This window comes from Eublepharis macularius, chromosome 2 (genome assembly GCF_028583425.1).
Source record: "Eublepharis macularius isolate TG4126 chromosome 2, MPM_Emac_v1.0, whole genome shotgun sequence".
NCBI lineage: Eukaryota > Metazoa > Chordata > Lepidosauria > Squamata > Eublepharidae > Eublepharis > Eublepharis macularius.
Genome location: NC_072791.1, coordinates 152,096,054 through 152,168,142, shown reverse-complemented (window position 1 = coordinate 152,168,142; position 72,089 = coordinate 152,096,054). Strand labels below are relative to the sequence as shown.

The window sequence follows — 72,089 nt, the reverse complement described above, 5'->3', positions numbered from 1 at the left end:
CCAGATTCAATGAATGTTGTTTGAGCAGAAGGCAGTAGGATAGGTCCTGAAGGGGTGCTTTATTCTGTTTTCAGGAAGATGGAGAAAACAGCCGTTTCTGGAGATCACTCCATGACTCAAGTAACATTTCAATCTGTAATGTCAGAAGAACAAAAGCCGAGTTCTCAGGTCTTTCTGTCACAGAGAATAATTGAATCTTTTGTGGCAGACACAGATGACAGAATCTGATAGATTGGAGAAAAACTAAGACAGACAAAGCAGATGAAGAGATTATTCCTCGTTTTGAAGTTGTTCTGCTAGTTCATCTATAACCACGGCCCTTTACCAGAATTCACAATCACATCATTTTCTGGGACAACCCACCAGAAGGGCTCACTTGCCTTGTCCTTTGCTAAAACTGGAGAACTTTCTTGCCCGTTGCTCAGTGGATTATAAAATAATATAATTCCTTTACCAAATGCTAGAGAAGAAGCCATGTTATTCAATTACAAGAAGAGACCTTCAAAGGAAGTCTCCAGTATGAAACTGCTGAATTATAATTCTTCATGAAATTTGGTTCCATTTTACAAAGCTTAATAAAGATTTGGGATTACAGGTATTAACTAATTTAGTAAAACTAGGGGATCTGCAACCAATTACTGTTATCATGCCCTTACTTTTCTTCATTATGCTTGAATAATACATAATTAAATTTCATCCTGCGCTTCCTGCATTTCTTGGCTCCTTGACTGTTGTTTAATTTCTCCCTCATAACCCCATATATAGATATCAGGACCCACTTAAGAGTCATCTGACAAAGTGGGCTGTAGTCTGTAAAACTCATCCAAAGATATGGGTACCCAATATTGTTAAGCCTGTGGATATTATTGGAATTATGAAATCAGGTAATGAGCACCACCTCCAAATAAGTGCTGTTACCCACATACCTCCTCCCTGCTAGAACCATAACCCCCAAAGCTCCCTTTGATCCCAAGGCCTTATGGAGCCAGGAGTGTAGGGAGTAGACATGGGCACGAACCAAAAAAAATTAACGACTCTGCGGTTCATGGTTCGGTGCCGACGACGATCCCGAGATTGTGAACCACAATGAACATTTTCCGTTGCCGAACCAGTTCGTGGTTCATGGTTCGTGGGGTGCGGAATGGCCCCTGTGGCACTTAGAGAGCCCATATTCCCAGGGAGTGTTTTGCAAGCTCTCCTACAGCCATCACCCAAGTTTGGACAAGATTGCAAAAGGGATCTTGGAGTTATACCCTCTCCAATCCAAGGCCCCCAGGAAACTCCCACAAAAATCCAAGCTCAATTATACTCTCAGTCTCCCCCCCCCAAAGGCTAGCAAGTGGCAAGCAAGAGCTCTGTCCCACTCCACTGCTCACTGAAAGTGAAACCCAGCCTGGGAGCCCATGGCTATTTATAAGCACAGGTCCCATTGAGCAACGCAGGAGGTCTGTGTTTGGCCATCAGAGCTGCCTATCAGGGTTTGCAGGGATGAGATTGGAGTGCCCATGGCTACAGAACACCCCCTTCCCCCTCCCTCCCCTGAGTGTCTTCTCCCAACTTGTAACCGCTTTGCAGCTCCGTGGTTGGAAGGAAGACCTGCCAATCAAGGTAAGCTGGGCTTCCATTTGGGTTTCCAGGGCGACAGAAGGAGCGCAGACAAGAGTTCAGGCATTCCCCCGGTTCCGTCGCCCGGGGAATTGACTGCTGGCGCCTGACAGTCTGGCTTCCCGAACCATGGCCGAACGCACCGAACCAGGTGTCTCCCGAATGCTGGTTCATTCGCCATGGACAATCACGAACTGCCGGATTGCAATCGTGCGATCGCCAATTTCGTGGGTTTTTGAAGTTTGTAATGCGGTTCATGCCCATCTCGAGTAGGGAGACTCTGTCTGGTATCAGACCAGAAAATTGTGATCAGGACTATATGGAATTAAGTGCATATCCTGATGAGACAGCTCGGTTCTCATGAGGATGCAGTCACTAATTAAGAACTCTTATTGTGACTACTCATACCCTGTTTATGATGAACTACCTACGTTTGCAAAACTATGAGGCTTTCTGCAGTTTTCTGGTCTAATACTGCTTCAATTGATCCCCTGAGTTAACTTCCATGTGCATTTTTTGCCTTTAATTTTTTTGGTTTTCCATTGGGTTTTTGCTAGCTCTTTTGAGACCATTTTTACCCGAGTCCTTTTCTGGAAGGCAAAATTTGAGTCAATTTCCCCCCCTTGTACATAATGTTTCTTTCAGTTCTCTTTGTCCTGTCCAGTCTTACCCACCTTCAACACATTTTCTGATAATTTGACATTCACCATTATCAAACTGCTCCTCCCCCTGCCTTCCTTTCTCCCTTTCCTGTTTTTTTTAAAAAAATTCTGATTTAAATAATCAATTTCACATCAATAGATGGATTGTAATAATAGGTGCAGCAAGTTCTTTGAATTCTCGCTTTCTTTTTAAAAAAGGGGCTCTAGCTGCTTCCATTGCAGAGATATGCCGTTTCCCTTATATCTCTGCAAAGGACTTTTGCAGACTACAGACTTACTTTTTTTAAAAAAATGAAAGCTGGGAATTCAGAGTGCCTGCTGCACCTTTTATTGTACTTTGCTCAATGAATGTCCTAACTGCTGATTATATTGTATTTTCACTTGCAACTGTATAATCAGGGGGGGGAATGACCAGTTCTGGCACCAGAAAAAGCAGAGTGGCTTGAAAAGGACATAGTTGCTTCTGCTCCAGGCTCTGTCCCAACAGAGGTTGGTTTGACCCACTGATGTCAGTCTCAGCCTCCTGGTTCTGCGTCAGCTTGGACTGGGCTCTCTGTTTGGATGGGGAGTGGGTGGGAATTTGGCAGAGCTGCTCCTCTTGCAGGCTTCCATGTGCAAAGACTTTCTTTCCCATGTGTTCATTTTCAATCTTGTTTTTAAAAAATAGCAATTATATTTCTCTATTGATATAAGCATGAGAAAAAAATAAAAAGGAGGAGTTGCAGTGATGTCACCTATGTTGCCATGGATGATGACAGCACCCTCACTTGAAAATCCTGATTATTTAAGGCACTTGCAGAACAAAATAAACTGACTCCACAATTGTAAGAAGTCAAAGGGAGGGCTGGTGTGCAGAAGAACTGTACCCAAATCAGTTCCAGTGCTTGGGGATTGGCTGCTAAGAATATCAGGAATAAATTGAGGGTGTAGAAAAGCTCAGTAACGGCGGGGTTCTTTCAGGAGTATCTCTTTCAATGCTAACTGACTGAGGAAACCAATCAAATCCTTGTTTAGGAGGAAAGCCTCATCTTCTTCCCCATTAGTATCCCTCTCATAACATTAGTTTCCTGAGATTCATTTTTCCACTGCTGAGGGAAAGGGGTAAATTTAGGGCACAAACAAGACTCCCTTGGCCATGACATTTTGAATAAATTTGGAAGCGTGGGGTTGCTATGCAGAGGAAGGCAATGGCAAATTACTTCTGCTCATCTTTTCCCTTGAAAACCCCATGGTCCTGGGGTCGCCATGAATTGGTTGCAACTCAGTGGCACACAATTATTATTCATCCTTCTTTGGACCTTCTTCCACCACCAATAAAAGACAACAGATGCTCTTCAGGACAGCCAGAATATGATCTAATTCCCTCCATTCTGATTCCTTTCCTTACCTTACCTCCATATCTTCTTTTCCCCTCTCTTATTCTGCAGTACCCACCCTTTTCACCTCTGCTCCACTCCTGGCTGATGGGCTTGTTCACCTCTGCCTCCTTCTGTCATGCTGTCTCCTACTCGACTCTCCTGTTCCCTTTCTCTCATCTTGGCTTCAGCCTCTACTTTTCTCTCTTTCTCTCCCCCTGCCTTAAAGTTCTCACTTCCTCTTCTTTCTTTCCTATCCAACCTCCCCTGTGATCTTTCTCATCCTGTTCGGGATATACAGACATCATTTCCCTTTCTTTGGACAGGTTCCCGTGGATTAGCTGAGGGTGGAAAATTGAAATCAAACTGTTGGGATTTGCAATTGAACATTGCTATTATATCAGTTTCCATAAAGAACACTACTTCTGTATTTTTTCTGTTGCCACCCCACTTCCAGCTGACTCCCTCAAAAGTCTGTTCCTGTTTTCCTCTACCTTTTCTCCATTTTTTCTAAGTTGGTGAGCCAATTTTTCCTTTGCGTGTGATACAGTGAAGGAACACATTTTAGTTCCATCAGCACTTTTCCCAGAGCAGAGGCTGTGATGTACCACCCTCTTTCTTCTTCTTTCTTTTGCACATGTGCTATATCAACCCCTTGATTTGAATTCAATGTTCCAATAGCCACTACAACCCCCCCCCCCATTTCCAGCCACTCTAAGGGGCCCCTGATTCCTGCTTTTTTGTATGTGAGTGACTACTGGATAAGTCACTAATCTCTTTTTTCTGATCAGATCAAAGATCAAAGTTGTTTATTAGTAATCAGCACATTAAAGACATAAAAGGAACTTTAATAGCTAAGCAAACCATTTTACTCTAAGACAAAGCTCCCCTCCCTCCTGCAGACTTCAGATTATGATCATCTGCTACAGTGCTATGTCAACATGGTTCAAAGGGGTTTTTTTTTTGTAAATGGCAGGCACTTCCAGACAAAATGACAGCAGCTCAGAAAAGAAAAGGAAGTGGGTAGGAAGTGGGGCTTGGAAGTGGTTGAATATGGACAGGACCTTTAAAAGAGCAACAGACTGTACAGATTCCACAAAAAATGCTTCAAGTTTGTTTCTTCCAGAAACATTGGTACAAAGATGGCCTGAAAAAACACAGGGAAAAGTTGAGAGGAAATTGGTAGAGCAATGACTGGCAATCAATACTATGTATAAGCCTGGGGAAAAACTGATGTAGATAAGAAGCCAAACTGGAACAAACATTCCATGTGGGAAAGACTTGTATTTTGGAACAAATGCCGTTTCCACACATCCTTAAAGGGATGACCCAACCATTGAATACTGGTGGCTTTTCTCCTTTACATGTCTCTGATTTCAAAGCGGTAGCAGGCTGTTTGGCTTCCATTTTTGTTGCCTTTTCAGGGACGCATTCTCATAAAAGGTGCCAAAAAAACAGAAGCCAAACAGCTTGCTACCACTTTGAAATCAGAGACATGCAGAGTGAAGGAGAAACGCCTCCAGTGTTCAGAGAGTGGGCTGTCCCTTTAAGGATGTGTGGAAATGGCCAAATTTAAGTTTATTGCTACTGTGTTTTTATTATTGAACTTCTTTGAATTGCTTTTTAAAAATTATATTTTTGACTGGTTAGGACTGCCTTAACCTATTTGTTGTATTTTTAAATTGTCCTTTCATCTTCACTTTGTACTCACTGTTAGGACAATGAAGTTCAAAATTGGTTAAGCACCTGTGTCTCCCACTTCCTCTCTTTTCCAGGGAGGGCTATTAAACCTAAGCTCTGAGAGCTAGAGTCTGGGACTTGCACATCTGGGACACCTACACATGTATACTTTGACCCTGTGTGATAACAGTACCAACCACAAAATGGCTGCCAGGGAAGCAGTGTCCGGTTAGAAAATGTTGGCAGGTTCCAAGCCAAATCTTTTCCTACAATGGAACTAGCTGTTTTTGGTGTGCTTCCTGAGTACAAAAAAAAAGTGCTTCTTCCCAGGCTCTTCTGAAGCATTTCCTGTTCTGGTGAGGTGCCAGAAAGCTAGGATTGACTCTTTGAATTAGGAGACAGATGCTTTGGAGAAGGTTGTGGGCACCAGAGCCTTTTCTGCATGGTCAAAATACCTCATTGTAGAGTTCAAACTATGATTCCAGGTCCCCTTGTTGGGGTGGGGAATCCCTTGCTCCCTGTCACCACCTCCACTGCCTGTTACCTGGTCAGCGGGGGGGGGGGGGAAGGTGTGAGGAATGAGAATGGGTGCTCCGGAGCACACTCCTGTGTACTCCAAACAATGAAGGCTCCAGAGTGTGAACAAGCAAAGTGCAGGTGCATGGTAAGTTTCCCCTGCACTCCCCCCATACACCCCCTCCATCTTCTGGTTGGGCCCCGGAGGACATGGCAACCCTTGTTCAAACTGCTTTGGATTCTCAAAAGAGTTCTGCAGAGTGAAAAACTGTTTCTGCTGCAGATTCAGAATCTATATTACCCTGGCTTTTCTGCAGCTTTTCTCCTTAGACATATACTCTGATTTTTTTTTAAATAGTGAAGTTAAGGTGGCTTTTATGTAGTGCAGAATGTTTATTAAGGTGGCTTTTATGAAGAATGTTAACTTCAGTGTAAGTCCTGGACCTGCCTTTAGCCCTTCCCTCCCCCCACTGTGTTCTGATTGGTTGAACAACGTGTTGGCATGCCCTTTCCACTTCAGGGGGTGCAGCCCCAGGCAGGTCCCTGAGTCTGGCCATAGTGCCAGACAACTGTTTTCCTTGATTATTTTTTATCATTTGGTATTTATGTTTTGCTTATGTGTTTAATTTACTTGGTTGTGATGGCCTTTGGCAGCATACAATAAATATTCTGGTTCTGAACTTTTAAAAAACAAATTTAAAAGCAGCAACATTACAACATTGGACCCCCCCCCCCACAAAGTAAACAGAGATTGGTTGACTCCAGCCTCAAGCTGAAGGATGGGATGTTATTTGTCCTTCTGGGGATGTTCCTGCCCAAACTCCTCCCCCCAGCATAAAGAAACATTAAGTGGTTTATTTAAATCTAAGCTTCATTTTGGGCTTTGAAAAGAGAAACAGAAAACCTCTCATTTACCGCCCAAACCAGCCAAACTGGTTTGATCTGTAATTGTACATATTTACAGTGACTAGAAGAGAAGAATTTGTACTGGTTGTGTTGTGTGCTTGGATTTCAAGGGGAAGTTATTCTTCTCTGTTGAGAACAATAGATCACAACACCCTCTACTGTGGCAACATTGCAATGCATGCCCCACCTGTTTTAAAAACCCCACTGATGTCATCATCATCCCTCCAAACACGGATGTTGTCTTCATCTCCCCAAAAGCCTGCAGCAGGAACGGGCATTTTTCAGAATGCAGAAAAGAAAACCAGACGCTGCTTTGGTTTGATTCTCTCATGTGTGGAATTACAGAAGCCCAAATTAGATCTGATCCTTGTGGGCCGAATACTCTGAAAACCTGTATGGTGAGCATGTGAAAAAGGCCTAGGACGCACATCAGTGGGCACCATGGCATCCATACGTACCGTGGTGGGAATCACTGTGCTAGAACAAAAATGTGGTCTTTAAGGTGTTTATTTTTTATTTTTGTTTATTTGTATCAAATTCTGTTTCCCTTTAAAACTAAAGGACTCCATCCTCATATATTTGCAGGGATGCTGAAAAAACAGAAGATTTGGCATACTGCTTTAAAGATTTCTATTTCCTACCCACTAAGAGAAACACATTATAAAACTGCCAACTTGTCTCTAACCTAATAGTAGTTAAAGACTGTTGCTGGCATAATATCGGTGGTGGAGAATTGAAGCCTGTCAGTTGATCACTGGTAAATTAAAATTTGAGAGGGGAAGAGAAAGTATGCTAAGAACATTGAAGTAATAGATATTTCAAATATTGGAATAAGAAGCATGAGCGTACTATATTCTCAAGGTGAATTGTCTTGTTGTATAACAGCATGGGGAGCAAGTATTGCGGGTGTGTTATTTCATTTTTTATGGATAGTGGGAAAAGACTCCCAGCTTATTCTTTACTTCCTAAACTTGTTTTTCCATAGATAATTGAAAAGAAGCTGTTAATGACTGCTGAAATTTCACTGTCTTAAAAAAAGATTAACAGTGCAATCCTGAGGGGGGTGGGGGCTGAAAGCGCTCAGGGAACTGACTAAGAGTTATGTCTGAATATCCTGGACTTACAAAGGCATAACACCCCTTACAATGGCACCTGGCCACAGCGCTTCTCCACTGCAGCACTCTACTGGCGCTCAGCCACAGCAGCTATGGGCATAAGTGCAGCGTAAGTTCTTGTGCCAGTGCCCAGGGGAGAGGGCTCTGAAGCGGAGCACGAGTTAGTTGGCTCCCTAAGCCATTTCAGGCCTGGAAACACCCCTTGCAGCAACGGAAAGTTATGCTGGCATATCCCAGAGATGCCCATTGTACGGAAAAATTTGCTTGCCACACCACAGGATGCGGAGCACAGGATGCCAACTACCAAGGGGACTGATCTGTTCATGCCCCCATGGAGGCCAAGCCCCCCTCCCCATGCCCAATCAGCTCCCCGGGCACCCTATATAACCTTCGGCTGGGGTGCCCATGAACCCAAGTAAGTAGGCAGGCGTCTAGAGGCTCTGTTTGGGAGCCCACTGCCATGAGGACTTAGAGCACGAGGTGGGAGAGGGTGCTCGTGGTGATGGGGAAAGAGTGTGTAGGGGGAACATTGCAAAATGTGGGGCTTGCCTGGCACTCACATATGGAAGGAGAGCTAAGTCCAGAATGTCACTCAAGAGAAGAAAAGCTAAGTTTGGAATGTCTGACTAATGACCACCACCCAAGTTCCCTTGCAGGTTACTAGACTCCTCAGTCCTGGCTTGGGGAGGGGTGAGGGCACACCAACAGGTAAGAAGGAGCTGGAGAGCTACCTGCCCCAGCTTGCTCTTTCATACCAGCCTATCCTCCCTCCTCACCAGCACCCCTCCAATGCTGGCCTCTGTGGTTGAGGTCTGCTGGGCGGAGAGTGGTCCCTGCCTGTGAATTGGCATGGCTTGTGCCTGCCAAAGGGGGCAGTCACCCAGGGAGCCATGCCTGACACAGCTGTTTCATGAGGAAGGCTTCCCATAGCCCATACTGGGGCTTCATTCAGACTCTTTCATCTGGGCAGAGGAGGGAGCACGACTGCATGTTGCGGTGACTAAGTGCTTACTTTAGTTACTCCCCCATGTTGGCAGATGCATAACCCCATGATTGTCTCCCTCACAGGATCAGAACTTCAAGCTGCCACGGGAATGGAACAGCCAGGTATGGATGAAGAGCACTTTCCCACTGGAGGAGCATCCCTCATCTGCAGCACCTGCAACAACAGAGCTGCCACCACTACTCCCAGCCGTGGATGCCCTCTCTGGATGTGGCAGACCCTGCTGTGGCCTGCATGAGGCCCAGCCCCTCGCCACAAATGTGTCTGTTTCCTTTTCAGGCAGGTAGCAACCTGTTGGGGAGGCCAGGGAGCTTGGTTGTTCCAGCCTCCAGGAAGCGTGGCTGTTCCAACTCCCTGGCTGCCATCTGAGCCCTGCCAATTGAGCTGTTCCCTGGACAACCTGAGAAAGTAACACAGGCTGCTTCCCCTGGCTGACTCTGACAGCTATGCAAGCAGACACAGCTCCCTTCTCGGGCAAGTGAAGTTAGCAGCACGCAACTGGCCATTCTTTTCATTTGTGGCAGTTCAATAAAGTCTATGGCGAACAACAATTCTCTCTCTGTCTGTTTGCTTGCTTGTGTGTGACAGTAGCCCTCCCCCCACTTCCCCATAGGGCTGCCCTTTCACTCATCCCAGCAAATGGACTCTTGATCAAGTTCACTGCAGGCAGCAGGGTGGGTCTTGGAATGTTGCCTGTGTGTGTGTCTGATGGAGGGGGGGGGGCACCATGGAGGACTCTCATTCTCCAACAGAAGTGCTGGCATCTGATAAGCCAGGCCAAAGACTGCTGCATGCGGAGGATGAGGTTGATGCTGGGATAGTGCAGGAATGTGGAATGATGTCCTGGGTTCTCTGGGACTCCTCCCCCATGAGGCCAGAATACCCTCCCTTTTGCTGTTTGAGGAGGCATGATGGACTTTGGGAATCTGGTGCAGTGAATGGGATGACAGCCCCCGGAGCAGTTTCTCTGATCCTGCAGACCATCATTCCACTCTGGGGGGTGGGGGTGGGGTGGCATCATCCGGGGACTAGGGCATGGCTGTTGAGGTCCACCCCGCATTCTCCTTGCATCTTTGTGATGCAGTGATGTGTTTCAATGGAGTTGCTGCAAGCCAATGGGCATTCATTGCTCCCATTCACATCCAATGGGCCTTCCGGCCTCTCCCATGGTTTCCAATGGGCATTACCATCATTTGTTTCAGAACCTGCCCCTCCCCACTCACCTCTGAAGAGCTGCCTCTCTGAGGCTTGGAGGGCCAATACCAAGTGCTGTGGACTGTGGGTGCAACCCTCACCAGGTCCTGCTGCCTTTCTAGTCTTACTTTTCAAAACAGTGGATAGACAGCTTGTGGAGTATAATGGTAATACAGAATCTAGTACATCATTTTCATGCTGCCTGAAGGCAAAGTAAATCCAGCTCTTTTAATGAATCCTGGTTTTCATATCTGACATCCTGAAACACAAGATGGCATTATGTTTACATTTGTAGTAAATTCCCATCAGTGTTGACTGATTTTCTTGATCCAACTCATGGCCCATGCAGTCACACAGCAGCTGCAGGGAATATCATTTTGAAGATCAGAGACAGCCCCTTTCAGCTTGGAACGGTGGTATGGGAAGATGAGGGGCTGCTGCCTGCTCTCTCATTTTGAGAATCTGAAATGGCTCCCTTGCAGGGAGATATTTACATAACTTTGGAGTGGCATATGCTGTATACTCCACATGATGCTCCAAAGTTATATAAATAATTCCTTGCTGAGCTTGTTTCAGCTTGTCAAAATGGCATGGGCAGGGAGACAGGAGTCCCTCCTCTCCCCACACCACAGTTTTAAGTGTAAAAAGGTTCCCTCTGATCTTCAAAATGACATTCCCAGTAGTTGCTGTATGACTGCAGGGAACACAAGTTGGGTTGGGGAAACACAGATACAACTCATCAAAAAATATAACATCTAGTTTGACCCTTGATCTAGTTTGATCTTTTCACACACTTTCATACTTTGACACTACAAATAGCAGTAATGTCTTCCATTGGTTTTATGCTTTCTGAAGTTCTCTGTGATCAGTATATGTCCATGACACTTCTACACTGCATGCATGTAGGGCTCAGGCTTTTTTGTTACAGGCTGAGAAGGCACACTGGATGATATGTTTGATTGCTCATTTGTGGTCCATGATGCGAATGGGCCATAATTCACCTGCCTATGTTGCTATTTTTGACTGCTGATGAAAGGGTCAATGGCATGTATGTTCTTTGTCTGCAGATATGGGCTTTTTGCTGGAAACCTCTGCAGAGTGTTTTCCTGAATGATACTTTCCAAAGCAACAATGCAGCAGCGGCCATCTTGCTGGAATGAAATAATCAAGCTGCCCATCAGTCAATGTTTATTGGGGCATAAAGGTTTACATGATATTTTTATTGAAAGATTGTCTTGCTGGTTGTTGTGCAATGATTATTTTATTGTACATAAGTTGCTCTTCATCTCTGTGAAAAAGGTGTTACATAAAATGCATCACACATGTTCGTTTAACTGCCTGTAGGAAAAAGGCAGCTTATATTAAAATAAGCTAATGACATGACTACTTATTATCCCCCTTTATAAACCACAATTAAAATATTGCTTTTCAAGTCTCTTTCACAACAACACATTATCCCTCAGGGCTTAAAAAAAACTTTTTACTTCTCTATTTCCATGAATAGCATAAGACACCATGACCCTTCTAGTGCACTAGTTCTTGAAATGGCCAGATTTGTGGATATTTACATCCAGAGCCTGGAGTCATGAACAGACAAAACATATCTTTCTCAGGTTTCCAGAGAAACCTGAAATCTTTTTTAAAAAACATGGGGGTTGGTTAAAAAAAACCTCCCAAATGATAAAAAGAGTGACTGTAGCTCTAAGAAATAGATGCCCTTAGAGATCATTGCAAGGCAACCACAACTGTATTGCCAGTCTTCAAGCCTTGGTGGCAGAAGGGGCAGGGTCTGTGCCATAGTTTTTCCACAGTGAGGCTGCCAGGGGGAGGGCAGGAGGGAAAGCTGAAAACAGAGAGGCAGATAAAGATAGGTTGGCTTGTAGTTGGGAAGGAGAGAAGGAAGCAAGAAAAGGGTGAGGTTGTGGGAGCTTTGAGGGAAGGAAAAGAGGAAAGTGTGGTGAGGGGTTAAATAAAATAAGATGCCCATACAAGTCCTTAGGGATGTCCCACTTGTCTATATGTCTAATTCTTAATGTGGTCAGATCTGTGGATACTTAAATCCAGAGACTGGAGCCATGAACAGGCAAGAAAGATCTCTCTACCAACCTGAAAGATGCCCCAGGTTTGCAGAAGAATCTGAAATCTAATAAGAAGAAAAGAAAAAAAAGACCAAAATAAAAGAATCTATGCCAGTATCTTTAAGAAAATAATGCCCTCAGTAGCCATTGGTAGGCAACTACACAGCCTTGAAACCTTGGTTTCTGTCAGTAAAAGGCAGGAGAGGGGGTAGCGCATTTCCAGGGCTGTTACGACCTTTGTGGGAAGACTCCACTGGATGACTTACTACCACCTGAGTTGCATGCCTTATGCAGGCCTGGCTGCTCTCTGATGTTCATAGGGGTCCCAGGTCCTCTGGTGAGGGTGGAGGGTCCCCCACCCACACCCTCTGCCCCCTGCCACCATTCACCTGGTCAACAGAGCGGAGAAGGTGTGGGAACGGGCCCACTGTGAAGCACACAGAGGAGCCAAGGTAAGGTGAGTGCTGCCCCTCCTGGGAGGGTAAAGGGACATGACAACTGTAGCTGTTCTGCAGCAGCCACTTCATAAAAGCCAGTGTGTGCAGTGGTGAGAGTTTCAGACTAGGATGTGGGAGACCCAGGAGCAAATCACCACTTTTCTATGGAAGCTTACTGGATGACTTTGTGCTAACTATACATTCTCAGCCTAACTTTCTTCGCAGGGTAGTTCTGATGATAAAATGGAGAACAGGAGAATGATGTCAGTTGCTTAATGCTCCTATTGTGGAGAAAGTTGGTGTATAAATTAGGTAAAAACTACTTTTGCTGAAGAAAGAGGAGCAGATAAAAAGTAGTTTGGTTGGTGGGTGGAAAGGAAAGAAGAAATCAGGGAAATGTCTGGCAGCTGCCAGCAGGAGGTATACATGGAAAAGTGAGGTGCCCCTGACAACTCCTTGAGGGTTCCCCACTGTGCAACTGGGCCTGGCTATGTTGGTGGCACAGCACAACTGGGCTTGGCCCAGGCTAGTGGATGGTGCCACACAGCAGAGTTTTCCCAGATAGAGATTGTCAGTGGGAGGGAAGAGGCAACACTGAAGACAGAGGAGCAGATAAAGGTAGGTTGCCTGATGGGGGCATGTGGGAGGGGAGAGAAGGAAGCTGGAAAGGGGGAGAGGCTATGGGAGCTTTCAGGGAAGTAACAGAGGAAATAAAAGTGGAGCGGAAAATTAGATACCTCCTGCATGTCCTCTTAGGTCCCCTGCTGGTGTCTTACTATTAGGGTTGCTAGGCCACCCTGGCAACTGGGGTGGGGGGACTTACTGGGTCATAGGGAGGCTCACTGGAAATATCCTCATGTTGCTGGTGATGCACTGATATCACTTCCAAGCACCTAGAAGTGACATCAACATGTCACCATGCTGGGCAAGTTCTGATATTTGGGCAAAACTCTGGAGTTTAACCAGAGAGTCCTTGGCATCCCTTTTTTATGCACTGATGTCAGTTCTGGAAACATGGAAATGACAGCAAAGTATTGGGATGCTTCTGGCACCCCCCATCCTCCACCATCCCCTCCCCATCCTGCTGGCCAGCTGGGTGGTGATAGGAATGACCCACTGATTGTAGGGGATCCTGCACCCCAAATGGGGGGATAGTAAGTCTGCTTACTATTATAGAATAGATACCTGGACTGTGTGGTTTTCAAGAACACATTTAGACAGCACAAAATTGGCTCAAGATACCTATCTCACAGTAAAAAGGGAGACAGGCTGGGCCAATGATTTATGGTTTGAAAGCACTTTCCTCATTATAAGTTAGAGAAGTTTATTTATTTAAATATTTACATCCTGCCTCCCTTTCCCCATGGAGATCTGAAGCAGCTTATAGCATCGTTCTCCCCTTCTCTGTTTTAGCCTCATAACTAGAGGCAGGCACGAACCGAAATATGAACCAAAAGTTCATCATAAAGCAGGCCAGTTCGTGGTTTTGTGGGAGCTAATTTCTCATGAGCCATGCCTAGTTCATTTGGTTCATATTTTGGTTTATCACTGCAGACAACTTGGTGCTGATCAATCAGTTTCCTAGGCAACGGGGGGGGGATGGGCTCTCTGCAGACCTTCTGTTGACCCGGAAGTGAAGTTTTCATGGACCGAATGAACCAATTTGCAACCTGGGGCAAGTTTCTGAAAGTTCGTGGTTCATGAAACGTGATGAACCACAAACTGTACAATTTAGAATTTTCCAGGTTCATGCCCATCTCTACTCATAACAAAAACCCTGTGAGGTAAGTCAGGCTGAGAGAGAGCGACTGTCTTAAGATAACCCAGCCAACTTCTATGGCAAAGTGGGCATCTGAACCTGGGCCTAGATCCTTCTGACTCTTGGCCTGGGATCATTATGGAAGGGCTGCTCAGCGTCTGCACTGCAGGTGAATGCTTTAAAGAGAAGTCAAAGGCACGCGATTTATCCTAATCACACCCATATTTATTGCAGGAAAGCACCTTTGCACATACCTTTTCAGGAGGCAGGAGGAGAAAGAATCTATGGAAATACAATGTTGGCCAATTTTAGTTATCGAAAAAATGATCATTAGCTTTTCATCATCTTTGCAATAGACATTTGCTAAAAATGGCAACGGCTAAGATCCATTTTGACCTTTCATTCCACAATGTAAAAGATACAACTAGAAAATGAGGAAATAACGGCTAAACCTATCTGACTTTCATTGCTTCTGCACACAGCTCTTACTCTGCACCTCTCTCTCTTTGAATTAGACATAGTGAAATACTGTGCTCAAAGTGGCTGCTCTTTAGACCATCTACCTTTTATGCATTTGCACTAATTCAATTGATATTTAAGTCAAGCCCACAGTAGTTTTTTGCAGTGGAGGGTTGCAGTATTTTCCCATTGTATTTCATCCACCATGGGTCCAAACTGAGCCCCAGCAGTGCTAACAGGGCTAGAGTTACTCATTTGGATCCAGGTACGTGGCATGGGCCCAGGAGGTGACAAGTGATATAGGGTCTCCTCCCATACTGCCAGTGGAGAAAGAAGATGCCCAATGGCACTGCCATAGCTTCTGTATCTGGAAGCAACAGCTTAGCTCTGGGAAGTGATGACAGGTGCAAGCCACACCCATCCCCTCCTTATGTGCTGCTGCCAGCTGGGAGGTAACTGAGCCCAATTAGTAATAGTAAGTAGACTATCTCACCCAATTGTGACAGTCCAAGTGTCTGCTTGAATGTTTTGGGGGCAACTAGCCCTGGTTCTTTACGCTGCTTTGTTATAGAAGAAAATTGGAGAGATAAAAATAAAACTGAATATGGTATGTCCTCTGCCCAACTCCATCATTTCCAAAAAGAGTCCTACTGCTGGGGACTTCCAAAAGACTCCTCTTTTAAACACAAAGAAAAGTGTAGACTGGAAATTTCCAGGTGTCAGGAAGTCATATGAGACTTTTCTAAGTTATCGTGCTAACAGCTATACTCGCTGTATGAACAGGTATCAAAGTATGAATTATTATATACATAGTACTACTGCCCACATTTATAAAGATGATATAAAGCTAATGGGTACTTTCTGATAACACAAAATTGCCCTATGTATTTCTGTGTAACGCAGGATGTCCACTGTGCAAAGGTATGCTTGTAATAGCAGGCACGAGTCCTTCATGTGGGAGGCAGGCTGCTCAGCAAGATACTTGGTCAGTATATTATTGAGTTCATTATATGGTAGTTGGTTTTAATCCAAAGTGGCTCTTTGGTTTCACCCCATGACAAGTGGGGAACAGATAGGAGATAAAGGTAGAAAAATTCATTTTTCCTGCAAAGTGTAAAGTTAGCAAATATCTGACCACCCAATAAATTTATAATAGCACTTGTTTTGACTGGAAGATGTAATGGTGAATTTTGTAGATCAGATCCTGTCTTCCACTTACACATTCTCCAATCTAAAAAATTATTTATACTATTTAGTATCCTGAAGTCAGCTTTGTAGTAATTTCTCTATATTTATTACGTAATTAGTTCTTAAAAGGCTTGAAAATAGCTAAGTTGTCCATCACTCTCTCCTTACTTTGTTATTTAGGCAAAATATATATCTTGACAAGTGTTTTGGTAAGCCGGCCTCTTTGGGTTGTGTTCTAACATGAGCTCTGATTGTTGGAAAGTATGACTCTGAGATTCACAAATATGCCTGGATTGTAACGTTGTACCTAGTTTCTGCTATCCAAGTGACACATGTCCCTGGAAGACTCATAATGAAGATGCTTGTGGTTGCACGTGTGGTTTTATATAGTAAATGTGTCACTGTTTTCCTAGCCCTAACTGTTCCCTCCCTAACAGGATGCCACAGTTTTAATGACTGCTACTGATGACAATGAAGACTTGAGCTCATTATGTACTGAAATATGACACCATTTAGGTGGTTTAAATTATTTTCTGGTGTGTGGAGGGGGTGGGCAGGTAGGCTTCCTGTCCCATGCTCTGGATTACAGAGATTGAAAGTGTGAGATTTCAAGAATGCAGCTCATTCCAGAATTTGTAAGGGAAAAAAATTCCAACGATCTTCACTTTCCAAAGGGAGTATCTGATCTAAAATGCTTCCTTCCTGCTGCGTAGAGAAAAGAGACATGCAGGAGAAGCAGCAAGATGCAATAGGCAGGAATGATTTTCAGTGCTCCATCCCCTTGATCATCTGGATTGCTGTCTTCTGTACTTTTTCAGTGCAGTGGTCAAGTTGCAAGAGACTTACTGTCTGATATGACAAATGAACAAAGAAATTCAAATTCCAATATTGTACCTATGTGATTGTGTGAGTAGTAGAAGTTCTGCCTTTCTCTTCCACTCTGGTCACACCTACCAAGTTTGTCCTGCGAGGAACATCATTGTGCCTTTAAAGAAGGGATTCCTTTTATATGAGGGTACCTCTACTTTTCCTAGCTCTGTCCATATTTCCAAAAAGCCAGCTCACTCTCCATGTGGCCCTTAGGGGTTATCTTCTCCTTCACAGTCATATCCTTCTTATCCTTGAGGCAGAGGCAGGGTATAGACCCAGCCTCTCCTTCTGCAGTCCCAATCAGTAATTTGGCCAGCAGCCAGGCCTAATTACCAAGGATGAAGTGCAGAGAAAATAAGACATCAAGAATGCGCTGAGTCGAATGAAGTTCCTGAAGGAACAAATAAGACTTCCACCTACCAGTTGCTCCCAGAGCCAGCCAAACATAAGGAAGGAGTAGTACGGACTGAAGAATACAATTGCAGCAATGGAAAGAGGTACCAAACAAGAACATAGGATGGATGATAACCAGCTTTTTCTTTCTAGAGGAGGCTTATTCCAGCCTGGCCATTGGTTCAAGGCATTTGCTTGGCTAAGGAGTGGGACAGAGGGGTTTCTTTTCAATATTTTTTAAATCGCAGATTGAAACAGAGTAGGTGTAGTAAGTGGCTGTGGGAATGTTGTATACTGGAGGAATAAAACAAAGCAGTGGATGGTGTATTGGTGTTCTTGCATGGGATCCCTGTTCAAGCATCATTTCACCTTCAAGGATTTGGATATCTGAATATCTCAGCCTCAGTTTACCATTTGTAAATGGGCTAATAAGGAATTCCTGATAGGATCATTATGAGAATGAATTTGTCAATGCTGGTTTGTGCCCTAAGCCTTGGGGTTATGGTTGACCATATATCTAAAAATAAATTATGTATATTACTTCAGTTGTTGCTGGTTAGAGTTAATTGACAATGAGCATAAGGAATAACAAAGCCTGTACCCATTGGGATGGAGGCATTCCTGCATAGGTTGAGAGTTTATCCTTCCAGGGGAAATTGTGGTTTTTGAGATGCTGTGGTTTTTGGTTATGCTTCATGAACTGACTCTGGCTGAAGAAGACTTCTGGCAAATCCATTCTTAACAATGGCTTCAGTAAAGGTTCTCAAACTGTACAGAAGTTGAACAATGGAAATAACAGAAGCCACCACAGAATCATGGAATGCACTACCAATTGTGCTATTTGCTATCCACCACATGGTTTTTGCCAGGTATTCTTTGTAAGGATTTTATCAAAATTTTCATCCCTACTGGATCTGCTCAAAACCCCCATTCATTCATTCATTCATTCATTCATTCATTCATTCATTCATTCATTCATTCATTCATTCATTCATTTATTTATTTATTTATTTATTTATTTATTTATTCTCTGCCATTCTCCCCAATGGAGACTCAAATTGGCAGAAATCATTCTCCACTCCACCCTTGTATCTTTACAACAACCCTCTGAGGTAAGTTTTGCGGAGAGGGTATGAGTGGCCCGAGGTCACCCAGTGAGCTTCCATGGCAGAGCAGGGATTCAGGCCTGGGCCTCCCGGATCCTAGTGCAACACTCTAATCATCACACTGGTATATATTTATTTTCCTTGTGCATATTGAACACATGAGTCTTTAATTTCACATCATTTTTGTTATGCTAAATTTTCCATATTAAACCAAGGCTTTTTCCATAATTTTTTTTGGAAATAATAATAGTAATAAGAAATAAAAAGTGGCATACCTGTACATCCCTAATCTTTGCCCTGAGCTCCTGGTTCAGAAGACAGTGGTTTGGCAACCCAGAGGGAGCTGAGAAGGAGAAATATCTCTGAAGAGTATTAGGAAGTCTTGACTGAGGGCCAAGCTACACATGACGAATGACACTTGAACGGCAAGTGGATTGAGTGGAGGGCAAGTGAACAGGGAGAAATACACTTGCTGTTCAAATGTCATTCGTCATGTGTAGCTTGGCCCTGAGATGAATAGTGGCTGGAATGCTTACTCTTCTCCAAGCATAAGGACAAATTCTGTGCCACATCGAAAGTTCATCAGCTGTTCCTCGAAATCCCACTGTAAACCAGACTGACAATTTCTGAGGAAAATTTGTTTTGGATGCAGCTTGAATAATTACCAGGTTTTACCAGGCTGTAAATTTTAAGGGCTACTTACTTATTATAATATCCAAGTACAAAATGCTAGCTTATTAGATCAGACATAATTTTTAAAGGCTACTTACTTATAACAATATCCAAAACCAAATATGCATGCTTATTTCATCAGATATAGCAAAGCAAAGAGTGAGTGGGGAAGACAAGAAATATAAGTAAAGATATTGCACATGCAAAGAAAGAAGGGAGTGAGACCAGAATCACTGATTGCTGGAAAAGGTAAAATGGACATGCATTCAGAAAATCATACATGTTAGTTTTTCGAGTTAGACAACGTTTTTGAATGAGCTGCCGAAGACGCAAATCCTTCTTCCAGGCACAAGCCCCCCTCGCCACCCCGATACAAAGGCAACCAAGCGGGAGAGCTGGGAGGCCACCTGCGCGCTGTCCAAGCCACCTGCCGCAGCAATCAGGTTGGTGGTGCACGTGCGTGCCCATGATGACGTCACACGTGACGTCATCACACAGGCCGGTGCATGTGCATGCGTGGGGGCGCCTGGCCCACCAGCCGGCTGCGGGCACCGAAAACCCTGGCACCACTGCTGTAAACCTCCCAATCAACTAAAATATGTACAGACAGATGTTAAGTGTTCAGTATACGAACCACGTTTCTCCCAGTTTTAATTCTTATGGGTACAACCCAGAGTTTAATCTATTGTTTTATACAATCACAGTTGCAATATATAATTAATCAGCAGCAATGCAGTATGTGTTTGTAGAATGAAATTAAAATAGGAAGTTTTAATGCCTCAGACTGGGAGAAATTTGTTTTTTCTCTGAATTTTTACCAAGTAAACACAGTCCTATTAAGTATTATACCAACTCTGACTGTGAGTTTCCCATTACTCTGCTTACAAAGGAGCAACCTGTGCTCTGACAGTACCTTATAAAATCTAGAGGCCATAGTCACAATGCCCTTGAAATTAAGCCCATTGGAGCCAAAAGAGAATACTTTTTTGAGGGAGACAATTAGCCAAGAAGCTGACAGGATGCTTGGATTCATCTGTCAAAGTGCTGGTTTTTGGCCATATAACATAAAGAGGCTGCCTTTTCTGTAGACAAGCAGTTTGGGTACCTTAGGTGAAATGTGCTAGTTACAATGTGCCTCAGAAGAGGGATGCCTATCTGATACTCACTACTGCTTTCTGTCCCTGCATTGCTTGCCGTCTTTTTGTATTAGAGGCTGTTTTACTTTGATCCTGAGAGCACTACATTCACTAGAAGCTTGTCTAGGAATTTGCTTTTAAGTAAATGTCCTTAGGACTGAGGTGAAAACATGAAATTCTGTGAGCCTGAGGGAAATTTAGGAGGATGGCTGAAGTAATTCTGGGTCTAATTATTAGACATCTATAATCTGTGATGTTTACATTTGGATGCTTGGGTGTAAAGCAACCTAACAACATCAAAACATTCAGAGGACTGCCTTAGAAGGAACAATTATCAAACACATGCAATCAAGAATGTGTCTAATCTTCCCCCACTGTTAGCAGTACAACGTTATCCTCACACTAACAGGGAAGTATTGTCGAAGGCTTTCGCGGCCGGAGAACGATGGTTGTTGGGGGTTTTCCGGGCTGTATTGCCGTGGTCTTGGCATTGTAGTTCCTGACGTTTCGCCAGCAGCTGTGGCTGGCAGAGTGACACTGAGAGATCTCTGTCTTTTGGTGCTACACCTCTGAAGATGCCAGCCACAGCTGCTGGCGAAACGTCAGGAACTACAATGCCAAGACCACGGCAATACAGCCCGGAAAACCCCCAACAACCAACTAACAGGGAAGTTTATGAATACGGCTATATCATAACTCCCTCTCCTCATGTGCTCCAAGCACATGGCATGTTACCTGGCTAGGAAGGACAGTTCCCGATCTGTCTGGAAGGGGAAATTACTGGAACGTGAGTCATCATGAGGCAGAACTGGCTAGCAGCCCCACACCCCGGAGATGTGCAAAGATGTAAGAACAAAAGAAATTTTCCCTCACTCACCTTCATAATCAAGGCTACTCAGGGATCTGATATCCCTTCCCATCCAACAATTGCAAGTCGTTAATCACCTTTCTTATCTTTAGTAACATCTGGGAAGGTTTAATCAAACCTTTCCCATTTTATTGTCCCACCTCTGGAGACAGCCATTAAGCTATTGCTTTTGGGCAGAAGATGTGATCCTTCCCTAGGGTCAGTTCCACAGTATAATTGGACTTCCCAACCATGTGCTCTGTATGTGTGTTCTGGGATCCATCCATGCACCCACAAACACGTCTGAGCCTTCTTTCGGCCGTGAAGAGAGTAGCAGCTGAGCAACCAGCTTGGTAAATATCACCCTTCCCCCAAAGCCGCTTCCCCTTTTCCTCACTGCCTTTCTAGTTAGCTCTGTATGTATGCTATGTGTATTCTCTGTGTGTTTGCCTTATGGTTTCCCCTTAATATAAATCATTCCTGTTGAACAACCACCTGGTTCTTTCAATGAGAGTTTTCTAAGGGAACACTCCTGGTATACTTTGGTGGAGATTGTGCTAGTTACCCCCCTCGCTGCTTCTCTTTGTACGTTAATTCCCCCAACTCACAAGGAGATACCCCCATTTGGGTAATACTGCCCCTGCTCCTTGAAGGTGACTGGTTTAGCTGTGAAAAAACAATTAATCTTCTGGCACTTGAAAGACTAACAGGTGTAATGCATTATGAGCTTTGGGTGGGCTGGGGTCTACTGAAGTGCAACAGACTGATGTGCAGGCATGACAATATCGTTCCTTGGAAAAGCTCAGAAATGATGGCGGTTAGCTCTAGGAATTGTCAAAACTCTATGGTTTTACCCTAAGAGTTACCCTAAGTGATAACCCCAAGGGGAACTGATCTCTGTAATGTGGAGAACACCAGGCCCCACCTGGCAGCCCTAGTTGGGCCAACTGAGGGGCCATCAACTCATCAACTACAAAGGGTGAGAGGTAGAAGGCCTAACTATTCACCATTTCCAGTGAATTAACTTGGTTAATCCTTCCCAAATATTTATTCCAGGCTACTGATGCAAGGTTCTTCAGTTTAAGGTTCATATTTGGGAATTGGGCCTTTGGTTGAAAGTTATGTGTGCACTCACTGTTAACTAGCAGCCAGTAAATATGAGTTACAACATGAGCAACACAGAGAATAGTTTTAGGTCAATCGGGAGGGAGGGAAGGAGAACAGAAAAAAGTGGCTTGTTTTATTTGTCCTTGGGTTTTGAGCTCTTATGGAACTATTACGTGTAATCTTCCAAACTCATTGCTGCAATTGCAATGAAGCTTATTTTTGAAGGAAGCTAGTTTTTCGTCTTCTGAAAGTCCTTGGGAAGAAAAAAATGGCATAATACAGTCAGTAAATATACAAGCCCTTTTCTGTTTATCTTACCTCCTATGAATAATTGAGAAAGCTGTTTGTGTCCCTAAGCTCTCGCTCAAGGTCATTTCAATTTTGTAAGCTGCTTTGGCAAAATCTGTCATTACCCTCTTCCCCTACAATTTAATAAGAACGTACAAAATAACAGGGCATACTATCTGGGAGCTAGTCAGATGTTTGCAGTTGCCAAAATAAATAAGCATCTTCTTTTGCCTCTGGAAGATCAGAAGCAGTTGAAATCAATGAGTTTCTATTGGGAAGAGCAAGATTCAGGTCCAGTAGGACCTTAAAGACCAACTAGATTTCCAGGGGTATGAGCTTCCTTTGCCAGACTCTTGAAAGCTCATAACCTGGAAATATAGTTAGTATTTAAGGTGTCACTGGACCCAAATCTTGCTCTTCCACTACAGACCAAGACAGCTACCCCCCTGAAATTATTGGGAAGATTTTCCAGATGATTCATGTTCACTATATGATGGATTTCTGGCTCCCTCTAGAGGCTGGTGTTATGGAGGTCTGCTGTTCATCATGAAATATTGAGGCAATTAACATTATGGTGGCATGACTGGGGTTGCTAACTCTAGCTTGGCAAATTCCTGAAACTTTGGGGGTGGACCCTGGGGGTAGAGTCTTGGCAAAGCTCAACAGGGATGCGATGCCATAGAGTCTGCTGTCTGAAGCTGCCATTTTCTTCAAGGGAACTATTATCTGTAGTCTGGAGGCCAGCTGTAATTTAAAATTATTTTATACATATTGTATAGTGTCCATACATAGTAATGTAGTCTAAAACCCATTTAAACTGATGCTATGGGAAAATAGGACATTTCCCCCTGCTTCCATAGGAGAAGGTAATCATTTATAGTTGCAAGCCTAAACCATCGGGAATTTCTATTTGAGCACAATTGATGTACTGTTTCCTTGTTTTTTTCATTCTAGCTGGAGAACTTGTGCAAAGTGTTATGTCAGGGCAGTTTGAGTTAAGAAAACAGCAGAATATCCAGGAAGTTCCCTATTCAAATGAAGACAATCAGAATTTTGCTTGTTCAGGAGGACAGCCATGTATCAGAAAGACCAAAATCCAGGAATGTCCCTTACACCGTGACTCTAATTCATCCTACACTAGTTCTGCAGGACAACAGAATCAAAGACAACAATCCAAATTACAGGAAATTCCCCTTCATGATGGAGACAGACAGAACTCTGGTTCTTCAAGAGAGAACTCTGGTTCTTCAGGACAGAACTCTGGTTCTTCAGGACAGAACTCTGGTTCTTCAAGAGAGAACTCTGGTTCTTCAGGACAGAACTCTGGTTCTAAAGGACAGCAGAACAGGAGACCGCAACACAAATTTCAGGAAGTTCCCCCGGCATCTGATCAGCAGCAACACTCTAGGTAAGGAACTGGTACTGATGCTCTTCTAAAACTTGTCTATTCATTTTAGAGTATGCATACTCTAATAATATTAATTATTATATTAACATTACAAAGATATCAGAGCATGAAGAGGGACTGTTTGCCTTTGCTGTTTGACAATATAATATAGTATGTGAATAGAATAAGTCATACATGCTGCTTAGTCCTCTACATATTTACTTGGTTGTTCACTGGATTAACTGGGATTCTCTTAAGTGTGTCTAAGATTTCAGCCTTCCTGGGAGCAGGGAGGAAGGAGGGGGGCATACACTTAAGTACAGTCCATTGGAGTGTTTAATTCTGATCTAGATTAGCATAATCCTAACCACCCTTTCTTCCTGAAAGAAGCTCTGCAGTTTTAAAGTTACACGATTGGTAATAATTCAACAGGTGCAGCTTCTTCCGATCCATGTATCTTCAATCTGGAAAAGACTTGACAGAATTTCTGTATGTTATACAGATCACTTAAAATTATATATATATTATTTAAACAACAAAATAATAATAAACCGTACATAAAAAAGAAAAAATGTTTACCATGGTTATATAAATCAGAGATAATTATATATAACAGAGTATATAAACTACGGGCTATTTCTCCCCTGCATACCCATATTTACTTATATTAAAATACATTATGTTCAACATTTTATATTCAACACTTTAGAGTACTAATTTGATAATTAGTCCATTTTACTAATAGTTACTGTTAATTTTTCTTAATTTTCAGCTACATAATTGAAGAAAGCTTTCCATTTTTTCTAAAATTCTGGGCTTGGTCTATTATGCATATAAGAAGTTAATTTAGTCATGGACACATATTCATACAATTTATCCATCCACTCAGTCACATCTGGACAAGATGCTGCCTTTCTTTTTGTTGTCACCATAAATTTAAAAGGTTCGCTGTGTACTTTTATAATATTACTTGGTAAAATATTTAATAACATATTTTTAGGGTTCAACACAAAGTGAAACTTTAGTATATTTTGCATCTCTTCATATATTTTTATCCAATATTTTTTCACCTTCTTGCATGTTCACCACATATGATAGAATGTTGCATTTACATTTCTAACACCTTTCACTATAGACCTTATTAATTTTAGGGCTTTTTTTCTGGGGAAAGTGGTGGGGGAACTCTCACCCAGAGCAACATCTGGCAGGAGGTGATGCCCCTATCACTATATGCATGCACGCAAAGCACATGAATGCTCCTAGGACTACACAATAACGTCACTTCTGGGAAGTGACTTCATCACATACAGCATGGGCACGGGAGGAGTGTCCTCCCCCTGGGAGAAAGAAAGAGAAAGGAAGGGAAAGAAGGAAAGACATGGAAAGAAGGAAAGAGAAAGGGAGGGAAGGAGGGAGGAAGGGAAAGAAGGAAGGACATGGAAAGAAGGAGAGAGGGGGAGAGAGAAAGAAAGAAAGAGGGAGGGAGGGAGGAAGGAAGGAAAAGAAAGACATGGAAAGAAGGGAAGAGAAAGGGAGGGAGGGAAGAAGGAAAGAAATGGAAAGAAGGAAAGAGAGAAATGAAAGAGAAAGAGAAAGAAAGACATGGAAAGACATTGAAAGAAGGAAAGAGAAAGGAAGGGAGGGAGGAAGGCTTCAGCTGGGGGGGGATCCCCCTCCTCTCAACTGAAATTTAAAGCCCATTTGGGGCTTCCCCGGCTTCAGATGGGAGGAAGGGAATCCCCCTCCTCTCAGCTGAAGTTTAAAGCTCATTTGGGGTTTCCCCGGCTTCAGCTGGCCCATGGGGAAGTCTTGGACTGCAGGTTTTTTCTGTTTGTAATGCTGTTCATGCCCATGTCTACTCCCTGTGGACTTTTGCAGGAGAGCCACGCCAGCATGAGAGCTTGGCAAGGCAAGGCACGACTGCCGCCAAGAGCACCTCCCGCCATTCCCCTGACAACCCCACCCACACCAGTTAATGGCTGCACCACTCCTCTGACAGGCTGGCGAGGGACAAGTAGTGGTGCAGCCAATGGGGAGGCTGCAATGCCCACTGCCCACCAACACCCCACCGCCAGGGAGGAGGCATCCCTGCCTGGGGGGGGGGGCAGAAGTAATACTGAAGGCGCAGACAGGGCACCCACCCTCTCGCCCATCGAAGCCCCAGTTCTGATGAGAGCCAGGCCAGTGGCTGCACAGTGGTTGCAGCTCTGTGTGCCTGCAAATGCCCCCACTGCCACCGCCACAAGAAACAGGTTCTGCCTCCCTGAAAAGTGGGACCAGAAAGGGGGCAGGACCTAGGGAGGGTCAAACTTGCAGCTTGCAGCACTTGGGATCAGCCCCCAGGTTCTGGAGAGGCAGGTGGGGTGGGTGGGTTCTTCAATGAGTGACAGGAAAGCCCATTGGAAACTATGTGAGAGGCCAGAAGGCCCATTGGAGGTGATGGGAGCGAAAAACCACACCATTTGAACACATCACTGCATCACACAGTTGCAAGGAGAATGTGAGTTGGACCTCGAGAGCCGTGCTCTGGTCCTAGGGCGACGCCTCCCAGAGTGGACTGATGGCCTGCAGGAGCAGAGAAACTACTCTGGGGGCCACCATCCACCCTCTTCCTGCACCAGATTTCCCAAATCCATCCCTGACTTCGAAAACCGCGAAAAGAAGGGTGGTCCATCCTCCTGGAGGAGGAGCCCTGGAGATCCCAAGATATCACTCCATATCTCCCACCTCCCCGCAGCAACCTCCCCCTTCCCTCACATGCCACAGTAAGCTGTCTGGTTTATCAGATGCCAGCAGCTCTGTCTGTCAGAGAATGAAAGTCCTCAGTAGTGCCCTCCCTGCCTTACCAGACATTCATGGGCCACATTTCAATTCCCACCCCACTGCCTGAAGTTACACTGAGGGGCAGGGAAGCTGGGTGAGTGCCATCTGACCCCTGCTCCTTCTGGCAGCAGAGCCCACCCCACCCATCCCAGTCCTGAGCCAGGAAACATTTGCAGGGGTGTGTGAAAAGACATCCCTATTGGGAGTTGGGGCAGGGGCTAATGTCATCGTCAGGAGGCAAACAAAAGACAGGCAGTATGTTGTTTTTCAGCACATATTTTATTAAAGTGGAAAGGTGAAGATGTTCTCTGGACATGTGTCTTGCAAATGTCCTTTGGCTGGGAAGGGAGCAAAGGCAGTTCATGCAGCAGTCAGAGCTGCAAAATCCACCCCCGTCCTACCCTCGCAGGGGCGCTGTTGAGAAATGGCCTGCCTTGGGAAACTGCTCCCTGGGCTTGACCTGAATGGCACTCATGGAGGATCTCTGCGGGCTGCAACAGTCATGCTCCCAGGGCCGGTGCCACCGTTGAGGCAGTGAGGCGGGGGCCACAGGCACCTCAGGGCTGGAGGGGGCACTGGAAGGGGTGCCGGGGGAGGAGGTCCGCTCCCTGCGCCGCCACCAGCCAGCCCCATGTCGCCGCCGGCCAGCCCTGCGCAGCTGCCGCCGCCACCGCTGCTGCCACATGCCCCCAGGCAGGCACAGCAGCGATGGGACAGGGACTGCTGGTGGCGTGCGGCGTGTGGGTGGCCTCCATGCGCCGCCTCAGCCACCCTGTGGTGGCGTGGCGCCCCCAGGCAGCCACAGCAGCGACGGGACAGGGGCGTGCAGCGTGCAGGTGGCCTCCTCACGCTGCCTCAGCCACCCTGCGGCAGCGCAGCATAATGACGTCAATGCGTGATGACATCATCACGCATTCTGGGGTGAACGCACGCGCAGGGCTTGCGCGCAAGGCTGCCTCCAGTGCCAGTAATCCCTGGCACCGGGGCTGCATGCTCTTTGTTCTCCCTGATGTGCTACGACCTACCTGCAAGGGAAAGAGGCACGTGTGGCAAGAGACCTAGCTCGGTCACAGACCAAGCCCAGTGTGCCACATTATGGGAGGGAGAAGTTGTGGCAGCTCCAGTATCACAAGTCCAGCTGGCAACCAGATGATGCATGGCCCTCTGGTGAGAAAGTGCTGTGCATTGAAATAGTCTGATCCTGTGAGGGAGAAAGTCAAGGGCTGAGCACCCTCCATCAACAGGGAGTTATGAACACCCTGTCAACCTGACCTGCAGCCGCATTTCCTCCTCTGCTGGGAAGGGCTTTGGCTGAGGGAGTCTGAACAGAGCCCCCAAATGGGTAGCTGGCAACCCCTCCAAATGGCTGGGCTGAGAGCAGTTTTCTGGGCAACTGTCTCCATGGCGGGCAGGTGATGCTGCTGCCTCCTGCCCCACTGGTAAGCCTCACCTGCAGAGGCTGGCATTTGGGAGGGTTCAGGTGCAGGGGGGGCAGCTGGCACACATTAGCGAGCCTGGTTAGCCGCCGCCCCACTTCCTTCTTACTGGCCTTGCTCCTTCCCAAGCTGGGACTCCAGAGTCAGATAACCTGCAAAGGGACTTGGGTGGTTGTTGTTAGTCAGACATTCTGGAACTTGCTCTTCTTCTCTTGAGCAAGTGCAAAGTGCTCCCAATTTTCCACTAAGTCCCTCCAGTGCACTCATGACCCACCACCGTGAGTACCCACTCTCCCACCTCATGCATAAAGTCCCTGCGGCAGAAGGCTGCTGGACAGAGCCTCCGGCTGCTGTCCATTTACCTGAGTTCATGAGCGGCGCAGCCGGAAGTTTTGTAGGGTGCATGGGCAGGTGATTGGGTGTGGGGGGGGGAGGCTCGCCCGCCTTGAAAGCACACAGGGATTGGTCCCCACGGTAGTCACCATCCTATGCCCCATTCGGGCCACGGGGGCGGGGCTGGGCACAAGGAGAGGGGCCCAAGTTTTCCCATTCAATGGGTGCTTATGGGCTACACCTCTGTTCATGGCATAACTTGCCGCTGCTGCAGGGGGCATTCCCAGGCCTGGAGCAGCTTAGGAAACCGACTAACTTGTGGCCCGCCCCCTGCCTGCCCCTCCAGCACTAGCATGGGAACTTGTGCCTCACTTATGCCAGTGTGCCCGCTGGTGGTAGCCCGACTGCAGTAGCATGTCTTGGGCGGGCGCTGGCGGAGATGGGGTTATGTCCATGTAAGTGCCATTTACGCCCGCACAAGCCTTAGTTCTCTCCCTGTGCACTTTCTTTCCTTTAGGATTGCACAATAAGTCGATAAATCTTCCCACTGGCTCACAGAAATATTTTCTTCGAAGTTTTGCATCCATTTTATCATACAGTTTTTAACTTGTTCTGAATCTGTGGCATATTGCAATAAAATGTTATATACTTTTCCTAATAGCTGTTTTGAATCTCCACTTATTAGTTGTTCAAACACTGTTTTCTCTCTTAATCTGCCACTTTCTCTGGATAGTTGTTCTTTAAGTTTGGACATCACTTGATAATACAACAGCCATGAGATATTTTTTCCTTGAGCTTGAATTTCTTGCCATGTTTTTATTTTTTCTTGTTTATATAATTTACATAACCAGTTTTATTTCTTATGGCAGTATCATAATAAGCATCTATTGGTGATGTCAATGGTGAAGTTGGCGGACTTAATCTGCTTCTACACTGAAATCATATTCTTAATAGTCTATCCCTCAAAATATGAATGCTGTTTTATCTTTGAATAGTTTTTAGTGATTTCTTAATCCATAAATAATTATGAATTCCTTCTTTAGTATTGATTGTCTCCAGTTTTATGTCTTCTATTCAGATTTGTAATCCAGTCTGATATCCAAACCAGTGCAGTCGGTTGGTGGTACAATTAAATATTTGGTATCGCCAACCTACTTTGGCTTTTTTCATCTTGTAATATTTTAAATCTTTTTCTTAGTTTCTTCCCATTCCATACAAATTCATTTATATTTTTCTGCCACTTCTAAAAAATCTTTTCATCTATATGAAATTTTTCTCTTCTGTATGAAAATCTTTTCATCTATATGAAAAGAAACAGAAAATTCAGTTTTGGTAATATTTCCCCAATGACTCCTGCACAGCTAAATATTTGTTTCCATGTTGCTGCTCTATTTTTCCAGAGGAGAACATGAAGGAAAATTACAGGGAGGACAATGAGGTATTATTGCTAGAGTTTTTGGTGCATTTTGTCAAATAAGAGAGGGTCACTCGGTGTTGACAAAACAGTCCACAGAGACCTTTGAAAAACTTTGCTCACTTGCTTTCTTTTCAGCTCGAACCCTTACGCTGCCTTGGTAGACTGCCTGAGAGCTACCTGGCTAACAGGGAAGACACGCCCAATGGAATATCGGAAGACCCAGCTGGAGGCTCTGAGCCACTTTCTGGAGGAGAATGAAACAGATATCTTGCATGCCTTGAATGTAGACATGCACAGGGTGAGTGTGGTGATTCAGCCAGAAAATTTGGCTGGGTTTCAATGATCTTCCCTATCAGAGGAACCAGAGACACCTGATCCATGGTATAGTTTTTAGGCCAACATCAGTGATTTAGACAATGCCAATGCCTTTTTGATCTCCCCACAGCCTCATTTTGAAGGATACGTTACTGCTATTTCCACAGTTAAGAATGAAGTGAATTATGCACTCAACAACCTGTGCTCTTGGATGAAGGATGAATGTGTGGAAAAGAGCCTGGTAAGAGGGTCAAGATGAAAGGGAAGGAAATGTGAACTTGCATGGGAAAGTGGTTCTGAGCCTGAATGGTCAGAGAGTCCAAGGGCTGTGCTATCTAATCAAACGGGGGTGGATCTATCCCCTTTCAAAAGGGTGTGTGGATGGTCACTCTGAGAAGCAGAAGCTTTCAAATGGATTACTTCTGCAATCTCAACTAGGAAACCAATTGCACCTTAAAGACTAAGAAAAAAAGATTATTCCATCCTCGGCTTATGCTACAGTAGTGCCAGTGGGGTCCTGTTACAGACTAACATGTCTGCCCATCTGGAACTATTCTCATGGAAGGTTCTGCAGCCTAGATAAACCTGTCTCAGCTGTGATGTTCTGGTGCTTTTTCACACATATGGAAAACACCCATTGCTTTCCATTATATACATTATAAAGTTGTAAAATGATGCCTTTTTCCATTTTAACAGCATTCACAAATGTGCCCAAATAGTGCATGAGAGGGCATGAAAACATCCTTCAAAATTTTATCTGTGTATCATTGAACAGAGATCATCTGCTACTTTCCCAATCAGACAATGGAAGCTCTTTTTTATTCCATGGGCTACTTCCACAGGGCAATGATTCTCCATGCCTCTCTCATGTGGCAACTGAGCATTCACATGGAGGCTTTCTCCTGAACTTTTCTTGCTCAAGCTCCAGTGGCAGCCATTCCCCTCACCTACTCAAAGATTTTTTAAAAAATGGCAATTAACTGTTTGAGTTAATTTTGTCAATCATTAAGTTTAAGCTACAGGGTTAGGTCAGTATTGTTTGGTAATTGACACATCACTGTTGCTTAAATTCAGCAAATGACAAAGCATTTATAGCTTATACTGTAACAATACATCAATTACTGATTTTTTTAAAATCCCAAAGTGGCAAAAGGAAATAGTAGTGATGGAGGCCGAGGCAAAGCAAATGGTGCTGATATTGGTGGATTTGCCTCTGTACACAAAGCATGCAAACAAAGGCAAAATTTTAGAAAATATGTTTGTGAAAGAACACATCAATGTCGGGAAAGCTCAGAAGGTGGATCAAAAAAAGATGACCTAGTATGAATGCTCAAGCTCCCTCCACTCCAGTTTGGTTGCCAAACTGGATCAAAAACTCTGGCTGGAACCAACTCAAATCTGCCTGAGGTACACATCTGTAGCTTCTGGGATTTGGATGTAAATAAGGTACTAAATTGTTTCACAAACAATAGCAAAAAACCCCTCAACGAGTGAAAGAGTCACATTTTATAACATCTGTTCATCTCCAATAGTAGTTAGACATTGCAGAACCTTTTGTAAAATGGAGAGAAAGGAGAAGCACCCATCATTTTAATTAGCAAGGCTAGAAGTTAATTTGGAGAAATGAGGTTGCACACTGAGGCCAAGCAAAATCTTTCATGTTGACAATTTTATTATTTTTCACTTTGCCCCATTTGCTTTATGAACGTTTCTTGTCTTCATCTCCACGTAGGCCACCAAGCTTGATTGTGCCTTTGTCCGCAAGGATCCCTATGGTGTGGTGCTCATCATTTCACCCTTCAATTACCCCTTTCACCTTACCTTGATCCCTCTGGTGGGGGCCATTGCAGCTGGTGAGTGAGAAGCTCTCTGAAGGCTGTCCAGTTCCCCACAACAGAATATCCCCACAACTGTAACCCATGGATCCTATGTTCAGCTGGGCTCTGCAGAGACTCCTGCAGGCTGGATCCAAGTGTGTGATGGTTTATACACCTTGCTATCATAGTCATATATTCTTTTTTCCACCAGGGAACTGTGTGATAATCAAACCTTCAGAGCTAAGCAGATGCAGTGAAAAGCTCATGGCTGAAGTGCTGCCTTCCTACCTTGACCCAGTGAGTTTCTTAGCCCCAACTCTCCTTTTTTCCTTTATGAAAACATGCATCTTGTTCACATACATTACCTCTTCCTGCTCTTTGTCTCTGTTCTCTGGTGTGACGCTATAGAAAAAGTATATAGTATTCTGCATTGATCTCATCTTTTCAGAGTGTGCTAGTGGAAGAGACTGTCTCACAGTCTGCAAAGGGCATATAATGTGACTTTAAGTTAACTACAATGGGCATGGAGGCAATAACAGTCATTGCATATTCATTTTACACTTTAACTGCTGTTTTGAATGGTTATGGGAGACATGGGAGATATGCAGAAGCAAAGACTAGTGGCTCTTTCAGAAAAATTTATCTGTAGTCAAAAGGTGTGTTCTCGTACATGGCACACCGGGCCGTGTACACTTGCATTGGAGGGGGAAAGTTCTCGGTAGGATGATGCACCTTACTTTTTCTTTAAGTAGAGCAGAACCACAAGTGACAAAAGGCACAGATTGGACACTTGTCAGCTTCCCTCAAGTTTTGATGGGAAATGTAGGCAGCTTGGCGGAATGTTGGACAAGTGACAGTTGAAAAGTCCATTGGACAGCAGTCAGAGAGCCAAGCTGCGAGACCAGGATGCCTACATTTCCCATCAAAACTTGAGGGAAGCTGACTAGTGTCCAACCTGTGCCTTTTGTCACTTGTGGTTCTGCTCGTAGTCACAGCATTCTATCTTAAAACCCTGAAGTGGTTTAGGGGACAAGTGACATCTTACATACAAATTCATGTAAATCACCCCATGCCATTTTTAAAAATGGGAATCTGATATGGGAGGAGGAAATCTAAAGTGGAAAAACAGTTCAACTATTTTCCACATCTGTAATTTCTCTGTTTAGAATGGATTCCTAACAGCTTTTCCATATGCAGGATTATAAAGGGGGGAAATGAATTTGGGGAGGGATTTAGAGTGAAGAAAAGATAGTTGTAGAAGGGGTTTCTCCCCCATTGCTTCTATGCTCTAGATTCTTCTGACCTTTCAGTTCAACTCATGGTTTCATTTCAAAAGGTGTTGGGCTCAGTTACATGAATTTGTGTGAGCCATATTTAGACTTGAAATAAACAAGAGAGGTGTGTTTGCTGGTTGGGAATGTCCAGTTGTTAAGACTTGTTTGTTGAAGAGACATCAATCCTCTCTTATTTCACAGGATACCTTTGCCGTGGTGACAGGTGGCTCTGAACCAACCACCAGATTACTGGAAAACAAGTTTGATTACATCTTGTTTACAGGTGATCTCCCGTTTTTGAATTTTCAGAGTGATAATTACAGTAATTGTTAATTTGTAGAGCAAGGGTCACCATAAATCAGCCATGCCTTGATGGCACTTTCCACCACAGTTATAAAATAACAATTAAAAATGATATTGAGGCCGGCAAAAAGTGATTAGCTATCTTGCTCCTGGTTGGCTGGACTCCTTGGGAATCACTTTCTTGGCTGCTAGGCATCAGAAACGCAAAATGGCTGGGGCTTAATGCTGGACCTTGGAGGACAAGGCTTGTGCCTAGCAGACTGGGTGATCCAGCAATACAGCTCTCTCAAGGCTCAGCCTAAACAAGCTGATAGCTAATCTGGCTGAGCTGCATCTGTTGGGAGGTGTTGGTGCTCAGGAGGCTGCATTGTGCTCTGGTCAGGATTCTGCAAGGAATCACTGCTCTCAGCACTCTGCTCTGGATTTACAGTGAGGTTGTGAGCAGGTAGTCTGGCACTTCTCCTGTATGCTGCCTCAGACTGGGCCCTCTGACACCACCATCCCTGCAGAGTGTTGATGGGTCCTGAGGGACTATGGCCCAAGTTACAACTCCTGCCTAGCAGAGGCTTAAGCAGCTGTCTCGGGGGCTGGCAGTGGAGGCTCGATTGCCAGCTCTGGCAAAGTGGCTTCTGGTAGAGCTGGGGTGTGGTCAGCAGATATCTTTGCTGCATCAAGCCCTTCCTGGTCCTGCTGGCCCTCCTGGTCCCAGCTTCTCTGGACTTCCGCCTGAACATTTTGGGTCAGGCCACTCTGGGCTAGAACCCTCTGAGTTGCAGTCATCGATCTAGTTAGAGGATGGGTCAGCGGGATCATGACTCCGCGCCCACCAGGCCTATAATAATAACAATAACAATTGATTTATATACCGCCCTTCAGGACAACTTAATGCCCACTCAGAGTAGTTTACAAAGTATACCATTATTATCCCCACAACAAACACCTTGTGAGGTGGGTGTGGCTGAGAGAGCTCCAGAGAACTGTGACTAGCCCAAGGTCACCCAGCTGGCTTCAAGTGGAGGAGTGGGGAATCAAACCCGGCTCTCCAGATTAGAGTTCCGCACTCTTAACCACTACACCAAACTGGCTATGGGGCTGTTGTTTCCAGTCTGATTGGTTCTTGTATGCTGCTGAAGATTGGCTGTACTGCCACAAGTCCCTGGATCTTTTGGTCGGCTGCCACTACAGCTGAAGATGCTATCAGGGTGGGGAAGAAGTGTGGATGGAACCTGTAGGTTGCAAAGAGGGGACAGTGCTTGGTGGACATGTAGGAATGTGTTGTTATATGCAAATTCAGACATCATAAGGCACTCAGTTGTCCTGCTGGAAATTAATAATTAATAAAGAAGCATAGGTGCTGCTCCAGGATGTTGTTGATCTGTTCTATTTGCTAATCTGTTTGCACCTTCAGTGCAGACAGGTCAGAGGCAAAGCCAATGCAGAGAAATTGAGGATGAATTTCTGGCAATAATTGGCGAATCCCAGGAAGCATTGCAATTCCTTCACGTTCTGAGGGAATTGCAATGTAAAAGGGTGGATGTTTCAGTCCACCATGGCTTTTACCCTCTGGGGATCCATCCAGATTCCTGGTAGGAAGATAATGTGCACCAAGGACTCCACCTTGGTCAAGTTGAAAGCACACTTCTCAAGCTTTGTGTAAAGACAGTGTTGCCATCGTCTCTTCAGTAATGACCGGATACGAGCAGTGTGAAGGACAGGGTTCTGCAAATAGATCAGATTGTCATCTAAATATATGATCATGTACTAGTCAATCAGATCTCGGAACACATCGTTCATGAAATGCTGGAAAACTGCAGGGGCATTCTACTTGAACATCATCACCAATACTTCAAGCGGCTGTACCAAGTATACAAAGCAATCTTTCATTCATTGCCCTTGCGAATCTAGACTAAGTTATAGGCCCCATGGAGATCTAGCTTGGTGAACTGAATTGCTCCAGGCACCGGTCAAACAGTTCAAGGATCAGAGGCAGGGAGTAGCGATTACATATTGTGATCTTGTTTAGTGCACGGTAGTTGTTTTCTTCATGAACAGTACTGGGACAACTGCTGGAGAGGCTGATGCTCAAATGAATCCTACGGCTACGTTTTTCTCCATGAGGTCTCTTAGGGTTGCCAGTTCTGGTTCTGAGAGAGAGAACAACCAGCCTGCTGCAATGGGGGCCAAGTCGATGGCACAGTCAGACAGCTGGTGTGGCAGTATTTCTTTATTTGATTTATACCCCGCCCTCCCCACAAATGGGCTCAGGGTGGCTAACGACATTAAAAAAATACAGTGAATTAATCATAAAACTATAAAATCAATATTAATCTTAAGACAATCATTAAAACAGTCCAGGTGCAGGCTATTTAAATAAATAGTTGAGAGTCCGTACATGGGCATATATATGGGCATTAGGGTTCCCATCTCCCTGCTCGGGGTGGGGGATCTCCCGATCCCCCCTCCCCCCATGCCCACTTACCTGGCTGGTGGGGGGCGTGCTCCCTGGGGTGCTCCCTCCCCGGGTGGCATGGCATGCCCCTGGGTGCGGGGCACGCTCCTGTGTTGCGAGAGCAGGTGGCGGCAGAGAGAAAGCAGGTGGCAGTTGCAAGAGCACGCCGCTCTCACTGCCACCATTGCAGCTGCCACAGCCTGCTCTCTTGCCACGACCGCTCCTCTGCTGCTGGTGCCAGCAGGGACAAGGGGTGCGGCAGCGGCAGTGGCAAGAGGGCGAGGCGCGGTGGCCACAGCCTGCTCTCTCTCTCGCCACTGCCACTGCGCCCCTTGTCTCTGCCGGCGCTGGCTGTACAGGGGCAGCTGTGGCTGCGGCGAGAGAGCGAGCAGGCCAAGGCCACTGCAGTTCACTCTCTCACTGTGGCCACCGCTGCCCCTGTGCTGCCCGCGCCGGCAGGGACAAGGGACACAGCAGTGGTGAGAGAGAGAGAGAGAGAGAGAGAGAGAGAGAGAGAGAGAGAGAGAGAGAGAGAGAGAGAGAGACGCTCTCTCTGCCGTCCCTGGAGCGCGTGACACATCATCCCTGCATGATGACATCACTCCTAGAAGTGACGAAGGAACATTGACTTTACCTTTGATAAAATAGGGACTATAGAGTAATTAGTGATAAGAACAAGAAATTAAAGGGTTTTAGTGCTGTTGGAAGTCAAAAAGGGGAAAGGGGGAGGGGGAAGGAAGGGGGGGCATATACTATAATCATAAGGGTAAATGACTATGTATTCTATATGGTGTTGTATGTTAACCCATTCAATAAAATCTTTAAAAAAGAAGAAGAAGTGACATCATCATGCATACGGGCATGTGCACTTGCACTTCGCATGCGGTCACAACAAGAAAAGCGCCGAGGAGGTAGGAGCCAAAGTCCCAGTCTCCCGCTGGGAGACTTGAGGGACCTGGCAACCCTAATGGGCATAGCACATGGCCAAGGGCAGTCCCAGGAAAAGTGGTGGTTTTAGGTGGAAGAAGGAGGACACCCACTGGCATACAGCCATAGGCCCAGTAGAATATCTCCATTTTACAGGCCCAGCAGAACTGTAACAGGTCGTGCAGGGCCCGGATCTCCAGTGGGAGAGCATTCCACCAGACCGAGGCCAGGGCAGAAAAAGCCCTGGCCCTTAGTCGAGGCCAGACGGATGTCCTTCGGGCCAGGGACCACCAGGAGTTGCTTATCTGCAGAGTGCAATGCCCTGCAGGGGACGTAATGGAAGAGGCGGTCCTGCAGGTATGCAGGTCCCAGTCTGTGAAGGGCTTTAAACAGTAGGGTGTTGGCTTCCTTGGAACTGAAGACATTAGCAAAATCCTGGAAGGTTGGTGGTACTTCTGTTGAGGCTGGTGCCTTGGAGATTAGAATCTGTGCAGTGGATGCCAGGGTGGTGTTTGGCATGAGGCAGTGGTCTTGGTAGTACTAGGACTGGAAGCCCATCTGTTGATGGCTTCAGGAAATCATGGTGCCATGTACTGCGAGCCACAGCATCCCTAACACTATCAGGAAGTGGAGAGATGCTGCCAAGTTGAATGAAATTATTTCTTGATGGTCCTGCTAGCCCAAAAGGCTCACCTGAACACATAAGGCAGCTGCCAGGGCCTCTGTCTGTATGGGCTAGATCCGCAGAAAACAGAGAGCCACCAGGCTCAAGGAAGAACACCAAGGGGCACCTTGCCCCTTGTAGCCTTGCTACAGATGTACTGATCTTGCCTCACATTGGCTTTTTGTATTACATCCATTTTGTATTTTGTATTGCATTCCTATTGCACCCATTTTGTATTGTATTATTGCATGGATTTTTGGGATTAACAACGGAAGTTTTCATATTGGTGCCCCTTGGTGTTCTTCCTTGAGCCTGGTGGCTCTCTGTTTTCTGCGTGTCTTTGGGAGGAAGACTTTCCTGTTTGTTTGTGTATGGGCTAGATCAACTGTCCTGTACCTGGTTGGATAGACTCTTCTGGAATCAGTCCGTTACTTGTTCAGCTGGCCTCAGTCAGAGGCACAAAGCAGCTGGGCCTGGCTTTTGTAGCCTGAAGCACAGGGCTCACGCCTGTTGGACCAAGTGATTCAGCAATGCAGCCCTTGTGTCTACTTACAGCCCAGCTGAGTTTACATAGGTAGCCCTCCTGCCTGGCATTTTACTTTGCTGGGCTCTTCTTCAGTCTAGGAACATGTAATGTAATAATAAACAATATGCAGAAAATCTTTCCTCAACTGAGTAACTACAATAAGCATCCACAAGCCTGGGATGAGGAGTTAGGACTTAGTGGTTTGATAATTTGGCACTTCTCATTTTAGAAATCACCCTCTGAGGCAATGCCAGGCCCATCTCCAAGCCATTGTTGTACAGTCCTCCAGCTTTTTATGCCATGTTTATACCGCAGCAGTGTTGTCATCTATCTGCCTACAATATTTTCCCACCCTTTCCCCAAGGAACTCAGGAATCAGGATTGAATATCTGATTCTCCTCTCCTCCGTTTATCTTCACAATTACCCTGTGAGGTAGATTAGCTGGAGTGTAAGTGCCCTGAGGTCATAAAGTGAACATCATGTCTGAATGGAGTTTTGACTCCAGGAAGTCCGGGCTGACCACTTTATACTTAAAAGTATCAAATATTTGTGGGGTGTATATATCGGGTTGTGCATTCTACAGATTTCTCTATTGGTTATTATTCAGTTTAGAACGTAAAATGCTAAGCTTCTTGCAGCTTCCTTTTCTGAACGAAGCAATTCATAGTAGCAGAGTAAACTTGGGGAGATATTGGAAACTAGGGGTGGGGTGGGGAGATTCAGGAGATTCAGGATTAGAAGGGTCTTAAACAAGATTTTTATAAACTGGAAGTCATAGTTTGGGCTTTCTGAGTTCTGCAGAACAGCCTGTATTACGATGGTTGTTGTGGATTTTCCGGGCTGTATAGCCGTGGTCTTGGCATTGTAGTTCCTGATGTTTCGCCAGCAGCTGTGGCTGGCATCTTCAGAGGTGTAGCTACACCTCTGAAGTGTCACTGAGAGATCCCTGTCTTTTGGTGCTACACCTCTGAAGATGCCAGTCACAGCTGCTGGCGAAACATCAGGAACTACAATGCCAAGACCACGGCTGTACAGCCCGGAAAACCCACAACAACCATCGTTCTCCGGCCGTGAAAGCCTTCGACAATACAGCCTGTATTACGGCCAATAGTTCTAGTCTCCCTGATCACAAATAACTGCCCCTTTCCTTCTTCCATTCCATTTAGTGCAATTGTTGATTTTTTTTAAACTTTAGATTACATTTTTTTTGAAAACATTAATATTGAATACATTTTTGCAAAGTAGAATAACTGTAGATTAATCTACTTCTTTCTGTAACTCTTATTTAAGCACAGTAATTGATTTTTCAGAATTTGGGGTGAGTGTTTTTGGCATAGCACTCGGAGAACACTTTTGTGACTGGCCTAAATTTTTGCCATCCTTTTGCAGGGAGCCCCCCTGTTGGAAAGATTGTCATGACTGCAGCAGCCAAACACCTGACACCAGTGACTCTGGAGCTGGGAGGCCAAAATCCTTGCTATGTTGATTGCTGCTGCAATTTCCAGAATGCAGCCAACCGAATAGTATGGGCAAAGTTCTTCAATTGTGGCCAGACTTGCCTTGCTCCTGACTATGTGATCTGCACCATTGAAACGCAAGAGAGGCTAATGCCCTGCCTGCGTCAAGCTATCCGTGAGTTTTATGGCTGCAACCCTCAAGACTCACCTGACTATGGCCGCATGATCAACGATAAGCATTTCCAACGTGTCAGTGCACATCTGGAGTCTGGCCGAATAACCATTGGAGGAGAAACGGATGAACATGACCGTTACATTGGTGAGCAAGTGAGCTAGGGTTGCCAGCTCTGTCATGGGGAATTCTTGGAGATTTGAGTTTGGTGCTATGATGGACCCCCCTTCACTCATACATTGTGAGGCAAATTTTCCCTTCAAAATTCAGTTTCCCTGCATCGACTGAGCAGCCCCAAGTAGAATGTTATTATTTGAATTTTGAAAGTCGATTTGTCCAACCCTGACAGGCAGATATAATTATGGTTTTTAACTCAGTCCAGGAACTTGAGGGGGAAAAGCTGGAGCCCTCTTTTTTTGTTGGAAATTACACTGGAAAAGAAATAAAAACTTTATTTAACAGACAGTATACTCTATATACTTACTTGAGTAAGTATAGTCAGTGGTTTAAAGCACTGAGGAAAAACTTGGTTGGTATTACAGAATATACGTTGAGAAACAGACAAAATAGTGTCCTTGAAGCTTAGTTTCTTATAATCTTGGTTCTTAAAAATGAGAGGAGTGTTACTTAGTAATTTATTTACAGCAACAATATTTCTTCACTAAGTTTCCTATAATAAATTTCTTGGTTTTAGTCTAAAACTATTTTTCCTTCACAACAGACCCAGGGTCCTCCTCAGAGTCAACCAACCTTTAGACACTAGACAGGAATTAATCTTCTTCTCCTCGGAAGATATAACCCTCCTCCTTTTGGCTTGAAAGGGAGTCTCAACTCATTCCCAATCAGTCCTGCCAAAATATGCTCCCAGTTCTCTCATGTCTATGTAAAATGGGCTTTGGCTAACCATTATACTTTGAATTCCTAAATAGAAATCTTCCTCAGGACGGTACTGTTATTAATTAAGGCAAAAGATTTCTCTTTCCTCACTCAAGATGGGAAACTGTCTGACCTTCCCTGAGCAATCCTGAACAATCCTGTCAGAAAACAGCTGACTGTCTCCAGCCTGCTTCTAACGGACAAATCAGAGAGGAAGGAGTAGCCTCTATCTCAAGCTTTATATTCCAGGTTATAGTTAACTCCTTCCCTCCAAGCCCTCTGATGGTGCTGTACTAAGGAGCATTCCATCACAGGTGCCTATGGAGGACAGAATTTGAGGAATTGAGAAAATTCAGTGGGTATGTGATGCCATAGAGTCCACCTTCTAAAACTGTCATTTCCTCTAAGGGAGATAATATCTTCCATCTGACAGTTGAAATTCTGGGAGCATTCCATGGCCTACCTGAATGTTGGCAACACTAAAGTGGGCTGCAATTGGGGAGCTGGAGTGAGGGTTAGATAGGGAATCCTTCCCCCAGTTGATGGTGTGTAGATGGCTTGCTATGAAGTACCTTTCCATATGTGAATGAAAATTTGAATACAACAGCAGATCAAGCCCTGCATGGGGAGGGGACTTGTCGATTGGAAAAAGCAGTTTGAAGAGTGTGGTTGAGGGGCAGGGCATGGCAGCAGTATGTAAACACAACTTGTTTTGGTGCGCTCTCCTTTCCACAGCTCCTACAGTGATAGCTGATGTGAAGGAATGGGAGCCAATCATGCAACAGGAAGTCTTTGGGCCTATCTTGCCCATTTTCACTGTGAGAGACTTGGAGGAAGCCATACAATATATCAATAGCAAGGAACGGCCACTGGCTGTCTATGCCTTCTCTTGTGACAACAAGGTATGTTTCGTTCTTATAGCTGAGGCCAAGAATAGCTAATGATATTAAATACCATACATTTAAACTTGCTTCTTTTATTTAACCTAACACCACTTTCAAAATATACTTAGGCTAGGTTTGTGCTAAACCATCATATGAAGGGAATTCTGGAAATACTGAACAGTTACTGAGAATGTTTTAGTGCTTGCCCTCAGTGTTTAAATAGTGCACGAATGAAACTAGGGATTGTGGTAAAACATTGAGAAGGAGGTGTACTGCTCTTGCTTCTCATGTAGCATGTTGTGTGTATGCGTGCACACATGTGAAAGATTTGCAACACCTTCCCAAGAATGTTTCCTCAGGTTTTCTTCTTACTGAGGTTTAGGAGTCTTACTTGCAGGCTGAGAGAAGAGCAGGAAGCTGCATCCAGACTATAAAGGTAGAGGATGTTATAATAATTCACATCTCAGCACTTGGCTCAGTCTTTTTGCCTGTTCACTGCTGGGTTCGGTGCTTGAGCCAAGCCATTGAAAAGTGGGAGAATCTTTACTAGTTTGGACTCCTTCTGTCTTGCAAACCTTGCCACCACCAGATAATCAATTGTTATGGATTTTCCCAGTACAAAGATTGGGAGAGATGGTCTTTGACCCATCTCGTTTGTGAGTGTGTGAGAGAGGGGTATAAAACTCTCCTTTCCTGGCAGTCTTGTATGCAGCCTTTAGGCATAGTGGGCAGTAGTCTTCAATACAAGAGTCAGTCACTTTGGGTTGCTAAAGGATTTTTGTTCCACTAAACCTCTATTTACCCAAGAAGCACAGATAGTTAGGAGCTACCTTACAGCAAAAGGGAAATATAGGAGGATCCACTAGAGAAACAAATATAAAAAGCTAGAGTTAACTTACAGTCTGTTGCACATTCCCCAGTTCTCCTTGTCAGCCTTGGGGGCGGGGGGGGGGGAGATGACAGCCAGCTCCTCCACACCACTAGGTCCCTTTCCACAAGTATTCCAAGACTAGATAAAAGGCACATGGTATCATGTCTCTTTTGCCTTGTTGTGGACTGGGACTTTCACCCTGTTAGAACCAATGACAACTCTGGATCTTACTCTCCAGTTCCCACTGCAAAACCATTCACCAATAATATTCCCAATTAGAGATCAGAAGCTTGCTGGCCTCATCCCCACCCAACCTCCAATTGGTGTTGGAATACTTTTGAATCTCAGTGCTCACAAAGTGAGAGCAGTATCTCCCATCAAGAAAAGGAGACAGCTAGCAGATGTTTCTCTGCCCCTGGCCTCGCTTTCTGAAATCATGCATCATGCTAAACCTGCCACTCTGCTCCATAGAATGCAGTTGAGGATCTGGTTACCCATTCCAGCAAATAAATCTCTATTACTTTAGAATCCTTAACAGGTGACACCAAACCTGTCTTACCACCAGGTTTAACATGAGAGAATTTCCCCTGAACATTAGGCTATGAGTGGCGATGCTGTACTGGATGAGAGTGGGAATACAAGTCTGCTAAGGGCATTATCTTTATTTGCCAAAAGTCCAGCTATGTGCAGAACTAGCCCAATTAATGAGTCCTGTACCTAGAGATGCTCAACTGAACCTCATTTCATGTGCCCCCCCCCAACTTCCCATGCACCCACTCACACAGTCACACTTCAATTTGTCCTGCATGAGTACATTCACACATTTGATATCAGTTCTTTGTCAACTGCTAAAAGTATCCCAGGCTGTTTAAAACCGACAAATTTCCAGTTTCCCCCACCTCCCAAATCCATTCATTGAAATGAAGATCTTGCAAACTGGCAAGTCAGAGGCACCTAAAGTACTTGTTCTACAATGTCCATCCCTGAGAGTTCTCGCTGCAAAAACAGAGCTGAATTGGAGCTCTGCCTTACCAACTCACAAATACAATCACACAAAGGGAGCTCCTGTGAAAGTGGCATGCATGTGTTAAGTTGCCAGTGGATGGTGGCAATACGGAGAAGGACAATGAGAGGAGGATGTGGTGCAAGGAAAAGGAAGTCCCTAAGCATACAATCTGCTTTTCAAAGGATAGGGACAGCATAACAGTCTTCTTATGAAAACAACGTATTGGGAAGCTTACGTTAGGATTACTTTAGGAGATTACTGTAGGAGAGCCAGAAATCTCTGTTTCTGTTATGCTTGTGTCAGACAACAGGAAGCATTTTGCCTCCCTGAACTGATAAGCTAATTAAATTAAAAACAAAAATAAAATTAAGTGTTAATTTGATTCTAACCCAAGCTTTACTTGCATTTGATATTTTATTGTAAATAAAAATTTGACCTAATTTTACCATTGCACTATTGCTTGATTCTACTTTGGAAAAGTGAGGTGTGCTCAGAGGTATAATACACAGTAGGTGGGTATCATACAGACAGAGTTCCCAGAGTTTTGTGTGTTAAGGATGTGTGCCTTCATTTTGGAAGACCACATCTCTGTAGAGCTTTGCAGAATAGAATTCACAGCATCCACCTACCTTGAGGAAAATTCTAACCAGTGTCTCTTATTGGTTTCCCTACCATGTGATAGTTTCTAAACTCTGAAGGACCAGAAATGCAATTACTAATAGTGTTCTCTTTTTCTTTCCTTAGGTTGTGAATCGGGTATTGGATTGCACCAGCAGTGGTGGCTTCTGTGGCAATGACTGCTTGATGCACGTAACACTGGTTTCTCTACCATTTGGTGGAATTGGTATGACTCTGTCTCTATGCTGTCTCTATCTCCTAGCGCTGCACTCATCCTCCCTCCTAGTCTGGCACTGCCTCCATTTTCATAGGCACCATGTAAAGCTGCAGCAGAAGTTCCTTTAAAAATTGTCTTTAGGACAAGAAGGGGCAAAGCTCTGGACTTAGGCAATTTCTACATGGGTTACCTGTCCTGGGTTCAATGCTATTGAGAAGCAGGTTTTCTTCCTGTTTCCCCACAGCATCATGGCACATTCATGCACCTGTAGGCTTTATCTGGCTTTTCTCTGATCTTTCAGAAATCTGCTTTCTATGAAGCTTTGAGAAAGAAAGTAAAACCTAGAGGACTGGTGTGGTGGGAACATTTGGATATCCCCACCTACATTGCAGCCATTTTCCCCAACCCCATCCCCATAGTGGCTGAATGTCATTATAACAATATAATGTTATATCAATATGTGTATCAGACTGAGGGGAAAGTTTGGTGTAGTGTTTAAGAGCGTGGGATTCTAATCTGGAGAACCAGGTTTGATTCCTCACTCCTCCACTTGAAGCCAGCTGGGTGACCTTGGGTCAGTCACAGTTTCTAGCTCTCTCAGCCCCACCCACCTCACAGAGTGTTTTCTTGTGGAGATAATAATAATGTACTTTGTAAACCACTCTGAGTGGGTGTTAAGTCATCCTGAAGGGCGGTATATAAATCAAATGTTGTTGTTGTTATATTTTTACAATGAAAGGCGCTAGAAGCTTTTAAAAAATGAATCCAATATTCAGAGAACCCAATATATTGTTATACACACACACACATAGACAAAATGATATTCAACTTCTATTTTAAAAAGGTTGAAAAGGGCCCAGTGGCTAGGGGGAGGGCCACTGCAGGGACTAGGGCAGGGAAATTGTGGGGAAACCTGCCATATGGAAGCCCTATTGTTGCTGTGCTGTATTGGCAACCACAACAGCAACAGGGTAACCACAGAAGCTTCTTCTAATGTGGAAACCACCCTAATATATTCCTGAACTGCTCCTGGCACATTTGCAGTCCTGATGCACAAAGTGCAATTTAAGATTTAGATCCAAGTAAGTAAGACATAATTAAGCCAAAGCTTTCATGTTAAGCAGCAGATTACTTGCTAGGAATGCTTACTCATGATTCTGGCAGCCGGTTGCTTGAAACATTCAACTTGGAACCTTTCTGAAGCAGATGAAAGTAAACAGCAGTCTGCCGGCCTAGACAGTTTCACTGTTAAGGAGAGAAATCTACTAACAGGAGTAAACCAGATATGTTGGCGAGTCTGCAGTTGGGAGAGAGAATTTTACCCTTGGCAGTGGACTAGCATCCTTCCTCCCTGAGCAGATCCACTGGTGTGAAAGAGCCAACTTGCCACTGGAAATGTCATAGCAACCAAAGAAGAAGATCTACTATTCATGTCATAGATAGTAATAGGATTCTGAGGCTTTTCTGCACATTATATTTTTGTAATGTTTATTCTAAAGCAGCCCTTTTGGGAGGCAGCAAGAAATTTAGACTTGAATGAAATCTGTCAAATCATAAAGCTCACTCCTTTTAAAAAAATATTTATTCTAGTTACATCATAATAAAGGCATTTTTCACAAAAACAAATTTCAAAATAAAGCTCACTCCTATTTGCCTTCAGTTATTCTTCTTTAGCATGCTTAATAAAATCAAATAAATGTCCAATTGCCTTAAAACAAAACAGCTGAGTTGCCATGACTACTAGAAGATACTATTTCAAAATGCCATGCCACACTTGGTGTGAGAATTAGCTTTTTCAGCGCCTCTAGAACACGATGCCTGTTCAAACATCCAAGCAATATCCCCAATTAACATGGTCTGCATGTGGCTGGAGCAACTTTTTATTAGAGATAAGCTAGGGATAGACTGCTGTTCCCTGGCATGATCTCGCTGATTTATTGCATTTTCTTTAGCCACTGCATTGAGATGTAATGTAAAGTAGAGATAAAATCAAGCTTGAAAACAAAGTGCAATGTAAATGTCAACAGTTTTTTATAAGAACACCTGCAATCCTGCAGAGGTGAAAAAGAATGGGTAGAGAGGCATAGGACTCCTGGGCTGTGTGGCCAACTTGAAAGCTCTGCCATTTTATAAAGTTTAATTTGCATATTTTCTTTGTGACATCTGTTGCAGGACACAGTGGCTTTGGCCATTACCATGGCAAGTATAGCTTTGATACTTTCACTCACGAGCGTGGCTGCCTTTCTCGCTGCATGGGGTTAGAAGCAATCAATACCATACGTTACCCTCCCTACAACCAACGCAAGCTGGATCTGCTGGTCTCCACTACAGAAGTGAAGCGCAGGGGCTTTTGCACGCTGCTGTGAACTCACTGAACAGCAGAGGCCTTATGTCCCCAGAGGCTGCTGCAAGGAGCTGAGCTGTTGGAAAGGAGGGTTCCTGTCTGCTGTCTCTAGAATGTGGTTCTATCTTCTAAAAAGGCCTCTGCCGAGGCTCTGTCTTGTGAAGAAATTTTACCATTTGTCATGGCTCCTGATCAAACACCTTACCTCTCACTTTGCACCCATTTTAGTCCCAAGTGTGTAGGTCCAATGCACAGAGGTTCAATACGTTGGATGGGAGAGGACAATTTGTGTTGCCCCTGCTTTTCTTTGCTAGTTGCTGGGAAGGGGAAGAAATGGCAAGGGACAAGTAAGTCTGTCCTGATGTGTTTGTACAATGCACCTTCCATTCCGCTGAATTTTCTCCATGTAGGACCAACAAGTAGCATTATGGGCAAAATGTTGATTTAACATAGTAGTTGAATTTCCCTTTGAATGATTATATATTAAAAAATACTTATTGGTCTAGTTCCTTTTCAAGAGGACAGTTCCACCTGTACAGAGAAATAGTCACATATACATAGATGTAACCATTTTGGTACAGAAAAAGCAGACGATGAGTACTGACAAGTCTCTACAGAATGGTAAGAGAATGTATGGGAAATGAATGTGTAAAGGCTAACAATGCAAATAGTCCTGTTTGTATATTTTCCATTCAGCTATGCTTCCTTTCACAGACATAACTTTTCTGGTAGGCCACAATTCTTCCACTAGCACTTTCTGCACAGTAATCATAACCTGAACACAGATTTCTCCTCTCTTCAATAACTGCAGTTTGCACCTAAAGATGGTAACTCAGAAATAATACCTACTACTTTCTTCCTAGTAACTATACTTAGGCTTTCAGCCATTCTGACATTTATTGCCCAGTTCTGTTTCTATAGTTTGCAAGTGTTTTACTCCTGTAATAAAGCTCTCACATCAAACCTTCAGACTGGTTCCTCTTGACTCTATTTATTACTATTCATTGAATAGTATTTTCAGTGTATATAGTAGGGGCGTGCGTATAAAAATGTTCATTGCGGTTTTGGATCTGGGGCTGTTGAGTGAAACGTTTAACATGATTGGGTGGGGCGTTGCTGAGTTGGGGGTCAATATTCATTCATTTTTTTTCCTATTCTCATGATTTTCATGGTCTTTCAATGAGGAAGGGGAAGGGGACTAATTGGATACTCTGGAGCAGCTGTTTTTGCACTTAATGACACCAAAATTGCACAGATCAGTCCTTCCTCTAAGCTAACAAACCTCTATGTTTCAAACAGATTGGACAAGTGGGGGTGATTTTACATACCCCCCCCCCAAAGTAGGACCCTCTCGGCATAGATGCACTAAGTTCTCTCTGCTAATACCTAAAATGGCCATCAAGCAGTGGCCAGCAGGAGACCTCCAGCAGGCCAGCAGCATTTAAAAACGTATTCATTTCATTTTCCTACTCTTACAGTGACTATATATTTTCTTACCTTTCCACTGAAAACTCTGCATTTTCCTTCCTTCCTTCTTGTGGTTTGTTGTTTGTTTCCTTTCAAAAAGAGAGGAAGGCTTCTGTTACAGGACTCTACTTCCAGCCACTATTGCTCTTCCATTATTCCCTATGGGGGACTTGGGAGAGGGGTTGGAGTTGTTGTTTTTCAGCCAAATATCACAAACATTGCGGCAGTGTCTTCTTCCAGTCCTTCAAAGAACCCTTAAGCTTCAAGCAAATTGTGCAAAGTGTTTGAATTCTATGGGCCTCTGAGCAAGCCCCCTCCATAATTGGACTCTCATCATTTCCGATGGGGGGCTTCCAGGGGTGGGAGCTGTTGTTTTTCAACCAAATGTCTCTCTCCAGCCTACAAGGAAGGGAGGAGAGGGAAGGAGAATGTCAGATCTCTGGAGCTTGGGACTGGCTGAGAGTGCTCTTTGCTCCTCCCTTGCAACAATCTGATTGAGAGAAATTCTCCAGGAAATCAGAACAGATTTAAAGTGAAATGTGAACTCATGTTGCATTGCTGGTAAATACCAGAACTTTAAAAAAAATAAACCCACGGATTATTTTCTGGATTTTTTTGTGACTGCCAAGCAGCCAGGCCTAGTGTTTCTGTTCCAGAGAGTCACATAAGACCTGAAATCAGTTATTTTCGTGATTTTTATGGCTTGTGATTTTCATGACACCCTAATATATAGCGCTGTATACAATAATATGAATCTCTGAGCCAACAAGCCTAAAACCTAAATGTAGACATTGGCAGGTGAAGAGAAGGGATGGCTTGGAGATATAAATCAATTCCTCCCCCAAATTCTGAAAACAATTAACTGTAGCTAAATACAAAGGATTTTACTTCCCTAAGTCATTGACAGTTGGTGGATGGTGCAACTACAGCTCTTGAAGTATCTGGTTTACAGAGATCAGTCTTGGAATTTAATGTTTGTGTGTCCTGTTTGTGATTACTTGACTCATCAGGCCTTCATTCATTCCTTGACTCATCATGCATATATGATACTTCCTGTCTAATCCAAAGTGTTTCTGTGTTACATCAGTTACATAATATTTATTTAGTGGCAGTGGTATAGGTTTGCTTGTCAGGAAAGGGCCATAAAAATGAACATCTAATTATCAAGCCTACTATCAACATAAATATGTAAGTGCTACAGAGAAACTATAAATGGTTGCTATGACACTCACTCTAGTGTATACAACAAGGATCAGGGATATCTAAGTTTAAATTCCCCCCTCTGCTCTTTGGAAGAACTTGGGTCAGTCACTCTGTCTCTCTCAGAGCGAAACTAGAAGATACATTTAGCCACATGTTCAGACACATGGGAGCTGAAAGGAGCTAAGTTTCCAAGCTTTCCAGAGGCCTGATTCAGATTTGGACTGGGGGGAGGGGCATTAGCCACCCCATACAATTTTCCCAACCTCAAATGCTTCCAGGAAGGTTTTATTAGCCCCACTTGAGAGCTGCTTATATAAACAGGTCCCCACAAGTAAGAAGATCCCATGGCTAAATGTATCATCCAGTTTCTTCCTCAGCCACCCTTCCTCAGGGTGGTTGGTAGGATAATATGAGAATGGAAGAACCGTGTATGCTGGCCTGAGCTCCTTGGTGGAAAGACAGGATAAAAACGTATATGATAGGCAGTTTAGGGGTTGGCTTTTCTCTTACAAAGTGGCATGTGATCTTGCTTAGTTCAGTATTGTCAGAGTGGTGTTGAATGAAGCCATCAGGAAGTGATAGCTATTGATAGCAAGCTGTTAAGTAAATATCTATTACATTACACTTTAGATGGATATATAGGCAGCCTAAGAAGCACTTAAAAAGTACTCTTCATTAAAGAAGAAGGACTAGTAATGCCTGACCTGGAATGCTATTACATGGCAGTCTAGTCAGGATTAGAGATAGGCACGAACAGCAATATGAACAAAAAAAAGCCACGGACAGCCCAATCTGCTGTTTGCAAACAGGCTGTTCATGAGGCCCCATTCTAAACGAACAGGTGGTCATTGCAAGCCTCGTTCATTGCTGTTCATCAAGCCAGACAGTCTGGCACCTGCAATCAATTCCCTTGGCAACTTAGGCAGGGATTGTCTGAACTCTGTCTGAAGTGCTGTTGCCCTGGAAACCCCAATCTAAGCCCAATTTAGCTTGATAGGCAGGTCTTCCTTTCAAGTATGGAGCTCCAAATTTGTTACAAGAAAGCAAAGACCATGGGGGAGGGAGGGCTCCCAGCTCTGGCTAGTCTTTGCAGACAGTGGAGAGGGTGAGAGACAGCTTCTGTTGGCATTTTGATAAAGAGACAGGAAGAGTGCTTTGGAGCGTGAATTTTTTTTTGTGTGTGGTGGGATATGGATCTACTCCTTCAGGTTCCAGGGCTGCTGCCAGGCTCTGAGGCCAAGCTATTATTTACTATTGGTACCTTTCCTGCTGCCTGCTCAGGTAAGGTTTCTGGGAGTGGTACGGTAGGGATCTTGACTAAACTTGGATGATGGCTGAAGGAGAGCCTGCTGGCCCCCATGAACATCCATCCGTGAACATGTTCATGAACAGGTCATGCTCGTAAGTGTTCGTGAGTCCCTGTTTGTGGATGGCAACAAACAACGAACATCATGTTTGTTTTTTTCTGTTCGTGCCCATCTCTAGTCAAGATGCTATTACCTGAAAATCCCTGATCCTAGTCTTGTATGCTAGAAAGAATGCCATAGGAACCACTTAGTTTCTCTGTATCAATAACCTGTTAACATTGTTTGTAGACTTGATGGCTAACCCCTGGTTATATGTTCATTTGTCTAGTCTAGTGTGGTTCAGCACCCATTCTGATCAGTGCTAATAGATACCAATTGAGCAGGAAGACTTTGGGCAGGTTGCCTTGGAGTGCTTCACTCTATTTCCCAAAGCAAAAAGTTGATCAGTCTTATATGATAACATTTTTTCAGCAAGGGAATCCAATGGAATGCTCATTAGATTATAGATAAAAAGATAATGGCTGCCAGAAGACTTCATGGTATATGTATAAATACATCGGAACTTGTAAATTCCAGTATTTATTATCTATTATTACAAAAGAGTAATAAATCCAGATTCCTGTCTTTTTTCTTCATGCAAGCTGTGGTTCTGCTTATGGTTTTTTAAAAAATAAAGCTATGTAAGAGTTTGTTCTGCATGTGAATACTGAGGCTTTTTTAGGTTCAATCTTTTATTTATTTAAGCAACAAACAAAAGAATTTTTGGAGAAAATTTTATAAAGTGCACTAAATTGCTCTATACATGCCAGTCAGCAGGAATAATTGTTAATGGGGAGTTGACTAAACCTTGTGGAATACAAAGAGATACAAGACAAGGTTGTCCACTGTCACCCCTTCTGTTTAGATTGGTGTTTGAAGTTTTGAACAGAGATATAAAACAAGATAAGAACTGGAGACCTGAATGTTAAAAAGATCTACAAGTTAAGAGCCTTTGCTGATGACTTGGTGCTAAATTCCTAAAGGGAATTGAAACTCTAATTGCTAAAATTGAAAGAATTTGGTGCATTTGGTATGGGTTTCAAGAAAAAATACCAAAAAAACCTTGAGTATTACTTTGTAAAATATGAATTGTATGTTATTGCAAAACAATTATATTAAGACCTGGAACAAAGTTAAAAGAGATATGTTAAGATGTGACAAAATTCAATTATGACTTTGAACAATGTAAGACTGCATTTGAAACTGTCCTCTGTACAAGTGATGAACATGTTATTTCTAAAATGTATAAACTTTTGTTGAAGTTTGATACAAAAGAAGAACAAGTAAAAGAATGTATGATTAAATGGACAAAAAATTGTGGGCATGATATATTAATGGAACAATGGGAAAATATGTGGTTAAAAGGGTTGAAATTTACATTAAGCTCCAGTCTTAAGGAGAACTTTTACAAGATGATGTATCGTTAGTATATGACTCCTGAAAAACTGACCAGAATGTATGTTGGAAATGTTGGAAACGTGTGCTGGAAATGACCCAAGAAGGGTCATTTTATCATATGTGGTGGACATGTAAGAAAGCAAAAATCTTTTGGTGGCAGATACAATCACTAGTTCAGAAGATTCTGAAGATTAAAATTCAATTGAAACTAGAGACTTTCTTGTCAGGAATGATGGATAGTCAGTTGGAAAGAAGTTTTGGAACTTTAATTTTATAAAGGATTACTGCAGCAAGACTACTGTATGCACAAAACTGGAAAATTCCAATATTGCCTACAAATGGAGGAATGGTTGATAAAGATCTTGGAACTTGCATCAATGGCAAAACTTACTTCACTGATTACAGAGAAGTCAGTTTCTACATTTTTGGTTGAATGGAAACAGTTTATAGACTTTATACACAAAACAGATAATAATGATTTGATGGTATGTGGATTTATGGATTAAGGAATATGAATGTTAGAAAAAAGAGGGCTTTTATTCTTAACACAGAATAAGTGAAAATTTGAAAATGATACATATTTGTCATGGAGAAAATTGGAACCCTGCTTGTAGTCCTTCCCCCACCCCCATTTCCCCCCCTATTTCTTTTTCTTCTTTTTCTTCTCCCTTTCTTTTTTTCTCTTTTATGTTTATATGTATTATTAATTTGGTTTGTTAGATGATTTTGGTTTTTTTCCTTATCTTTTATGTATTGTATTGTTTGTTGTGTGTATTGTTGAAATATGTACCTAAGTGTATTTCTGTCTGATTTTTTTTTGTATATAAGAGTTTGTAGTTAAGTATGGGAGTAATTTGAGTTCTGCTATAATTATACATAGTGTCTATTCCAGTGTGTGCTTAGGCACTTCTTATTTGGGTCACTCTGTTTCCCAGTAAATACAAGCAGGAGTCTTGTAACCTCCTACAGACTAAAGATTTTTCATTCTAGCATAAACCTTTGTAGACTTTAGCCCATTTTGTCAAATTGAATTACATTATGTAATCTGCCTGGGTTCTTAGTAAATAAAAAACCAAATAAATACAGGTAGAGTCCACCCCACCCACACACAAGATTATGAAGAAAATATTTATAACAGCAGGGTCAAAGGGCCATGAAATGCAGGAAGTACATGATGAGACATAATTATGTAAAGTTCAAATGTCATCAAGAAAATGAAAGACCATTCCTAACAGCAGTAATTAGAGATAACATAATTTCTATAGTTTTTCTAAATTGTATTGTATCAAAGGTCTGAATTAATTTTGAAACTGCAGTTTTATATTGGAGTGTCTCTTTGAAGTTCTTTTGCTGGAGAATGACGACTTTTAGATCAGCAACATTGTGTCCTAGGAGACTGAAATGTTCTCTCATTGGTTTCTGAATACTACAGTTTTTAATATCAGAATAATTTATATTTATTCTTTTACACAGTGACTTACTTGCCAGTTTGTCCAATGAAGGGAGCAGAAGAGCATTATTGAGTCATAATGTATATGATAGTATATGGGGCCAGAGATAGCACCTGGAATTGTTGCAAGGTCTGGTATCTGGGTTTGTAGCTATTAGGTCTGTCTGAGGGCCAAGCTACTAGTGACGAATGACACTTGAACAGCAAGTGTATTTCTCCCTGTTCACTTGCCCTCCACTCGATTCACTTGCCGTTCAAGTGTCGTTCATAACTTGTAGCTTGGCTCTGAGAGAAAGGCCTGTTGAGAGAAACAGTGTCCAAGAGGAGCTGTAGATTATTAACAAATCGTTCAAGTAATATGAACTGTTGTCTCTTTTATATACTTTTATTGAGATAGGGCATTTCTGACAGGGCAATTCTAAACAGAGTCACTCTGGTCTAAGCCCATATTGGTTTAGGATTGCACTGTGGGTCATACCTTGGCCGTGTCAATTTGTTCCTTCACTCTGTCGGGTGCTAATGTAATTTGAACAACGTCTGATGTAATTCTTTCATGTCTCAGTCTCTGTCCAGGAACTGGAGTAAATGCTGTTGTTACACAGTGCTTCATTGTAGATGATGGTTTGTGTCATATAGAAATATCTAATATTAACCAGGTTGGAGAAGTTTTGGTATAAGGTAGTTGTATAGTGGTGTCTAGAAAATAGATCTCTTGTGCAGATGTTGGGATGAAAGATCTTGGGTTGATGTTGGGATGAAAGATGATGAAATCATGGTAGAACCTCTTGAGCTCTTGTCTGATGATGAAAATGTCATAAATAAATCTCTACTGGAAAGATTTTTTGTGGATTTGAGCTGAGGAAGTCCATCTTAAAATAATATGTTTGTTTACTGTGGGGCCATGAAGGTACCCAAGGCAGTGACATTAAAATGAATGCTGTTGACAAATATGAAGAAATTATGACAGAGGACAAAGTGACACAGCTTGGTGTCAAAGTGTGCTAGGTATGATTAAAGATGATTGTTTGTAGTCTGTTTGTGGGAGATGTTGGTATAGAGTCTCAGCTTCCATAGTAGCCAGGATGCTATTCTTGGGGAGACTTTCAATGAATTGTAGCTTCTACAGGAAGTCAGTAGCTTCTCATAAAATACTGGAATGATAGTAGTCTAGGGTTTCAGGATAGTCCATATAGCCCGAAACTTCTACCACTTCTATCAGTGCTTGAAAATAGGGCATAATTGGTTGCCCGTTTGTTTCTGGCCTAGGAAAAAGGTTCCCGGCTGTGGTAGACCTAAAGTTTCTAGAGAACATCCCATGATTCAAGTAACATTCAACTATTGGAGAAGGCCCTGGCTCAGTGGTAGAGCACCTACTTGAAATGCAGAAAGTCTCAGGTTCAATCCCTGGCATTTCTAGTTAAAAAGATCAGGTAGCAGATGATGTGAGAAAATCTACCTGAGACCCTGGAGAGTTGCTGCCAGTTATAGTAGACAATACTGATCTGATGGTCTAACTCAATATAAGGCAATGCCATATGTTCAGCATTGCAGAATAGAATGCTTGGAAGACCCCCCCCCGAATTTTGTACCTTTTGTTCAATTCAAACTTTGCTAGAAACAAGTTGTTGGAAGGTACTTCTAACATCTGGCTGGGTGGCTACGTTTTGGCCATGGTAAAGCACTGCTAGCTGATTCACAGGGGTAAGGAGTCCTCAGGGATGGATTGAGGGGGGCATGGGGGTAGTCTGCCCCCGGCACTGCCAAAGAGGGGGCGCTGGGTGCAGCTGCCAGCCGCCGGGAGTGCGCTGGCGGCAGCGTGGGCAGCTGAGCAGCCGCCCGCACCATTCACCTGCCCCGCAGGACAGGGATCGCACGGCAAGCTGGCTGTCCCCTCAGCCGGGCAGGTGAATGGCACGGAGAGCTGGGAGGCTGCCCGTGCCACTTGCCTGCCCTGCTGAGGGGGTGGCCGACTTGCCGCACGCTCCCTGTCCTGCGGGGCAGGCGAATGGTGTGGGTGGCCTCCCAGCCCTCTATGCCATTCGCCTGCCCAGCTGAGGGAGCAGCCAGCTTGCCACATGCTCCCTGTCCTGCTGGGCAAGCGAGTGGCACTGATGGCTGGGAGGCTGGCCATGCCATTCACCTGCCCCGCAGGACAGGGAGCGCACGGCAAGCTGGCCGCCCCCTCAGTGGGGCAGGTGAGTGGCACGGGCAGCCTCCCAGCTGCCGGCGCTGCTGCTGCTCTGCTGGCGGCATGCCCGTCCTGCATGATGATGTCACAAAGTTTAAAATCAACTTAAAATCAGCTTAAAATCAACTATAAAAACAGTGGGAGTGGACTCTCCATACCCCTTGTAAAGGGAGACTGGTGGAAGGCTCAGCAATGATGGGCTAAAATTAGCCTCCACCATATGCCTGGCAGAACATCTCTGTCTTACAGGCCCGCCTAAATGATACAAGATCCTGGCGGGCAGCGCTGGTAGAGCGTGCGCACTGTTCGTGTGCATGAGGACAGCTGGACTTGGGTTGCCCCAGGCACCAAGAACCCTAGATCCGGCCCTGGGAGTTCTCACCTGCTAAATAAGAGGGCCATTATGGAGAAGGAAACAAGGATAAATAAATCTGGAGCTTTTTAGGCTGGCCTTTAAAAGCAAGAGAGAGGCCAATGAGGACTAGCTAGTCTTGATGCTAGGCTTCAGAGGAGGAATAGGGAGAACTTCTGTAACAGATAACTTTCAGTTCCGCCCTTCAGGTGTCACAGCAATCCCTGATTCCCTGAGGTGTCTGTAAATTCCTAGAGTTTCCAGCCAGTGAGAGACCATGAATTCTGTGAGGTGGGTGGAGGTTTTGAGAGGGGTTTAGAAGATGAGGAACTTGGTCAAGTATTCAGTTAGGGTTCAGCCAGACATACAGAGAAGTAGGGGGTTGGATAGGGATAGGACTAGGTATCCTGTTTTAGGCCGATTATTCAGTAGCAACGAGAGATGTTATAGCATAGTGGTTAAGCTATTGAGTGTGAATCAACATTCTGCTGGTTTGAATCCCGCTACTGCCATGAGCTTAGTAAGCCACTCCTCCCAGCCCCAGCTCCCCAGCTGGGAATTCCTAGATGGAGTTCAGAAATATCTTCCATCATGCTACCTGATATGGCATTCCCATTAGATGTAGGGCATGCTTGTTTCCCCTTCCTCAGGTAGATCTTGCGGTACAGTGGGTTAGGAAATAGCCAAGATGACTATAATTGAGGCTCAGGCACTCCATCTGTCTTCATCCCCTTTCCATGGTGGAAAAACGAGGCTGAGCAACATCACTATGTTTGTGAGCTCCCATAGCATAAGCTTGGCTGGGTAGGGGATTAAAAGACATGAGTGACTTACTGTGGATTTTCCCTTATGCTGTAGGTAGTGATCAAACATCAGTTTGGCAGCACAAGTCCACACACTCATCTAGGCTGACACAGCACTAGAAACACACAGTTCATCTTTTAGCTATTCACAGATACCAGGTTTGAATTGATGCTGGAGCATGCTGTCACTCTAGGAAGACAAACACCAGAACTGGTCAACAACTGTGGGGGGCTGAGCTGAAGGTTTGGTGGAGCTTCTGAAAATCAGTGTCTGATGAACAGGCTGGTGAATGGGAGGATATCATCAAATGTCTAAGGGTTGTCAACGGTGGGTTGGGAAATTCCTGGAAATTTAGGGGTGGAGCCTGGGGAGGGCAGGGTTGGGAGAAGGGAGGAGGCTTCAGCAAAGTATAGTTCCATAGAATCCACCCTCCAAAGCTGCTATATTCATATTCTTGAAAGAAAAAGTTTAGTTGACTTTTCCAAACACAACTTACAACTGCATATGTTGGCCATTGTATGTCTCTTTTGGTCCTCTTTTCCGACCATCATTCTCATACTCTCTCTTACAGGAGAGCTTAAAGACAATATGTGCCTGTTCCTCTGAATTAAATGGAACGAGCCTCCCAATTTTACACATACTTACCCAGAAGTACCTCTGGAATCTGCCCCCAAAGCTGTCATACTTTGCCAGTGAAACAGCAATACTCAACATGGCACCCATGGGTGCTGTAGTACCTGCCAATGTGTTTCCAGGTGCCCACTTGCTTTCCTATTTCAAATCCCCTTTCCACATCTTTTCTTTATCTTTTTGCATGTTCTACCTTCCTTCCTTTTCTATTTTCCTCCTTTTCACCGTTCAATCCCTTGTTTCCCTTTCCCACCCAGATGCTGGAGCTCAATGAGGATTTCACCTCCTTGGCTTTATTCTACCAGACAGCAGGTGAAGAGAACAACTCTGATAGTTGCCTTCCTTGGAGGTCCCCCCAGGGGAGGAGCAGGAGGAGGGGGCCACAGCTCACCAGGGGATGAGCCATGCTCACTGGTGGGGAGGCCTCCCGGCTGACTGGCTATGTAGCCAGGGACGTAGCCCAGGTCACCCCGTAGGAGACAGGATGGGAGGGCTGGCAGTGAGCCACAAGCCATAGCCACAAGTTCCCCAGCAGCCCCTCAATACGTGCTTGACACTTGCATAAAAAAGCCAGCAAATCCCTGAATTACTCTGTGGCCACCATTACTGAGACAGCCAGGCCAGCAATGCACTCGTGCCCTCAGGACACATCACAGGGTTATTCTCTTCACCAGTGATAGAGGGAGTCTGGACAGGTGGCTGTCCATTCCCCCATTCTAACCAGGACTGTTGACCCAGGGAGTAGTAAAGAAAAGAAAGAGATGGGAGGCATCTCCCCTCTGGATTGGCCCTTCCACATGGAATGCTGGCCCAGGAAGGAGGGAGCATGTGTGCACTGCTGCAGGCATGCACAAGCTCCCTAGCAATACTCTCAGGGTTAACTTTCTGGATTGGCTGGGTGGTCTAGGAAGGGTTATGTCTACATTAGACCTCATAAGGGAATACTGGGAATAACCTTGGGGGCCCAAGACTGTGCAAAAACTCCCTTTCCTGTCCCACAAGGGGTCTTCCTGCTTACCGATATGCCATCTCAGGTCCACAGTGCCACTGCCTTGTTCCAGTGACTGACAGAATGGGGTTTGGCCAGGCTGGCATGCTTTGTGGAGCCCTAAATAGATAACGGTCACATTCAGCTAATCCTGGAAGATGCAGATGCTCTGGCAGCTGTGCAAGGCTGGACTCACTGCTGACCCAGGAGACAGGCTACCTGGTGTGCAAAGGCCGAGTCCAGCCAGTGGAGGACAAGGTTGGCAACACTGTCCCAGTGGCCTCACCCCAGAGACAAGATGAGCCTGTGGTAGTTTCTGGGACTGGCCAGTTACTACAGGCAGTTTGTCCTGACCCTTGCAACTCTGTCTAGCCCTTTGAGGGACTTGGTTTGCAAAGGATGGCTACCAACGATACAGTGAAACCCAGAGGCAGCAGATGCCTTTGAGGCCTTAAGAGCACCCTGGTACAGGACTCCTCCCTCAGATTCCAGATCCCACTAAACCCTTTGTCCTTCAAATGGATGCCTTTGGGACAGGTTTAAGGGCAGTCCTGTCTCAGGGGCAGGGGGACAAGGAGCACCCCATGCTGTAACTAAGCCAAAAATGAACTGACTGGGAATGATGCTATGTGGTGTGAAGCTCTGGCCATCAAATTAGCAATTGAGATGTTACCTGTGGTGTGTTGCCCTTCACCTTGGTGACTGATCACTTGACCCTCCAATGGCTACAACACAGGAAGGAAACAATGCACTCTTTTGCCACTAGATAGAGGGACTGGACCCCAACTCAGAGAACCAGCAGGAGGGGGGGGGTCTGTAGCTGGGCCAGCATGGGGCAATCTAGTCAAAGACTACTATCAAAGAGGTGGAGATGATGGCACTGACAGAGAGGATGAAGGTGGTGGTGGATGGGGCCTGCCAGATTTGCCAGGTTTGTAACACCATACCAATCATATGCTACCCTAGGGGAGTGACACTTATTTCTGAAAAACTCATAAGGAAGATGCTTGTGGTTGTTATTGTGGTTATGCACAGCAAGTGTTTCAATGTTTTCTAGCCCTACCCAGTCCCTTCAACACAGGATGCTGCAGTTTTAATGAGTGCTATTCAAGAAGATGAAGGTTCTGACTCATTATACATTGAAAGGGGACACCAGCTAGGTAGTCTAAATTATTTTCTGTGTGTGGAGGGTGATGGGCAGGCATGCTTCTTGTGTCATGTGCTGGATTACAACAATTCAAAGTGTGGGATTTCAAGGACACGGCTCATTCCAGCATAATCCCCAGGCATCCATATGCCACTGGGAGCATTTATTCCACAATGTTTCCCTTGTAAGGCTTAGTGGGGAAAATAGTTACATGCTGGAAGAGCAGAAAGACAAGAGAGCAAAGTGGTTTCCAGGCAGAGAACAAGGTCCATGCATGGAAGCGCTAGCATTGTTGTTACCTAGATAGCAATCAGAAATTAAGGAAATCAATCCAGAGACGAGAAGTTTTGCCTTTCTGGCCACTCCTATAAAGCTTTTCCAGTGAAGAACATCTTAGTGTCATCAGAGCGAAGAAGGGATTCCTCTCATATCCTGTAGTCTTCTATGAGTCCCACTGCTCTTTTGGGTTCTGTCCACAGTTCCATAAGCTCAGCCTCCATGTGCCCCTGAGGAGTTATCCCCACCCTCACAGTCATATCCTCTGAATCCTTGTGGTTTTTGCAGAGGCCAGTAAGGGCCCCACCACTCCTTCTGCAGGCCCAATCAGCTCCTAAATGGTTTTCACCAGCAGCCAATCATCTGTGCCAAGGATGAAGTGCAGAGGCAACAAAAAGGTGCCAAGTCTGGCAGCCTTTAAAACAAAAATAAGCCATCCATCTATCAGTTGCACCCAGAGCCAGTCAGACATACGGACGGAGTAGTACGGGCTGTGGAATACACCTGCAGCAATGGAAAGAGGTACCAAACTAGAACATAGGATAGAAGATATCCAGTTTTTTCCTTTTAAGGATGCTTGTTCTAGCCTTTGGTTAGATGAGAAGTAAGGAGAAGGGCAAAGAGGATTGTTTTTTAGGGGAAATACTTTCTATTGGAAAAGAATGGGTATAGTCAGTGGTTGTGGGGATGTTGTGTAGAGTATGAATCAAAGAAAAGCAGTGCATAACCTGTTGGCATTCTTATATTTTATGTGGCAGCTTCCAATCTTACTGAATCTCAGTTCCACTTGTAAAAGGGGAATCCCACACAGCTTTCCCCTAGGAATGTTGTGAGAATGATTGTGACATGGATCCCTTGAGCCTTGAGGATGTTGTTGACCATGTATCTAAAACATACAACAAAGCAAAAAGCAGACAATGCTTTAGTTGTCGTTGCTGGTTAGACAATAATGGTGTGGGATATCTAAGCATTGTCCCCATCAGTTTTGAGGTATCACTGCACAGGGAAAGGACACAGGGAGGTGAAGATGCAAAGGACCCTGCTGGCTGGCTTTGAGATATCAGACATTTTAGCCTTGGCTTTTACGAAGTTGCCTAGGAATCTGAAGGCTTATAGTGCCTGGTGCCCAGCCTATGTGTGAGGGCAGAGATGTGTTTGAAGGAAGAACTTCACTTGTGCAGATGAATTAGTCTATACTACCAGGGAATATTGTTGATCTTGAGATGTTCTCCTCAATGAAAGCGCTTTGTGGATTCACTCACAGGGCTTCTAAGAAGTACAGTCTTAACAATGGCTTCTGTCCAGGTTCTCAGACTATGCAGGAAGTTGATCAGAGGAAAGAATCCACTGTAGAGTTACTGAATGCACCGGGGATTGTGTCCTTTGCCTTTGCTATTTATCCTTTGTAGGGATTTAATTATATTTCTTATCCCTGTTGGATCTGCTAAAAAATCCACAGTTTGATTTAATTTCTCAGAACTATGTCTGAAAAGCATTTGGGATTCACAAGATTTGGGATTCCCAACCTTTATGCCTGTGGCATAAGGACAAAATCAAAGGAGGATCAAAAATTAATTGCTAGTAATATTAGGTGCCCATCAGGGCTCCTCTGTAAAAACGATTAGCAATTTCTCAGGAAAAAGAAGCCTTGGATACTGCACGAGTAATCACCAAGTTTGATCAGTTTTCTCCAAGGATTTGCCATTAAAATTTGGAAAATGAAACTATTAATATATTAAGAAAATGTTAGGAATAATTTTAGGGATGTGGTCTGCTTATTTTAAATTAATTCAAAAAGTGACCCTTGACAGAAGCTGTACACTAAAGCTATACACTGTAGCTGCTGAAGCAAATCTGGCTCCCCAGTAATGCCGTTTGCCCAACTCATAAGGAAAAGAGGGGAATGATAGATCTTTGGTGACTGTGGAAGTGGGCAGCAGGCCACTCTGGAGAATAGAATGTGGCTTTGACCCTCCACCTCCCAAGTCCCTTTTCCCACTGGCCCTTCAGTCAAAAAAACAACAACCCCATTTTAAGGTAAAGAAGATTTTAAAAATTTATTTAAAGTATTTATATCCCATCTTATTTCTTTGGGCTCAAGGTGGCTAACATTGCAACTGCGTGCTGCAGGACACAAGTAATAAAATTTGATTAATGAGTAAAAATAATGTATAGATAAATCTGCTGAAAAGGTGCACCTTCCTCCAAAGGCCCTCTGAAATAGAGCGGTCTTGTACGCCTTCCTAAATGCAACCAGAGGAGGTCTGATCCGTATCCACTCTGGTAGTCCATTACACTGAAAGCATGCGACCTAGCTGTACTTTTTTTGTAAAACATACAAGTATGCTCGACATTTTGTATGAAATTAAAATGCATGTACATATATAAGGCTCTAATTGTCTCTTTATATGACGTTTGAACAATATGTGACTTTGTGATGGAGGAAATTTCAGACCGCTTTGCCCAATTAGAATCTCCAAATTATAAATCCCACCTATTGGAACAATGGTTCCCAGTTCTAGAATTCCTTACAAGTAATGATGCTATGGTGCAATCAACTACAAAAATGGAGTACTACAAAATGTTGGCTTATCTATGATTAAAATGTAAAGGAAAAAGTGCTTTTCTCTTGAATCAGTACAATAGAATACAAGGCGCATAGTAGTAAGTGTAATATAAATTACAAGGTATGTCTACTACTGATTGTTTAATATTAATAATTACCAATTTTTAAGATTTTAGAATTTAATGGTTAATAATGTTTGTAACATTTGAAAAGTTATTGAAAAAATGTAAAGAAAAATATATGAGACGGACCTAGGCACTGCTTTCATATACTCTGGTGGGAAATATGTGCCTTTTGCATCTGATGGGTTTTTTTCTAGCTGGCGAGACTGTGGAAAGTGTTACCTCATGGCATCTGGATTTCAGACAGCTGCAGAAGGAAGATCCAAATGCAAGTGAAAACAAGCAGAAGAATGTCAGTGGAAGACAATCGAGTGTCAGAGAAAAAGCCAAGCTCTTTGAACTTTCCTCCCAACATGACACCGGTTCTTCCGGCACAAGTTCTGCAGGACAACAGAATCCAAGGCAACACCACAAATCTGAGGAAGCTTCTCACCAAAGAGGAGACAGGCAGAACATTAGTTCTGCGGGACAACAGCATGGAAGACACCGAGACAGACATCAGGAACTTCCTCAGGCATCTGAGCACCAGCCGGACTCTGCTTCAGATGGGTAAGGAACAGGTAGTCAGGCTGAAAAAGTTGGGCAGGACACTAAATACATGATTCTGTTCAGCTTAGGGAATGCGCAGTGTACATATTGCTGACATCGGGAAGAGCTTTTGAGTGGAGAGGACTGGTTTAAACGTAAACACCCAGCCTTAATTGTAGCAATTGCTTCACTCCATAAAGAGACTATAGAGTGTGTTGGTCAGGGGGGTAGGTCAAGTCTGCTGCCGCTCTCCTTCCTTTATTAGTAACCTGCAACTGTTAGAATCAAGTCCATTCTACCACCTCAGATCTCTGCCACCTCATTGCCTTGCATATGTGAACCAGGACCAAGAAGTTAAATCTTAACATCAGTTGTGTGGCTAGATTTTCAGGCAAAGCCAGTTCAGAAAAAAAGGGAGGAGAGTCTCTAAGAAGGCGGCATGAGTTTAAAAATGTATGTTTGAAAACCATATAGGATTAATTTTGTTCAGCAGCACCTGTTACTCATTGAAATTTCAAATTTGCAGTTGCCTAAACTTTCTGTTGCAGAGTTTCCACCATATTTTGTCCTTAGGATTGTTCTTTTGCCCAATTGTCTTCTTTGCTTTCCAAACCAACTTCCTCCAGTCCTATCCACAAAGAATGTTGCATCACACTTCTATGGTGCTTTTACTTTCCTCCTGTTGAGAAATAAGGCGGCACCTAATTTCATATATTATTTTGTCAGAAAAAAAATAATTAGGGAGAGAAATAATTCATTTTTCAAGTATCTTCATGGATTACTTAGCACAAAGTGCATGTCTCTTCCTTAATATACTTTAGTTCCCTCTTACCTCGACTTATTTACATTTGGGATTTTACTTGTATTTTTCATACATGCTCATGTGCTTCAGAGCATAAAGCAGAGAGTGCCTGATGGCTTGGAAACTTTAATTCTCACAAAGGTTTGGGATCACTGACTCCCTTACTTGTTGAGTCATCCTTAATTGTCCACTCTTCACTGTGGCTGGGGTAGCCTGCATAACAGTTTGCCTCAGGAACAGAGCACTAATCATATAACTTGTTGCTAATGTTGATTTTTACTTCCAAATAAGTTCGATAGTGGTATTCATTTACACATTTGTTGCTGCTTTATTGTTATTATTATTATCAGCTGAGTTTGTGGGCATCCTGTCCTATAAGAGAGGGTGTTGACAAAGCAATCCACAGGATCCTTTGAAATCCTTTGATGATGCTTCTTCTCCAGCTCGAACCCTTACGCTGCCCTGGTAGATCGCATGAGAGCTACTTGGCTAACTGGGAAGACACGCCCTATGGCATATCGGAGGACCCAGCTGGAGGCACTGGGCTGTTTTCTGGAGGAGAATAGGTGCGAAATCCTGCAAGCCGTGAATGCAGACATGCGCAGGGTGAGTGTAGTTCTGGCTCATCTTCAGTACTCCTGGAACCAGAACCAGTTGCATTTTTATGTGGTATGTAATCACAGTGTGTCTAAAACTAATATCCCTTTGCTTTCCCAACAGCCAGCCTTTGAAGGAGCACTGGCTGAAATTTCTCTTGTTAGGAGTGAAGTGAACAATGCACTTAACAACCTGAGGTGCTGGATGAAGGATGAGTGTGTGGGCAAGAATTTGGTAAGAGGGTCAAGCATAGAGAGAAGGAAATGTGAATTTGTATGGAAAAGTGTTTCTATGATTGATTGAGAGGCTAATGAGGCTGAAATTGATCTCAAATCTATCCCTTTTCAAACATGTTGCAAAGATTTTCAGTCTGAGCTACTGAGTTGCAGCCTACATAAACCTATTTCCATAGTGTTCTCTTCATCCATTTTAACATATTATATTGAAAGAGTCTGTTTAAACACATACAAAGCCTGTTCTGAATAGCCCAGGCATGTTTGGAAGCTAAGCAGGGTCAGCCTTGGTTAGTAATTGGATGGGAGACCTCCAAGGAAGACCAAGGTTGCTATGCAGAGGTAGGAAATGGCAAACCATTTCTATTAGTTTCTTGCCTTGAAAACCCCAGTAGGGGCTACCATACGTTGGCTATGACTTTATTGCACTTTCCTTCACCACCAAACAAAAACATGTTAGAAATACTTTTAGGGAAGAGGAATGTTCCCTAGGTTTGCAATATGTATGAAAACATCCTTAAGCTTTTCATGTGCATATTGTTTTAGGAAAATTGTTTTCTACTTTTCCAAATCCTAATTGGATGAAGCACTTTTTCCTTTAGATCTGCTGATATACACACTGGTAGCCTTTGGCACTTAAAGAAGGCTCTAAATTGTTTCAGCAAACAATATCAAAAAATATAAAGCTCAGCAAGTGGAATACTCATGCCATAAAACACCTCTTCATCTCCAATAATCGTTAGACCAAGCAGAACCTTTTGTAAAACAGAAAAAAGAGAAGGTGATACAGATCTATCATTTTAACTAGCAAGGCAGGAAATTATCATGTGGAAAGCATTCCCCAAGAGGCTGGACACGGAAGCCAAACAAAATCTTTCATGTTGCCAACTTTACTCTTTTTCACGGCCTCACTTGATTCATTGACTATTCTTGTCTTCACCTCCTCATAGGCCACCAAGCTTGACAGTGCCTTCATCCGCAAGGACCCCTATGGTGTCGTGCTCATCATTGCACCCTTTAATTTCCCCATTCACCTCGTCTTGATCCCTCTGGTGGGGGCCATTGCAGCTGGTGAGTGAGAAGCTCTCAGAAGTCTGTCCATTTCTTCACACAGGTTATCCCCACAACTCTGATCCATTCAGCTGGTCTCTTCTCAGGGATTCCTCTGGCTGGATCCGAGTGTGTGATGGTTTCTACCTTGCTACCATAGTTATGTGTCCTTTCCTCCACCAGGGAATTGTGTGATTGTGAAACCTTCAGAGCTAAGCAGATGCAGTGAAAAGCTCATGGCTGAAGTGCTGCCTACCTACCTTGACCCAGTGAGTTTCTTAGACCCAATTCTCCCTTTTTCCCTCATGAAAACATAATTTTCATACACATACATGACCCAGTTATCTGTTGTGATACTACAGAAAATATTCAACACGGATCCCACCTCACAGCAGGGTGATATTGGGGGAGACTGTCTCACAGTATTCTAAGTGCATGTATATGACGACAGCAAATTTCAATGGGTGTGCAAACAACAGCCATCACTGCAAATTCATTATTCACTTTAACTGCTGTTTTGCATTGTAACTTATGGGAGATATGTAGAAGCAAGGATTAGTGGGTATTCCAGATTTATTTGGAAGAGAAAGGTATGTTCTTATGTATATGGCACCAGAACATATGTATTTGTATGGGAGAGGTAGAGTTCCCTATAAGACGATGCACTTCCCTTTTCCTTTGGATAACATTACTGTATTCTATTTCTTTTTAAAATTCTAAGATGATTTATAATAATAATATAATGATAATATATAGGGGCAGATGACTGAGATACCATTTTTAAAAATGAAAATCTGATTAGGAAGAAGAAATCTAAAATGGAAAAGCAGCGGGGAATGGAGGCGATAATACATGAATCTTCTGTCTTATTTTATAGGAAACCTTTGCAGTGGTGACAGGTGGCCATGAACCAACTACCAGATTACTGGAGAACAAGTTTGATTTCATCTTATTTACAGGTGACTTCTTTTAATTTCCAGAGAGTTAATTTTCTTCATGCGAGATGAGCACAAGAGCCTTGTGAGATGAGCACAAGAGAAAGATAGCAGCACTCATGGTATCATAGGAAGGTGACATCTCATAGTTGCTATCAGATGTCATATAATAGCTATTTATGAAAATGACCCGATGACAATCCCCATGCCCTGCAAACCTTAATTTGAACCAGAAGCTTCCTGTCTATGGGATTTTGTTTTCCTGAGCTTTTCTTCAGCCTAAGAACATATGATATTATGTGCAGAAAGATTTTTTTCTAAACTGATCAACTATAATGAGCTCTCACATATCGAGGGCGTCTAGGCTTCACAATTTTATAATCTAGTAATTTTCAGTTTAGAAATCATTTTAGACATGTGAGGACTCCAGGCATGGAGGGCCAGTTAAACTCATCAGTCATTGGAGCCAAATGGGTTCCAGGATGCCCTTGTGGACTTCTGCACCACATGCTGGTACTTGCAGTGAGTCCTGAGTTAGCCTCTGAAATACACAGGGGCAGTCGATACAGCCCCTCTCTCTTCTTGAATAGAGCCTGCTTAGCAGCTTAGTTTTCTAAGGAGCTAGAAGCTATGAAAAGACAGGGACAACATCTGGACCAATGGTGGAAGAAGTATCAATGCAAATACAGGCTCATGTTACACTATACTCTGCAGTGTGACTATGGTGAGTAAAGAGTTCACCACCATGTCATAATGGTCTGTTGATAAAACTACCCATATTCCTTCTGATCTTGACACCACAATAAATACAGTACAAATTCTATATGTTATGAAGACATCCGATTGTAACAGTTGCTTTTATGTGTTTCAGTTGCAGTAACCTAAAGATAAGAAGGTGGTTTGCAGGACCATCCTTTTAAAAAAAGAAACCCTCTTACATTTCCTTTCTGGGATAGGTATTAGAATGAATGGTGGTCACTCAGTCCAGGCACTCTTGGATAACACTGATTATCTGGATCCATTAAAATCATGATTCAGACATATAGAAACTGCACTTGTTGATTACTTAGGTCCATTTTGCACTTATGGTTTAAACTGCCATTTATGAGCATTTGCTGTGATCGCAATGGCTTCAGCAATGGCTTCGGCATGGCACCCCCATGTCCCACACTGTCCAAGGCAGTTTTGATTTGGCGTCTTGTTTTTCATTTAGGGATCATGTAACAGTATTGTACAGATCTTTATGATCAAATCTTATTATTCACTCTAAGACATCCTGAAAATTCCATAGCCTTTTTCCGCTTTAAATTTCATGACATGAGATTAAAACTTAGAAATACTTTGACATTTTGGGGAAATGTTAATTATTTATTATTAGTGTTTATAAATCAGCAATAACTATAAATTATTATCTATATAATGCATCCACCTGGACTGAATTGAGACCTAGGCTTCCTTTCTCAATACCAATGCTGATTTCTCCACACCCACTACCCCTCTGCTTACCCCACCTTATCAAATCATGCCTGCTATAGTAATTCACTGGCTATTATCATTTGGCTTCTGTAATCACTCCACTCTCCAAGATATAAGGCCAGATTGACTCATATTCTAGCTGTATCTGAAGAAGTGAGTGGTGTCTCACAAAAGCTCATACCCTACCACAAACTTTGTTAGTCTTATAGGTGCTGCTGGACTCTTGCTCCTACAGACAGACTAACACAGCTACCCATCTTGATCTATCTATATAGTGTTTTAGTTTAAGATTCAGACTGTTTGAACAATGATAAATATATCATTGTATGGATATGTTGTATGGATCTACAGGAGACTGAAAAAAATTAGTTTAATTGAAGGAAATGGCCAAAGGTTTGAGAAAAGCAAGGATTGAGCTTTCTTCAGAGGCTGACATCTACACAGAGGCTGAAAAAGTAATGTCCTCCATTTCATGATACTTTCAAACTTTATCTATTGAATTGGTCCAAAAGACACAGGAGGCAGTCAAAGAAATATGACAAGAAAACAAGAAGCTTCTGAACTAACTACAGGAAACAGATCAGAAGGCACAAGAAATTTTGTCTGGATTTAGAGAAGACATCCAAAACCTACGGATTGAGTTATCTTTGGGACTGCAAGATATAAGTCAAAAAATTGAGGAAAATAGACAAGATATTCAAGAAATCATTGACTAGCAGGAAAAAAATAGAGAGATGCAGAAGCAAATTGAATTAGTACAGGAATCACACGCAAGCTTTCTGACGGAAGCAGATCAGAAAATAGAAATATTGGAAACAAAACTCAGGAGCAATAATTTAAGTTTCTGTTGGATTTCAGAAATGCTTGGGGATTTGGATTTAGAGAACAGATTCTGGAAGTTAATACAAAATTATTTGAAAGTGCAAAGTTTTAGAATTAATTCTAAGTGTGCAGATCGGAACAAAGTATCTTGAGATATATTGGTTACCTTCAACCACAAAAAAAAATCAAAGGATACCATTCTACTACAACACAGGAAGGAACCATTGAAATCTGAGGGAAAAATAAATATAAATATTTCAAGGCCTGCCACCAAATATAATAAAGAAATGAAAATAATTTGGAAATTTGAATCAAGTGTTGCAGCAGAAATAAATAAGATACTGTTCAAAAATCATCTTTGCTCTAGAAATATTCTTGGCACAGAGCAAGAGAACAATAACAGCAGTTGAAAAAGTGGAAGCACATTTGTAACACCTGGAGATAGAGAATAGTGATCAAGGTTTGAGCTTAGAAGATGTGAGCTCTTCAATCAAAGAGAAAGGAGTGATTACTAAGAGAAAAGGGGGGAAAGAAGGAGGAAAGATGGACTTAAAATTATTTTAGTGAATTTGAATGGTTTAAACTCATCTTCCAAAAGGTCAAGAAGTTTTAATCAGTCAAGGAAATTAAAAACAAACTTTGAATGTGTTAAAGAGACCAATATTTAAAAATATCAAGACTATTTATTAAATTGTAAAAAATTGGGAAGGGTTTATACATGATAATTGCAAGTGAAGAAAAAAGATGTAGCAATATATATTAATAATCAACGTCTGATAGTTCTTGAAGAAGTCAAAGATGATGATGGAAGATATTTGATTTTAAAGATTATATTACCAGAAGGACAAGTATGGACATTTATATCAATATATACACCAAATAACTCTAAAAAGGAGTTCTTTGAAAATTTTTACCAAGTATTATTAGACTTCCAAGAAGGAGAAATCTTAATTACTGGAGATATGAATGGGGGTCTTTGACTCCAAAATAGAAAGATCTTAAACATTGGGCAGTAACCTTAATAGTATGCACATCTTAGAACTCAAGGATGTTTGGAGATGGTTGCACCCAAAAGAAAGAGACTATATGTTTTTCTTGGACAGACATCAGTCAAATTCCAGAATAGATATGTATTGGATATCCACAATCTTAACTACAAAAGGTGAAAAAGCAAAGATCCTTCCAAAGACTTTGATGGACCATAACCTGATAGAGCTAACTTGGCAAAGTGGATGTAAGAAAGAAAAAAGATGCTGTTTAAATAATACTCTATCAAGAGGAAGTAGTACAAAAAGGTAAGAAAGAATTGATGAAACATTTTAAGCTGAATAGCATAACTGATGTTAATTTTCCAACAATATGGGGAGCTAGTAAAGCTTTTATTAGAAGAACTCTATTGACAATAATTCATGAAAGAAAAAAGAAAAGCAGGGAGCTATAAAGAATATAACTCAACAATTGAAGATATTAGAACAAGAACACAAGACTACTGGAGATAAGAAAAATGGAAGGAATGAAGCAATTAAAATCAATTAGATTTATTGGAAGTAGAAAAAGTGCAGAAAAAACTGAAATATTTAAAACAAAGATATTTTGAAGCTGTGAATAAACTTGGAAGATATTTGGTGTATTATTTAATAAAAGAGACAGAAAAAAGACTACCCAGAATTAGGAAAGAAAATCAAGTAGTTTAAGCAGAAGAAGAAATGAAGGAGCAAATAATTTATTTTGCAAACGTTTATAAAGAAGAATCTATAAATGAAGTAGAGATGGAGAAATATTTATCTGAGGTACCAGTTAAAGAATCCACATCTGAACATTTATCTGAGGTACCAGTTAAAGAATCCACATCTGAACATTTTAAACCAAGCAATAACTATACAAGAGATTAATTCTGCTATTAAAAATTAAGCTTAGAATATTTTGACATTTTGGGGAAAGGTTCAAGAACTAAAAAGAGTTAAAGAAATTTTCTACAGTGCAGGACTTGAGGTATAAACCATGAATTGTTAATATCAAAAATTAGAATAAATCTGAAGAGAAGTACTAAAAGAACTATAGGGCCAGAATATAATCTAAATAACATTTCTGAAGAATTTAAAGACCATATAAAGAACAGATTTGCATTATTAATTTTAATTGATCATGAACTAGAATAACTGTGGGCTGGAAATAAAGACAATATCAAGGAAGAATGTGCAAGGATTTTTTCTGTAGCCAAAAGAAAGGAGAAGCCTAGATGGATGACTGAAGATATTCTTAAAATTGCAAAAGATAGACGAGAAGCAAAAGTAAAAGTTGACAGAAATAGGTTCAGAATTCTAAACACAGCTTTTCAACTGCCTTTGCACTCAGAGACGAAGCGAAGTATTATAATAACCAGTGCAGAGAAATAGCAGAGAACAACAAAAAAGGAAGAACAAGAGGTCTGTTCCACAAGATCCAAGAAATCAAAGGGAAATTCAAGTCACAGACAGGAATGCTGAAAGATCTACATAGAAATACAGTATCTGATGGGACAAAATAAAGGTGGAAACAATACACTGAAGAACTATACAAAAGAGATGAAATATGACATATATTATCTCCCTATCTGCTCAATCTTTATGCAGAACATATCATAAGGAAAATTGGATTAAATTTTAAATGAAGGTTGAGTGAAAATTGGTGAAATTAACAATTTGAGATATGAGGATGGCACTACATTAATGTCATAAAATAGTGAAGGAACAACTACTGATGAAAAAGTGCCAAAGCAGGATGATAGTTGATCATCAAGAAGACAAAAATAATGACAGTGGATGAATTATGCAATTTTAAAGTCGACAATGGAGAAACTGAAAGTATTCAAGAATTTCTATTCCCTGGCTCATTCATCAACAAAAGAAATCAGAAGGAGATTGAGACTTGGAAATGCAGCCATGAAGAGACTAAAAAAAGATCCTTAAGGATAAGAATATGTCTTTGGGGGACCAAGATCAAGATAATTCCCCATTACTATGTATATAGTATAGTATATAGTATATAGTATACTATATACAACCCATATGTATATAGGGGTGGCAATCCTCACCTGAGGGGGTTTCTCCTTCAGGCCACTTCCCATCCTGAAGATCCCTGGCATTGATTGTGTGGGACTGGTGTGGAGTGCTGAGGAAAGTTTGGCTGTCTGTCTGGTATATCGACCGCCTAGCACACCAGCAGACGCCCTACCAC

The 72,089-nt window shown here is 43.3% G+C and overlaps 2 protein-coding genes across 2 annotated transcripts in view; both read left to right on the top strand.

Moving 5' to 3' along the window:
• Positions 1 to 17,265: 17,265 nt before the first annotated feature.
• LOC129324255 (aldehyde dehydrogenase family 3 member B1-like) lies at positions 17,266 to 47,462 on the top strand. The gene is made up of 11 exons (XM_054971415.1): positions 17,266 to 17,324; positions 23,331 to 23,784; positions 29,908 to 30,070; positions 30,218 to 30,328; positions 31,820 to 31,940; positions 32,116 to 32,201; positions 33,380 to 33,461; positions 39,438 to 39,824; positions 41,289 to 41,455; positions 44,059 to 44,158; positions 46,322 to 47,462. The coding sequence occupies exons 1-11, from the start codon at positions 17,315 to 17,317 to the stop codon at positions 46,513 to 46,515; spliced, it is 1,875 nt and encodes a 624-aa protein (XP_054827390.1). The 5' UTR covers positions 17,266 to 17,314; the 3' UTR covers positions 46,516 to 47,462.
• Positions 47,463 to 62,783: 15,321 nt separating this feature from the next.
• Positions 62,784 to 72,089, top strand: part of LOC129323546 (aldehyde dehydrogenase family 3 member B1-like) — an 18,260-nt gene continuing 8,954 nt past the window's right edge. Inside the window, exons 1-6 of the mRNA XM_054970081.1 lie at positions 62,784 to 62,979; positions 64,191 to 64,366; positions 64,481 to 64,591; positions 65,541 to 65,661; positions 65,824 to 65,909; positions 66,518 to 66,599. Of these exons, the coding sequence (XP_054826056.1) occupies positions 62,784 to 62,979; positions 64,191 to 64,366; positions 64,481 to 64,591; positions 65,541 to 65,661; positions 65,824 to 65,909; positions 66,518 to 66,599 (772 nt within the window). The remainder of the gene's footprint in view (positions 62,980 to 64,190; positions 64,367 to 64,480; positions 64,592 to 65,540; positions 65,662 to 65,823; positions 65,910 to 66,517; positions 66,600 to 72,089) is intronic.

Coding starts and splice junctions, on each gene's coding strand:
- LOC129324255 (XM_054971415.1), top strand. Junction 30,329..31,819: donor AATGTGTGGAAAAGAGCCTG/GTAAGAGGGTCA, acceptor ATCTCCACGTAG/GCCACCAAGCTTGATTGTGC. Junction 33,462..39,437: donor TGATTACATCTTGTTTACAG/GTGATCTCCCGT, acceptor ATCCTTTTGCAG/GGAGCCCCCCTGTTGGAAAG.